This window comes from Anser cygnoides, chromosome 14, assembly GCF_040182565.1.
Source record: "Anser cygnoides isolate HZ-2024a breed goose chromosome 14, Taihu_goose_T2T_genome, whole genome shotgun sequence".
Classification (NCBI taxonomy): domain Eukaryota; kingdom Metazoa; phylum Chordata; class Aves; order Anseriformes; family Anatidae; genus Anser; species Anser cygnoides.
In genome coordinates, this window is record NC_089886.1 from 6,787,143 (window position 1) to 6,859,231 (window position 72,089).

The window sequence follows — 72,089 nt, forward strand, 5'->3', positions numbered from 1 at the left end:
GAAGACAGCCAAAGATGCATTTCCTTAAATAAGTTGATAGGAAATGCACACACACACACACACACACACACACACACAAAAGGCAGGAAAAAAATCATGATTGCTAAATTTTCTCATTAAAATAGAGAACAAAATATCGCTAGACAGGCTTTCATTTCCTTCTGCTAGATTTCTGTTAGCTTTTTAATGTGACATATGACTCCTAGTGTTCCTGGTCCATCAAAATACTATTAAAATGCTTCAGTAAGATTCTTCACTATTCATGGCAGAAGAAAAGTGGAAGTTTGCAGACTATTGTTTCTCTCTTTACTCACAGCCAGAGAGTTTTTTATTCTCTGAATATATTTGGGTACCAGATGGTAGATTGTTTTCAAAGTTGTCAAGCAGATTAACCAAAGTTAAGATCCTAAGTCCTTTTGGGGGCCTGATGATCCTGCTTAGCAAAGATGCCAATGATCTCACCCAAAGTTGGGCATTTGGCACTTGAGAAAATAAAGTGGACTTGTATGTCCAAATGTTAACTCAGGTTTAAATCCTTATTCTGAAAGAGAAATCTTAGACTCTACTGTAACGAAGGAGGAGCCAAAATGATGTATCCTACGCTGAATATTTTCCTTGGTTGTTTTCTGTGACAGACTTCTGATCTGGATTCCAGGAATACCAAGTTCCTTTGCTTCCTTTCTCCCAGCTTCCTAGAGAAACAGCTTGCTCTTGTTACGTGGACACAGGGTGCCAATACCACGGAGTCCCAATCTAAACCAGGTCCCCTAGGCATGGCAGGAATAAGAATCATCATGTAAGTAGGGGAAAGATGAATTAATTTGTCCACTCTAAGTGCGGAAGTATGAATGACAAACTGCTTCCACCCATTACCTCCACTGCAGTTAGCACTGCTGATCTTGCCCCCAAATTTTTTGTAACTGTGTGACCACAGCCGTTGAATAGCGGTGAGTGCCCATGGGTATCAGACGTGCCTAGAAAGCTGGATAATTCCAGTTGGCTTGGTGACTGCTTTAACAGCAGAATCAGATGAAGTCAGCTGGTGATGGTAATGTTGTTCAGACGCATTGCTGTCCTGCTGTCTAACCCTGGCCTTAATGGAGCAAGACTGCATGATTGGAAAATGCTGCCTAATGATTGTTGCAATACCCACTTTTGCTGATAATATTTTATAGTTATTCACAGAGCTGGCATAAAAAAATTCATGGTGGACATTAGGTCTACACAGCAAGGGATCTTCTCATTGTTTTTTGTGCTGGTTTGATATTACAGAAAAGATAATATTGTTTTGGAGGGCTTAGTTACTTTTGATTATTTTTTTCTATTTCTCCAGCAAAATTTTCCAGGACAATGAAGCAGAGTAAAACCAAATGGAGATAAATTAAGGCCATATCAGTTCTTTCAAAGTGGAAAAAAGCATAGATATGTTCTAAGGAATGCTTATTTCAGTATGGAACCTTAAAAAAAAAAACTATTGAATGGGATTTGTGCTGTCATTTTGTGGAGTGCGTGGATTTGTGTTTGTACATGTGTTTGTGCTTTGTGCTCTAGCTCCAGATTTCATGGGTCTGGTTGATCTGCAAGAAGCAAGACTGGAACTAACCAATCTGTTGGTACGTTAACGTATTTGTGCTTTTGTTCTTTCTGAGCTCCTTTCCACCAGCTTTACCTCAGTGTGACAGTCCTAGGGGTTGAGTAAGAGACCTTGGCTTTAGCTGCCATGGTGAGATTTGAGCTGTCTTGTTAAAAGTTCAGCATGCAGGGCTGGCTTTACTCTGACAAAGCCATGCTGCCTCAAGGCAATTCAAAAGGTACTGCAGAAGCCTGGAGAAAGCACCATTTCTGCACTGTTTTTTTACAAAAAAAAAAAAAAAAGTGGTGAGAGATCTGTGAGCATGGCTTTAATGAGCTGCAAACATGGCACAATGATTCAATATGAGCCAGAAATTAGTCAGGCTGAGTAGCAAAATGACACTTTCTTTTAAAAACATCACAAAAGCATACTGTAATTTTGTATAATTACTGATCAATTGCCATTGATTTATGCCTCTCATTTACCATCAAAGGACAAACTAGAATTTATCCTGGGCACCAGACAGCAACTAGATGCCTTTCTAATAGGATGTACTAAACAATTATTTAAAATGCACCTGGGTTTCAGGATCATGGAGACTTCTGTCATGGGAAATTGTAGTGTAAGAACATGAAACTTTTTTTCAAGTCCTGAAGAGAAAAATGTTTTCTCCAATGAGCAAGACTTGCCAATTGCTAACACTGACTCATTCACCCTGTTGCAAGGACACGGGCCCAGAGTAGTCCCACCTGGTTTTGGCGCTTAGCTGGAGTGTCTCAGCTAAGACCCTAGCTATTGTAGGCTCCTTCGCTTGCTAAAAATAGGGGAGGTGTCTTTGCTGGTGACTTAATGCATTATGAATGTGAATTTACTCATCCTGACTGCCATCACAGGAATGGACTTTTTCAGTCAAATTTCTTTTTTTTTTTTTTCCTTATGAATGGTGGTTGATTCAACACTACCTGTACTATAGTTTGTGTTACAGTTGGGGTCCTGCTGTGAGGACAAGATGGGACTCCTGTCCAGCTGATGGAGAGTGCTGGCTCCTGGGCACCCCACAGCTGGTACCTGGGGCTGTGCCCTCAGCTGCCCAGCTGCTGCCACAGGCTCCGGCTGTAGCAGGACTGGGGGGGCTGTATGGATAGAGCATATATTCCTTGTCCAAAATAAAAGCTATCTGGCACTGTTGCGGCCAAACTTGTCTACTGATTAGTGGATGAGTAATATGTTCAGAGCCTGATCTTTTAGTAGTTTAGTGGAATCATTTAAATCAATATTGCTGTATGACAAATTATAATTTCTGTCATCTGACACAATGTTCTGGGGGAAAAATTGTTTTTCTGAGGAGCGTAAGATGCAATATGGAAACAGCAAAAGCTTGGTTTTCCTTTCCTTTTGCTGCCTTGACAGTGAAAGGAGACCAAAACCTCAAAAGAAATGACAGCATGTATCTTAACACACCACCTGTATTTGAAGTGCCATCCTGGTGTGCGTGTGTCTGGATGTGTGCAGGCACACGAGATCTGTGTGTACCACTGCTCTCAAACAGTATGTGAAAAAAAAGCTTGCATGCACTTTTTCTCCCTTCCAGCTGAGCTAGTGGAGTTTTTAATTGATTGGTACGAGGGCAAGAATTTAAATAAAAGGAAAAGCCAGCACTACCACAGTATGTGCTATTGATTTATGGTTCTCTTATTGAGCAGAAAGTGGCAGGTTACAGGGCAGAGAAGGACCATGAGAAGTAAAAGAATAAAAAAGGGTTAGAGAGAAGGGAGGAGAAAGGAGGTTAAAAAGAGCACCTGTAGAAAAGGGAGAGACACCACAGAGAATGGAGCTTGCAGGAAAAGGAAACATCAATCTAGGGAGAGTGAGGCACGACAAATAAAGAGGTGGGACAAAAAAAAGGTAGAGAACAGAACCAGATTTTCTCAATAGTCAAATCTTTAATACCCTTTGCTTTCCTAGGCTGCTTGCTGTATGGGGCTGGCATTCTGCAACACTGCTTGTGGAGGATGCTCTTGCTTTAGTACCAGCTGGGTGCACAGGGCTGCTCAGCTTGACCAGTCGTGGGTCCTTCCAGGGGTCCTGACCTGTGTTTCTGGCAAATCTTTCCCAGGGCGTGGAAATTTAAATGTCTAACAGTGATCAAGGAAACAACGGGAGAAGCCTGGAATACTTCATGGTAAATGCATAGCAAGTTACAGTATAATTCAAATAGACTAATAAAATACCCTGAAAGATAAAAGCAACAGTCTATGATAATTTTTTAGACTGGTTTGTCTAGATTCTCACCTTTAAAGAAACAGCATTTTTGGGATATTTTTGTGGAAAGATGACAGAGGGCCAGAGTTAAACCAAATGAACTTTCTTTCAAGGCGTATCGGAAGTTAGGGAGGCTGGGAAGGGTGATTCATCACTCAGAATTCTCAGAATAGATTTGCTAAATTTACAAATTCCATGTTAATTTTGATTCTCTTCTCCAGCCTTGACTGGCAGCAGCTGTTTACTTTGTTTAGCTTTACTTTTTGTCTTCATATTTTTTTCCATTGAACTTACCTCTTTGTGGAAGTGTGCCATGAGATCCTGAATTGGTTTTGAAAACGAAGACAGAAATGAGATCAGTCAATACAGCAGTGAGGCAAAGCAAGAAAATATTTTTTCCTTTGTTTCATTTTCACTACACATTTCCTCCAATTACTCTAGCAAAGATTGTAGGCATGTTTCTAGAAAGATCGAAGTTTTGATGGTTGACGGATATTTGGGTGACGCAAACTTGCATTTCTTTGAGAAGCTGGTTCTTTGCACTCAGACACGAAGCCACAATGCACTGTGACCTCATTGGTCAATCAAGCAAAACAAATTGAGTTTGAAGTAATTAATACTTGCTGCAATGTGCTTGGGAATATGCTAGCAACCAAGAACTATCTGCAGAGAATTAGTTCAATTAATTGTACTGACAAAGACGAAACTAATCAGATGAATTATTCTTTTTGTCCAGGTCTTACAATAACTATCAGTGATGGTTGGATTTTATGTTGGCTGCTGCACTGCTGGCACCCTCATTGGTGTTTTTCCTGATGTACCAGCACTGAGTCTAGGTGCGATGCCTTGTGCTTTGAAGCTGGAGAAGTATTACCTTTGCAAATTGCTGCTTTGTGAATGAGAGAGGGAAGGGAACCATATCTGGAATGTAGAGGTCTGCGAGGAAATCAGCGCCTGCAAATTCAGGCAGCTTTCCTCAGTCGGGTTTTACTGGACAAATTACACAGCTATGATCACTTGCTTTGAAAACAGATGTTATAAGTTACAAGGAGGCAGGAGAAGGTTTAATGCCATTAGGTGAGTCCTGCTATCCCCACAGAGAAGACAATAGCTTTAACCAGAATTTTTCTTTTGTGCTTAAACAGAAGACTTTTGTCATTCTTGAATCAAGCATCTCCTTGAATAAGAAAATGAAAGCGTAAAATGTGGCATTCTCACAGTATTTTTATCCTGGTTTGATGTGGAAGTTAGGGTACCATTTCCTGTCTTTGATGTCTGTGCTTTAGAAAGAATGAGAATTAACTAGTGTCAAATGATTGGAGATTTAACAACCAGAACAATGGGAAGATCTGGGGTTGCCCAACCTCTAGAGAAAAGGGGTTGCACAAATATTTTTTTATTTAAAATAATAATAATAATAGTGGGGGAAGATGAACAGCTTTGTGTATCTGCTTGGGTGAGGAAAAGTTACCATGAAATTAAATAATATTGAGAAGTTTAAAAAATAATTTAGCTGCAAGGTTAATTAAACCTGGAAGGGATCACCTCTACCCTTGGAAGATTCTAAGATCAATTTAGGCATGATCTTAAATCTAATCTATTCCTCTGTGGGACATGGGATAGGTAACATGACCTTTATCCCCATTACTCTCGTATCTGTGATTTGGGTACAAGTTGTGTGTGAAAGTAAAAAAAAAAATTAAGCAGTGAGGATGTTTGTTTTCACCCACAATATCTAAGCATTGAAAGTGATCTAAGCAACATGGCTTAAATAACTTAAAATTGGTATAAGAAAACAAGAGGATTGGAGTTTGGGGGGGGGGGGGGGGAGTAGGAGATAACTGCATTGCTTTGTACTTGTGCTTTGAATAGAGCTATCCCCATTTTAGCAGGGATACATAATTTCTGTCCACAAGAAATGCTTAGATGTCTCAAAAAAAACTATGTTAAAGCATCTCACCTGTAATGAGGAGAGGCAGGTGAGGACATTCATTTCTGTAGCAGGAACAGCAATAATCCATGACCTGAAATAAAAAAACACCAGGGTGGTTGGACTGACCATGCTTTCCCTGCTGCTCGTTACAGGCTGCTTCACCGGTGACTTTGAAAAGTCTCTGTCAGTCATGCCATGGATCACCTCCATTCATCGAGTGCTTCTGATGTGCCACACCAATCTCAAGTGAATTTTCTCTTCTGCATCATTCTTTTTTTTTTGTTTGGTAATGCTCACCTTGACTGTTTTGAGGACCTACTGAGAGCCTCTGGTTGCAGGTGGGTGTGTATATATGCACGTAGGTACATGTATATTTGTGTGTGTGTGTGTGTGTGCATGTGTGATTTCTCAGGGACGTTTCCAGTGGTGTTTGAGGGTGTCTCAGGAACTTTTCTTGCTTAGGCTGCAAGATAGTGACACAAGGCTGAATGGTACCATAATGTACCCAAGTCAAGTTTTGAGACTCCATATTATCACAACCAGAACTAACTCCAGAGACCATTATATGCATTTATTATACAGTACTAAAGTATGAAAGACTCAATTAAAGTTTATTTGATATAAAATTAACACTCCTTTCTTCCTCTTCACTGTGCTGATTATGTTAAAACAGAACAATGAGGCAGCTGCAGTGGAACAGTATCAGAGAAATTTCTGTCAGCATTTACTATAGGCGAAATTATAAGGCTAGGTTTTCTCAGCCAGTTCAGTGAGCCAACTGGCTGCACATGTTGCAAATGCTTCTTTATACTATCATGAACTGCAAAAAGAATACATTGAATTTTTCCTCCCTTTTAAAAAGTAAGAGAATGGTGCAAACACAGGAAAAAATTACCATATTCAGCTCTTGCATTGTGCTTCTCCTCCACAGCTTTCCAGGGCTCTGATCCAGCAAAGCCCTTCAGTGCTTGTACAACTTAAGCACCTACGCAGTCCCTTTGAAGTCACTGTGACTCTTTTAAAAAGTGCAGTTAAACACATGCCTCACTTGAACTTTAGTTTGATTTGAACGTTGGAATTTTCCAAAGGGAAAAAATGTGTTTTACAATCAATGCAACATATGTGATCTTAGTACACAGGGAAAGCAGGATGGGAATGATCACCTCTGAAAACCAGGCAATGACCGACCATCAATCACAGGGACTGCATTTCTTCTACTTGCTTTATAGTAAAATAAAACTTCGGCAGACTGGGTTACTTTTTCAGGGTCCTTTAGTGTAATTTCTCTAGAAGCTTTTTGGATCTACTCCTATTAAATTTTATAGATTTCTATTCTGTGCGACTGAAAAAATAATATTTCAAATGACAAGTCTATTGAAACCCTCATTTTTTTATCATAAGGATTTTTTTTAAAGCATCCTTCAATCTATTTTTTACTCTATGATGGAGTTGGAATAAGAATAGTAATTTGGCAATGTAAATTTGCATAGAAATATGCTGCCTAAGAACTCATTTATTACACCAGTTATAACTCAAGCAGATATGAAATGGCCTAAAGGTAAAGCAGAGTTGATGGCAGAATAAAAATGTGCATGTAACTTTCTATGGGCTTAAGTTTGTTGACTTTGTGATTATTTTCATTTAATATGTCTCCAGATGGAGATTAACTTTTTTTTTCCTGGATGTTTACTTCTGGCTCACTTGTACCGAAACAGGAGTATGTGCTCTGATTAACATTTGGTTTAATTTAAGTGTAGCCTTTCGATTCCTTGCTGAAATAGAACTTTTTATATATTTTTTTTATGGTCATTTATTTTTTTCTATTTTCCAATGGCTCAGAAGGGAGATTCCTGCATCAAAAGTAATCGCACATTGTAGGTAGCTACTGTAATTTTTCTTCCTTTGCAGTAGTGGATGCGTACTACTTTCTTTACATTCAGGTTCATTGAACATGATGTCAAAAGAATTCTGTTCCCAATTCTGCTGTGTTTTTATTTTATTTATTTATTTTTTTTCCACATTACTTCATGGCTTACAATTGACAAATCTAATTAACTGTAAATTTTACTCCAGGTGTGGGGAAAAAAAAAGTAAAAAAAAAAAAAAAGTAAATTAGGGTTTGGTAAGAGAGAGCAGCAAAAGGTACTTTTTCCCAAGCTCACCCAACTGGCTCATACTCTGCTAAAATACTAAAATACATTGAAAAGTATGTGTGTTTTTAGTGGGCTTGCTGAGCTTGTGCTTTTTGGCAGAGTGGAGACAAGAGCAGTCTTTATTTAAAATAACTAAATAACTAAATAAATTCCCCTATGATATAATCAAACTTTGAGATAAGGTTCTAAATGCTGAAATGCTGAAGCCGCTTTAATGTTGATTATGTACATCTCACAATATCCAGTAGAGTCAGATAATGCACAGTTTCAGCAAAGTCTTGTTATCTTTCATTTCTTAAAGACTCACCAGGGTATAAAATCCAAGTTTTAAGCTGAAAGTGAAGCTGAAATGTCATATGATATCACAGGGGCTTATTGGGCAATCACTACTTTTCTGGTCTCTTACTCTCTGTTAATGACAAATGAAAAAAAAAAAAAAAGAAGCCAAAATAGCTTGTTTCTATACTGCAGACAATAATGACCATCACATGGGTTATTACAATCATCATAGACTTGTATTTTTCAGCTGAAATAGTTTAATGTTATTTTTTATTACTGACTACTGTGGTTTGCTGCTTTAGAAATTAGCTCTGTAATTTTAAATATCTCTTTCTCCCATGTATTATGGCCATATAAATAAGGGTAATATTTTTCTCCCATTGCTTTTGTTTAGTTTTCTGACTCCTTCCATATTGATTTGTCTCAGTGCTCTGTGAAATTGATTACATTTGTTTCTTTAGAAATGAGGCTTCTGGAATTCTGCATTATATTTACCACTCAGGAAAAAAAAGTGACAACAGAGAAATGGGTTTCTTTTAGAAATGAAACAAAAGCCTCATTTGGATGAGAGTTAATTTAATGAAAGTATTTAATCTTCCCCTCCTCCTTATCCAGAAGCAAGAAGTTATGGTACTTCTTTATTTTAAGATTTCCTTGCCATGTTTATTGTGAGTCATTTTCGGTTTACTGGCAGAAATGAATTTTTATTCTGTTAGGCCTGCTGAGATTACCCTGCTCTGTGACAAGGAGCTGTAGTCTTTTTTCTGGTTTGAGCACCATCAACAGACTGAACTATAAGACTCTTTATAGTATATTCACTTAAATTCCGTACTACTTGTCACATGCATTCCTGCTCCTTTTTACGTGAGCAGAAGAAATGGATGGGAAGGTGGCAGTTGCTTTCGGGGAAGTTTACATTTTGTTGGATTGATGCAGAGGATTTCATTCATCCCCTGACCTGTCCCTGTACCCAGACTGCGTAAGGTCGTAGTGCAGCATCCCTGCCAGCGAGCAAACCTCTTCCTGCCAGCTCGGTAAGGAGATGTGGCTCCGCAGGCTACGCTCAGCAAAACTACAGCTGGGTCGCTCTGTCTGTTTTCATGGCAGTCCACCACCGGGAAAGCTGAACTTCATGGAGAGGTGGGGCTGGCATCTTGCCCTGAGGCTGGGGTGAGCTCCGTGAGCTCAGATTGAGGTGGGGAAGAGCAAAACAACTTGGCTCTGTGCTCTGCACTGCTGCTGGGGGAGCTCCCTGAGCTGGAGCAGCCTCTGCTGTTTGCAGATAAAACTCTGTCTCGTTGGTTGTCTAATGTCAGCCTAGTGCCTTTTTTTGGAGACAAACAGACCATCCTGACCTCACTTGAGAGCTGCAATGTATTGCAGACAAGCAGGTGCCTAATCCTCGTGACAGGAGGCAAGGCAGCTGCATCCCAGCTGTGTGGAAACCTTCCGTTGTTATAGGGACTGGGATGTGGGTATTTTCTGTCCTCTGGCCTGTTGAAGGTGGAAAAGGAAACTAAACCACCCCTTGACACAAAATGTGTCTTTTAGTGAAATGAAGAAATTCCCCCAAAGAAAAATGACCACAAGTCAGGCTATTCTTTCTCTTTCTCCCACTTCCTGCCAAGGTTTTATAGCGATTATCGAACAAAGTCCGTGTCACAACAGATTAATCTCTTAAATGATTTTCCCTAGAGAAGGCAAAGCCCATGGGCATGAGTGCAGCCAACATGATGTTACAACAACCTGCTCCCGGGTGGCTGCTAGGAGAGGATCAGAAATGGGGGCTGCTCTGAAAGCGCTTGTCCCAGAGGACAGCTTTTCCAGGGACCACTGAAAGAAGTGAGGGGAGGGGAATCAGGGAGCCGAGGGGGAGGAGATGTCACAAGTGTTGTTGTGGTGAGAGGGTGCTAGATGGCAGAGTTTGAGACCTTGGCTCAGAGAGCTGAGAATATAGTATCTACTGTGCAGGCCAGCATAGCAGCAAAGGCAAGAACCGAACGGAGACCGATGGAAATGTGGAGTGATCTGCCTGCGTCAGAGACTGATAACGTGCTTGATCAGGCAGGGGTTTTCAGTGAATTCTTGTTGAATTTCCATCTGCTGGACTGCATTTCAACTGGGTGTGGGATCTAGAAGTAGTTTTAAACACCTTGAAATATCTTAACTCTTTCTCTCTGCTCCATTGCTTAGAGTCAGGCTCCAGTTACAGACCAAGGGTGTTGGGGGAAGTATCGCAGACCTTGTCAGCTAGTCACAGCTACCAAAATCTGCGTGGCATTAAAGGCTGCCTCACACTCACTTTGTGGTACTTGTGACTTCCACTCTGGCCTCTTTCAGATGAAAAATAAAAGGCCCAAAACACCTGGTTAAAGGAAATGTTAATCTGACTGTAGGGAGAATTTTTGTAGATATTTTCCTAATGAGCAAATTATGCCATTTGGAGTATCCCAAAAAGGCATAGTTAAAAGGGAACCTCTTGATGTCAAACAGTTATTTTGGTCAGTGCTTCAGGATGTTTTAAAATGTGCATTGATGAATATAAACAAATCACCAGGGATTTATTTATTTTCAGTGCAATGCTATTGACAGGAGAAACCAGGAAGCATATCTCTTCAAACCATTACTATCTCAAGATGTAAATCGTTAATGATACCACGTATGCCAAGCCTGTACATTATTTAGACAGCTATAATAGTTCTGATGTTCCAATGAAAGCATGCTCTGAACAGAAGTCACCGCACTCTTCACTGCATGCTTAATCAGATTTTTCAGTCACTGTATAGCGAGAAGGATTTTTAAACCCCAAAACCTGCAGTTTATGGCAAATTATAATGTTTGACAGGGTGAAAACATGCTCCTCTTCAAGTCACTGTCTTCAGATGAACTACACCTTCAGAATATCCTTATGAATTAGGGAAATTTCATAAATGCTGTTTTGTAGTTGAGGAAACTTGTATGCAGACAGTACATGGCTGTCTCAAGGTCATGGCAGATTTCCTCTCATTTACTCCCCTCCCTAGCTCTAGGTCATGGTAACATAGTCGTGTTTACACCATCTCTTCCCTGCCGCAACTTGATGATAGTGGGACTGCTGCTGGTGGAACCTCCTCCTTCAAGCAGGAGCCACAGCTAGGCTTAGCCTTGGCCTTGCATTTTGTAGGAGGGAGAAGATCACTGGAACCACCTCAGAACAAATCAGTCCAGTATTGCATTCATGAAATGAGAGTCTATTCGACAGAGACAAAAAGAGCATCAAGCAGCCCATGGTGTTACTTCTAAGCACTCTCTTTGCAGCTTCCTCCAGTGCTATGACAGGAGCCACTAGGTCCACAGATGTCGGTGCTGAGGGACACAGCACTGGGACTGTGTGATTCAAGGCCTCTTTTACCCACCAGCATGGACTTCATTAGCATTCAGAAGATTTGCAATGTGACTGCTCACTTGTTTGATCTCATGGTAGCAGTATGTTTTGTATCCCTACATGAAGTCCGTGGTTCAGATAGTCTTCTTCCAAGGTTGCTTCTCTCTCTTGGCTGTTTACTAAAGTACTTAAGTCCTTCAGCATCATCACATGAGGGACTTTATCAGTGAAGCAGAAATTACAAACACAACAAACTGAATTTTATATTCCCAATCCTTAAATAGCTTTACTGAGGGAGAGTGAAGGGGCTGTGCATCCTTTTCATTTCCCTTCCCCCTCCAAAATAATCTCAAGTTTCATGTATCTCAGGTCTTTCTAGCTATTCTTCTCTCACGTGCTTTGAAATCATCTCATCTCACGTGCTTTGAAACCTCTCATTTCTAGAAATGCTATCTCCTGCCACCCTCAGTCTGATTTCTGGAAATGAGTCAGTCTCAAATTAATCTTCTGGATGGAAAGCTGGCCCTTCCCGACCGGCTTGATGGGTGACTCATGTCTTTGCTTCTGTCTCCGCCCCAAACATGGCAGCCTGAGTCACTGTCCTTCATCACATCTATCATATCCCCTGCTTACTGAGTTGGAAACTCTCAGCTGATGTGTGCATCTAAGCTCCCGAGCTGTCCGAGTGCGCTGACATGACCCGCGGGCTCCTACGACCCTGTTGCCCTCCGTCTCCATCACTCTGCCGCCGCAGTCAGGGACAAGCACTCTTTCAACATCTTCCTGGAAAGGACTCGTGTGGTGATGGGAATTACAGAGTAAGTCCTGTCTCAGCGTTTGGTTCTTTGATCGCTTCTGGACATTAGCATTGGAGCTAATCACCTAGTTAATTAAACTGTCTCAAATATAAGCCAATATTGGGCCTTGGCCCAGACCTTTTATTTACGTTTCTGACCAGCCTCAATTCTTCATTTGGCAATATATCAAAATGTACAGATGGATCAAAATAGTTCATCATTTCCCAGTCAAATCTGATTCTTTGCAAATAGTAACCCAGACTGTCACAGATGGTATACACAGGACTTGAATTATACATATGCAAGCTGGGAGCGCTTCGAAGATGCAGCCAGCCAGAACAGACACCGTGCCTCACGGAGTGCTTCCCCACTCACATCCTACCTGCAGGTCCAAAAAAGTTCCCTGTGGAAGTGGATGGGACGACTGCCATCCTGCAGCCAGGCTGCGTCGACCTTGTACAGAGCTCAGCCAGTGAAGCCCGTTACTGTCAGAGAGCTGCTCACCACCAGCTTGTAGGTACTGTACGCTCAGAGGAATTGTCTGACATTCAGATATTCAAATATATATATTACAGGAGACTTTGGTCTTCAGCAAGCAGAAAGCATCTAATTTAGTCGGATAAATTATTCATTGTAAATAATTTGTTCAGCTCCACTACCTAGCAACAAAAGGGTTTATTTTTCCTTCCTTCCATGCATATAGGATTTTTCTGTCAACAGTAATGGGGAGATACACAGAACAAGTACATTAATATTAGTGTTTGTTTTTGTTTTTGTTTTTTTCCCTATCTACATCTTCTTTAGAAATGGGTATAATGTAAAAGTGTAGCTATATTGGTGTTAGCTTCCAACCCAGGGAGCTCTACAGAGAAATCTCTTCTGGGCATGTACAGTGGCATGCATTCCAACAAGAATGTATTTTGCAGTCAAGTAAGTATTAGAAACTACTTTTTTTTTCTTTTTTTTTTCTTTTAGTATTTTTATGTAAGTGACACTTTTAGCTTTATGAACTTCTTTCTCTATTTCCCCTAGTTAAGGACATAACAAAATGTAAGAACTATGGACTAAAAGTCCAACTAGTCAAGTAGACTGTCGAACAGCAAGGGACTCTACTCTTTTGAGTAGAAAAGCATGACAAGCACAGAGCAGTGCTTCTCTCAGCTTTCAGATATTTATAACTAGGGGTCATTATGAGCTAGGAGGGTGTCTTTCTATTTAGTAATCTCTGGATATTTCTTCCATAAGTTGGTCTAATTTACTTGTGTGTGTGTGAATTCATTTGTGGTTATGGTACCAAAAGCAGAAGTAATATTCTTTGTTCATCCAGTTTAACATGTTGCCAGTCTTATTTTTCCTTTTAACCTCTTCTGATGCACTTGCAGAATTTCCAAGAAAAGAAATGTATGGTCCACGCTGTCCTATCTCCATCAGTCCATTTGAAAAAGAACTTGTGATTTACAGGTGATTATGTAGCAAATTCTGAGGCCCATCAGTTTACCTGTATTGTTTTTCTCTCTGTTGGTATCTGCTTATCTCAGTGACCATTCTGTGTCTTGAGGTAGAAAAGTATTTTGTCCTGTAAAACAGTACTTATACCTTTGCTTGAAATTTTTGCATTCTATATTCCTCTACTGAAATTACCTTCTTCCTTTCCCTGTTCCCTCTTATTCTTGTCATCTGTTTTACTATTCTTCTGGCAGCCCCATCCCAAAGGTGGTGTTGACTTCAGAAGAGAAGTTGATAAATAATACCACATTTAGGCTGTGTAAACAGTGTTGATCTTTGGTCTTTTCTTTCTTCTATGCAACCTTCTAACTAGGCAAGCAGAGAAGAAAAGACTATGTTCATCTACCTCAGGCTACTCTTTCCTTACTGAAAGCTTTGCTACAAAGGTTATTCAGAAGGGGAGAGAAGTAAATCTATATTTGTAAATAAACAGCAGGGTAAATAAAAATATTCTATTCTGTAAGTATTAGATGTTCATCAAGGTTGAACAGCAGAAAAGTTATCAAGAGATAGGTAACTTCTTATGCACTAAAAAACATCCCATGATACCTGCAAATAACTTTTCTATAGCAAGAAGTAACAAATGCTGGGGATTTAAGTTTGGAAGTTTTAAGTTTGGCTGGTTTGGAAGCTGTAACTTGTTAAGACTTTTTTTTATTATTTTTTTTTTCTTAAGTCTTGAAGTATAGTATTCCCCAAAATGATGCTGTGGCAGCCAATTCTTCATTATGTTATGATGCATATATGCTCAGACACTCATTCAGCTGTAATTTCCCTTAGTACCCACACTGAAATAATCTCGAAGCATTTACTTTCTCAAACAAGTAGAAATCATGCCAAAAAAAATAAAAACAAAATTTGTTCTCTGAGCTATTTAGCCACTTCTGCAGGAAGAAGTGTAATCCAAGAAGCAAGGTTGCAAACTGTTTTCTCCATGTGGCTGGCAAACACAACAAATGATGCTTTTAAAAGGGGTGAAGAATAACAGAATAAGAGACAACTTCGATTGCAAAAATACTTTGTGATCTCAGCCTGGTCTGGTATGTGTAATGGTAGCGTCTGGTACTTCACGATCTGGAAAGTTTATATTAATGCTCAGTCTTTTTATCGAAACTTCACAAAATAGCAAAATCCCTACTGTACGTTTCAAAAGAGAAGATAACTACTGATTTCTTCATTTAAGCCACATTTTCATGGCAATAGAAGATATTAGTTTGTTTTAATGCAGCAGAAGACATAAAAGGAGGAAATCTTTGCCCTGAAGAATTGAAAAGAAAATGGATATGAGAAAGGAAGTCAGAAGGGCAAGCAGTGTTAGCTCTATTTTATAGACAGGAAATGGAGAGCAAAGAATGATTGTTTTTGTCAAGCCTTTCTAGAGAAAAATAATGATACCAACTGTGCATCAATGTAACTATCTCTATCACCAGAGACAGAGAGAGAAAGATGAGGATATTAGATTCAGGAAATGTGTAATCAAAACACCATTGAAATAAAGAAGAATCTTTGAATCAGCTCAGAGGAAGCTAGTTCACTTTCTAGTGATTTAATCAGTGAGTCGGGATGAAGATTTTACCTGTCATGGACTTCTGTCTCAAACTGGTATTCTGTTATCCTTTTTGCATTTCAGCATCCTTAAATTTGGTGCCACAGAGAGCATTGCTTCCTTATGAATCCATGCAGCTCCCAGTGCCCACAGTGTCTTAGAACTATTGCAGTATCCATATGGAATGGTAATAATAAATTAGGTGTTCAAAATGATACAGTTGATCTGAAGAGTTTCTTGAAGCTGAATTAATGCCAATCTGGTGGTTCAATCCTTTTCAACCCAAAGTTTCCTCAACTGGCTACTTGGTGCATTCTGCTATGGAAACATCTTTGTTGGAGTTGTCACTGCCTTTTGTCTTGCAAGTCATTCTCTGTGTGTGGCAATAGCAGGGGTTCTTCATATCTAAATTTCATTTTCTCATGTGGCTTTTACGAGTCTCAGTTCAAACTCTGCCCAGATGGTTCCCCCATGTCAGAATCCATCAGGCATTTTCTTTTCCATCAGTCATGAACAGGATCTGGGGATTTGGGCACATGGTACTGTCAGAACAAAAGCAAATGCCAAGCAAAGAAATCTGTCTTTCTTTCTTCAATTTCTTTTCTTTTCTTTTCTTTTCTTTTCTTTTCTTTTCTTTTCTTTTCTTTTCTTTTCTTTTCTTTTCTTTTCTTTTCTTTTCTTTTCTTTTCTTTTCTTTTCTTTTCTTTTCTTTTCTTTTCTTTTCTTTTCTTTTCTTTTCTTTTCTTTTCTTTTCTTTTCTTTTCTTTTCTTTTCTTTTCTTTTCTTTTCTTTTCTTTTCTTTTCTTTTCTTTGGTAGGGGTGGGGATAGGGATATGTCTGTTGGTATTGGTTTCACAGGATGCTTACTTGACTGTCTCAGAAGTGACCATACATTTAAAACTTTTCTTTAAAATAACTGGAATCCATTAAAAGCTCCCATTTGTATTCAGGGCATTTCAGCACTGAGCAGCATGAAAGGAAGAGATCAATAATCACATTGCAAGACCCAACTTCTTGCTCTGCTGGTCTAACATAAGCTAGCTCAGCTCCAATACTGAATCCAGTCCTCCCTATTTTGTCCTTCAAATGTAGTATCCCACCTTCTTCCCCTTTACCTTACAATCCTCTAGGGCTCTTTCCCAATTCAGCTATGATAACTTTTTGTTTTGTTTTGTTTTTACCTATTTGCAGTTTATTCCCGTATCTATTTTTCTCCTCTTTGATCTGGCATTTGGCTAGTACTACTGAAGGACCCCATGTTCACATCTTTGCATAGCCTTTATTTTAATGCCACTCTCACTCATCACTGGCTCTGCAAACTTACTCCACTGCTTTGGCAACTCATTTATATCAGCAAGAAGGAAAGTATTGTTTAACTGGCAAATGTATATCACGAAGAGAAAGATGGTAGGAGACATACAGTGATACGTTATGAGTTAGCAGTATGACAGAACTAACTATTGCTTCCTAAGATAAAATTGTAAAATTTGTGACTAGGAGGGTCTCCTTTTATTTTTTCTTATTCTTCAATGTTTTCTCAACTCAAGTAATTTCTTACATAAGATTTATTATCATTAATGCAGTTCTCCCTCCTATTCTGCTCTGCCTTTTATCTATCTTCAGGTTTTTATATCACTCCCAAGTCTCAATGGTTTTCTAAAAATATTTAAAGTGCATTTCAGGTTTTGTTGTTGTTTTAAAAGCTAGTAAACTTTCCCCAAAATTAGATCTTGGCATTACTGATGCCTCTTTCAGCAACAAAGTAATAGTCAGTGGTACGTCCTATTCATTAATGCTCCAAGATGGGAGAACTAGAGGGGACAGGTGCTTAGCCAAAAAAAAAAAAAAACAGCTGCCTGTGAACAAAGGGGATATGTTGAGGGAGGATGGAGGGAGAGAGAAAATCTGAATGTGGAATCAATGCCAGAAAATGATGGATGCAGCAAAAGAATTAAGAAACCGAAGTGAGATGCCCTTCTGCGTGACCATGTGCCAAGTCAGGGAGAAGGAATGCTAGGATGTGTTGATGTTTGATTCACTGCTGGTTTTGTGTCATGCAGAATCTGGCAGCCACGCAGTGTCTGCTGTGTGTCACAAAACTCCTGTGGTGAGAAACCACATGAAAAAAATTATGAAGGGGAAAAACATTGGCACAAGAATTTCAGGCTGTCAGTCCCTGAAATGAAAGCTTGCTTTAGGTATAGTAGCAAATCCCTCTAGTCTACACTTTCTTTCACCTTATTTGTGACTGGGTCTCATTTTCTACTGATTCCAACTGCACAGCCATAAAATAGGCTTTGAATGCTGCTATATGAATAGGAAACCTCTGTTTTTGCCACATACCATGCTTAAATGGTAGCTCTAGCTTTATGCGCATGTGACTTAACAAATAAAGCTTAGGCCAAAAGATGCTACGAAATGTTTGTTAAAACTTGGAGCATCATTTTGCAGAGCCAGGTTTCTGTCAGGACTGGAGTCTCAAGGTCTAGGGTACTGAAATCATTAGATTTTGATGCCTGCCTGAGTTTGGAGTCTGAAACAGTAATTTGGAGTTTGGAGCTGCCTTTGTTCATGTGAACTGTCTTAGTTCCAGGGTGAAACACTGAATGGCAGCATTAGTAGCTGTTACACTGTTCTCAGAAATAACCACCAAGTTGTGCAGACTTTTCAATCTTTTTTCTAATTGCAGGATAGCTAAGGGATGCAGGGAATAACTGGGACATAACTTGAAAATTTATAAGGCACCCAGAGAGAAACTGTCACCCCTTTCTATTTGGAACAGACCAAGCCCTGGAGAATATAATGTAGAAAATAAATTTTACTCCACTTTTTGTTTTCCCTCTTTCACCTGTGCAATTTTGGGTTGGCTTAAAGTACAGGAACCAAAATGCTGGTACAGGAGAAATGTTGTTGTAATGCAGTTTGAAGGCTAAACATCAAGATGTCTTTGAAACAACAGAAGGGGGTAGAGGAGAATTTATTTTTCTGAGGTTTCAGAACTAGGTTTTATCTTCTAGCACAAAAGTAAATGGAATTCACATCCAGACTTCCCTTGGTTTGTTCTCCAGCTAAGCGCTGATCCTTTCAAGTTTTAGTCATGTCTTATTCTTCAGCAATCTTCAAATTTGACACTGAATCTTAATCCACAAAAGGCAAAAATCTTGAACGCTTCAGGTATTTTCAAGATTGGCAGTAATATTAGGAGGTAGCCAGAATTTCACGTTGTTCTTCTTATCACCCTCTTGAACATCCAAAAGCAGAGATTTGAGTTTTGTGAGTAATTACCAGAGTGTTCTAGGGTAAAATTTTCATCAGCTAAAATAAGGCTTTTATTTCTTTGTAGTGAAATGGGAAATTTGCTTGCTCTTAGCAAAACGAACATATGTTTATCCCATGTGAAAATCTGCCATTAGCGCCTACAAGCTTCTAGTTTACACAACATCTATTTTCTTTTGCAGTGGGTAATGAAAGACATGTCAGAGTCACCCAGGCTCTTCTGTAGTCTCACAGACCGTTGTTCCAGGACCTGGGAGCAAAGGCCATGGCATCCATTCCTCAGATTCCCAATGCTGTGCACAAAAATTAAACATCATATATATATTTAAAAATTGGCTTTAAAACCCCTTCAAGAAGCCAAAAATAATACAGAAAAGGAGAGCTTTATTTTTCTTTGTCTGTTCATTCAATGTCTCATGATAAGAAGAGGAGAATCTTTTGTTGGATTCTGCAGCAATGTTTTGGCCAACAGTGTTAATTGTTTTCTTTACTTTTAATGAAACAAACTGCCTTGGGCTGAAGCTAAATCTCTTTAAGCCACACAAGTGAAGATTAACTTCTTGTCCTTCCTCTTTTGCAAAACTGTCAGAAAAATATCACTTCCCTTTTCCATTTCCTCCTTAAAATGTTGTACACCTCCTTGCTCAGCATCCTTCTCAGTTCAGAGCTAGAGAGACACACAGCAGAGTCACAGCTTCGTTTGCCTGGACCAATGCAAAAGGACAGGACATTCCCACTGCATTTGAAGCAAGATTGCTCTCAAGGTTCACACACCAAGCAGAAGATCTTTTCTCATTTCAGAAGAGGAGGCAGGAGCAGATCATTTGGTGAGCTGATATTAGGAACTGGTAGCAGCGCAACAGGCTGATGCCACTGTAGTACAGTCTGTGAAGTCTCTTAACATGCTAGCATTCACTTTTTTAAAGCTCCTTCCTACACAATAGCGCACAATCCTTCAGCTTTTTCACTCAGTAATCCATTGTAAGCTAACTGGAAAAAAAAATAGAAAAAATATTGGGAAGCTCTACAGCAGAAGTGCTGTGAGTCTTGTAGACTGGACTGCACTCAGGCAGATGCTAAGTGGGCTAAAGACAGTATTGCTTGCAAGAAAGTTCCATAAAGTGATCAGACTGGGATCATCAAACAACCTGTGGCATCCAAGAGAACACTGCTAATATCCCATGATTCTTGTTATGCCTAATACTTGGGTGGCAATGAGCCAATGTTGCTCGTACAGTGTGTTGTTGTTGTTGTTTGGTTTGGGGATATATATTTTTTTTTCAGGGTAAAAGATGCTCCAAGAAGTCAGAGACCATTTTTCTGCATGTATCAAGAGCTGCGTCTCATGATTTTTTCACAATTAATTCTCCTAGTACATCAATGTGGAGAACTGCGAGATTATGGGAGACCAGGACATTTACCATAAAGCAGGAGGAGAGCATTTCTGGTGGATTTGAAAGACTCAAAACCCAGGAACAAAATTTAAAAATACAAAAATTATAGGACAGTAGGTTCTGAAGGCAAGCTGACGATGCTTTTCCCAGAACAAGCTAAAACTAAACAGAATTAAGTTCTAGGAGAAAACAGACCAACAACAACAACAACCAACAGAAAAAAAAAAAATTCAGAACTCAGGTAGAAAAGTTGTTTTGGAAATTTAGTTGCAATTTCAAGTGTTCTGTATATGTTGTTCCATGCGACTCAGTAGCATTTCTAGCATAAAGATTTTTAGAATTGGCAGGAATATGTGACTGGAAAGGAAGGATGAAAAAAAAAGCTGTTTTTTTTTCTCTTTTCCTTATCAAATTACTTATTTTGATCTCAAAAACGTGGCTATTCTTTTTAGAGAGGCATGTTCAGAGGGGAAGAGCAATCCCTCGCCAGCTAGTATTTTGCATCGTTGCTACCTGCTAATTACGTGAGGCAATCTTCAGAGAGCCTGATAGACACATCCATAATACCTGCTTGATAGGATTTCAGCAGAACTTTGTCCCTCTTCTCATCACATGCAGACACAATGACTCTGTAGCGTTTTGACAGCCGTGTGTCTGAGATGTCTGTTATGAAGGAGACGAGAAGGAAGATGTTCCAGGCTCCCTTGTTGCCACCCTCCTGATGAGTAATTCCAGGCAGTTTGGAGCCTCCTCGTGGTCCTCTCTATCACCCCCACCCCTCTGTTCCCAGCAGCACATTCTGTCTCCTTCAGGAGTCATGCCAGCCTCTCAAACCTAAATGGTACATTATGTTAGATTAATTGGCGAAGAAAACATCCACAGAACAAGGGGAGGTGGGGGAAGAGGAAGGTTTGCTTGTCAGAAGTGTCATTTTATCACACTGAAAATCATAGAAATGGGGAAAAGAAGGATCCATCTTGTAAACGAAAAGAAAATGCTTGCCTGGAAGTGACTGGCAGTAACTTGGAGCGAAGGGGGAAGAGATGAGGTGCTGGGGAAGGGAGGGGAGAGAAAGACACGGTCCCAGTCGGTGTGTGATGGCTGTCACCAGTGCAAGCGGGGCTCCGAGGAGACAGCTTCAGCTGTCTGATCTGCGTCGCTGGACTGGTAGCTCTCCTCTGCCACGGGTGGACTCAGAGCAGGCGCTAAACGAGGCCCTGGGGGGGAATCTTTTGGTGAATTGGCCCCTGGAGAAACTCTCAGTACAAGCTGAGCACTGTGTTTCTTTCAGGTGGCCGCGTCCTGGCAGTGTCTCCTGCTGCCTCTCACAGCTGGCCAGAGTAGAACCCACACAAAAGCCTCTCCCTGCTTTTGCTCTTTTCCTGTGCATGCTGCCAGAAGAGCTCTGCTCTCCCTAGGCTAGAAGATGTCTAATTCCTGCCTCACCACATCTGTTTGCGGTCACTGGAGTTATTTGATGGGCTCCTCTCTAACTCGGTCCAAACTCTTCAGCAAGGACGGAATTCAGTTGTCACTTCTCACCAGAGCTTTGGCAGCCCAACGTAATCCTGCAGTTGTGGAGTTTATTTCTAATTTTCCTTTTTTTTTTTTTCCTGTTAAACTTTCCCCACCACTGTATTCCCCATGTGCTGGGACCTCCCTTGTGTTGCCAGTTTGCTGGTTCCTCGTTCCTCCTTTGCTTTTCACCCACACAGTTTTCCCTTTAGTGTCCACAAGCAATCTATAACACTACTTTTTTTTTTTTTTTACTTTTTTTTTTTTTTTTTTTTTTTTTTTACTTTTTTTTTCTTTTGAGTTTTAATTTCTTATGTGCTTTACATATACAGAATCAATTTGGTATAACCCACTGCAAGAACTATTTTCGTTACTGATTTTCAAGTGGGAATTGAGCACCCATGTTAACAGAAATATAAGATTCCCCACATGGGAATTCTGGGCTCTTTTTCATACTTTCAGTGCCAAAACTCTATAGAAAGATGTTGTCTCATTCATTCTGACTGACCCTGGCAGACATGAAGCTGCTATGCAATAATTAAGTATTTTTATATGAAAGCTAGTTTTTATAGTAGCCTACATGCCATACATCAGTGTGGAAAATAAAATAAAAAAAAATAAAATTCTTAATTTCATGCCAAATGATTTATGCTGAAATTCAACAGATGAAGCAAAATGACTTCTTTCACACAGTTTTGCTGCTGAATTTGCTTCCTAACTAAGGACCAGGAGCTGACTTTGTAGCTGATAACATCCAGTAATGTCAAGCAATAGTAGTTCAGTATTAGGGAGGAAAAACAAAACAAAATAAAACAAAAACATTCCAGTGGAAGGATGGATAGAAATAGACTGATAGACTGAGAGTATGGAAAGGGTGTTGAAAATGCACCTCTGGAGGTTTCTCAAGGTGTGGCTAAGCAAATGTTTAAATTCAGTTTCATTAGAATTTGTGTTTGAGACAGGAGAAATCACAGGCCTCACGAAGTTCCTCATGCTCTCTCTTTTACACCTCTAAGGTGAATGTGGAGCAGAATGCCAGGAGAAGGAGAAACTAGCTTCTAGCCTGGATGTGAGACCAACGTGAAGTTCCCACTCCTACCTGAGGAGATTTGGCTTTCCTGGGTAGAGCTGTAGGCACAGGGGGGTTCCTTCAGCCCCCCATAGGATACAACTCCTCCTCGCTTCCATCTTCAGCGTTGGTGGCACGGCACGGGGACACACCGAGTGCCCACAGCTCTCATCACACGGCTTGCCACCCTGTGTCGCTGGGCCCTGCTGGGGATGCCATTGCCAACATGCAGGGCACCTCTTTGTTCTGTCACATCATAGTAACGTCTTACAAGGAGATTTGTTGTTTCAAAAGGAGAGAAATAAGCAAGTAGTGTTTGCAAACTGAGACAGCTTGTTAGAGCATCTTTGGAATGGATTTCTCTCTGTGCTTTTTGTTGACCATTTATTTCCTTCAATTGGAGCATGAAAGGACCAAGCATGTCCAATGCAACTTCCCTATGCTAAGTACCACCTGCCAGGCAAATAAAGATAATCTATCAGTCACTTTTCCTCTGAGATCATAAGTTTTCAGAAAGAAATGCTGGTGCACACCCACGCTGCTCCCCTCACTGCATTCCCTTCCCATCCAGACTGCAGTGTGACTAGGAGCAGAAACAACACAGAAAATTCATCTATCTCAATAGTATTTCAAATCTAAAACTTAACCTACAAGTAAGTGACTTACCCCTGGCACCTCCACAGTAATTGGACTCAATTTTAGATCACTTTCAGTAGTAATACCTGAACAAAAGGGCAGTAGCAGGATGGAAGGGCAGGATGGAAGATATTATTAGAAGATGTTATTAGAAAGACAAAGGTAGATTAAGTGGAGGGAAGGAAAAAATACCAGCCCAGCCACTCCAGCATAAACAAAATAGAGTAAAATTAGAGCTGGCTGTAGGCAGAGCTTTGAATGACTGAAGAGTGCATTTGCAGCCTGCTGAGCAAAGGCAATTCTGCCCCCACACTGACGCACAGAAGATTTGGATTAATTTCAGTCCAAACAGGTAGTGCAGCTGCAGTTTGGGGCTGATAGCTTGGTAGGAAGGCAAAACAGAGGACTGATGCGGGCCTGAGTACACTACACCTGCTGGGTAACAGAGATATAAATGCTAGAGCAGGGGCAGCCAAAACGCGTCTCTTAAGCAACACACAGCTTCGGAACAGTTTTAGCACAGCTTCCACAACAGAGAGGTGTGATGTGAAGCTGCTGCGAGGACCGAGGCTGTAATCAGTTTTCCCTGTCATTGAGGTTCGAAGGGAAGTGGTAGGATTGTTTGGGCAGGCTCCAGGAACAGCTGGATGAACATCTCTCAGGATGGCTTAGGGCAGGTCTGTCCGCCCCTAGCCGTGGTCAGGGCGACCCTTTTAAGGTGCCTTCTGGCTTTGTGTTTCTGTGCTGTGACGGGGCTACTAGGCACCCCAAGACCTTCCCTGCTGAAGCAGGGTAGGCACCAGAGCCTATGAGGTTTGTCATCAGGTTATGGGACCCTAAGGTATGTATGGGTGAGCATCACTCCATCACTAAACACCTGGGAGGTTGTTGTCATATCCTGCATACACGCCGCTCTTGGGGCTCTCTGTCACTTCAGCTCACTGGGGTATGCAACACAGGCCAGCTGGTTTGTGCCCAAGCAGTATCAGCAAGCACATGTACTGTGACCAGTACATCTTCTTCAATATTTATTGGCATTCCTTTATTTATGATTACAGTACAACCCCAAATATGTTCAGAGCCTCATTGTCTCTGCTGTTGTAAAGATGCATAAAGGAAGTCCATTAATCAATAGTTTTATCCATTTTCAGATTTGTGGATACAGAACCTTTATGGTCAATGTCATTTGGCTGATGATTTTATTTTTTAAACAATAACTCTCTTTAAAATGTATATGTTTGAGGTGCCAGAAGATTTCTTCTGTGAAGAACTGAGAAATAGGAATAAGTGATAAAATGTAGAGAAAATTTGTGTAAGGGTAAGGGAGGAGGAAAAAGCATTTCTCTGATTTTAAGGTTTCCTCCTACCAGGAGGTAAGAAGAGTGGTGTTGCCCAGCACTTGGAAAATGTTGCCATCATTTGAAGTGAAATTTTTTTAACAAATAAAACTTTATCTTTTCTTTAAAGCCTCTTGCAACAAAAATACATTTTGGACAGCAGTTTGTACCATATGGGTCAGTTGCTAAAAATATATATCTTAAAGGTGAACTTTCCTTTCCATTTTATACAGTGGCTCAACCAATCACAGCAAATGTTAACCGTAAAGTACTCGGTCTCACATAACCCAGAGAGCTCAGTGCTCTGTGAAGCAAAAGGAACAAAATTCCTCAAGTTCATTGGTAAGAAAACTTTTTTAACCTTCCTTTCTTATTCTTCTTAGGACATGGGCATTGTTCCACATTTTCCTGACCTTTAAAATCTGTAGGGAGTGCAGAAAGAGGAGGAGAGAGGGCTGACATTGTGACCATTGTTTCCTACTCCATCACCTCTTTGCTGTGCTTATTTATGTCCCTGTCAGAAAGTGTTGCAAGGCACTTATGAAAAGCCATTTTATTAAAAGATTCTTAAGTATTTTATCAAAGCTGCATTAATCAGAGCTCTGAGAGTACATGCACCTTCAAGAGACTTGAGAGCATGGGCAGGGTGATGGAAAGCACCTTCAAATACTTCAATACTTGGGAATAGCTATGTATTTATATATAAAGTTGATGTTTATGCCCTGCATTTCTAATTATATAGAGACTTTGCATCTTATTTTTATTCCTTTTTTTGATAAACAGTAGCCTCCATGGGCTATTCTCAGTAATGGGCTTTTGATTTGTTGGCCCAACTATTTGCAACACAATCCATGGGTACCAGACAAAAGTCTGGAAAGCCAGAATGAATAGAGTCAAAGACCAGAGCAGGGGAAATATCAGTGGTGGGTGAGGTACTGCCCTTCAGGCATTTGGAAGGTTATTTCAGTGGCTCTTTAGGATGGAACTTTGGTCCACAGCAGTAGCTGTGCATGAAACTGCAGGACTGCTTTTAGGCATGTCCTCTCAGGCATCTCATAGGCGCAACCATGCAAGAGGCTGCTACAGATTCAGTCTGTGTTTAATCCAGCACAAACCAGAGCTCTTGCAGAAGTCCATCGCGGTCATACACCAAAAGAAAAGCAGACAGGACAGGGCTCCAAACGAGCCCAGGTCGCAGACTAGGCACTCATACAGAGGTATTTATAGTGCTGCTAAAAATCTGTTATACACAGTCATCCAGAGAAGCAGGTTCACTGTTTCTTGGTTATAAATGCAGGTGCAGCCTCTGTAAGGAATATCTAAGAGTCCTGTGTACACAGGCTAAGAAACACTCATGGAACTGTTGGATGAAGGAGAAAATAACTCTTTCTCATTCGATCTCCTTTTTTAGCCACTTGTATTAATTTTCTATTTATTCTCAAAGCTCCTACCCTCTCTTATATATAGTCGAGACAGACAGAGAAATGTAAATAGGTTCACACAACATTCATATCTAGAGAAATATTCACATTAACCTATATATGAACTTATTTGTCTAAGTTAGGAAAATATATATTTATATATTTTTCAGGCAGGAGAAGAGAGAGCATAAAGCTGTCTAGACAGCTGAGTTAAGGAATGAGCTACCAGTGGTTCTTTTTAAAATACTGGGAAGAAAAGACCTGCAAATAAGTGATTCCTATCTTTTGATTGCGAAGGTGCCCTAGCAATGGGAGAACGTAACCGAAGATGATAAATCTAACCATAATAAGCAAATGGTTTGGAATTTGCGTGGAGCTGTGTAATTATGACATTTAGAGCTAAAATCAACATATGGACATCTTGCCTTTGAAAGAATAGTCTTACAGACTTGGGCATCAGATATTCATCCTCGGAGAATTAGGTATTTTCTATTAGCATTGTTGGCATTAATTGGAGTTGTGAGGTGAAATGTTCACAAACTGACATGAAGATTGAACATTTGAGGTGCCTGCAGTGTTTTATGAGCATGAGTGAGGAGGGGGAAATATAGCAGCTGTGGTGTGTATGTAGACGACCAGGTGAAGGGCTGTTCTGCCTAATCCAGGTGTTATACCTAACTCCTTGTTTATATCAACTGTGCCGGTAGACTCAGCTGATGACACCAGTTCTTCAATTTTAAGCCCTTGCTGCTACATTGATTTCCTACTGTAACACCACAAGGGTAGATCAAACTCTAAAGTTAGAACTTATTTCCTTGACTTCAAGCACCCAAGAGTTAGAGCTCCTGTCTCTGTGACCAGAAAATGATGTAAACTTAACAAAAGGATAAACGATTTTGTGATTTCTCTACCTGAACCTGAGGATAACAGTGTTCCCCTGAACACTTTTGTATATGTTGTTGAGCTCCAGTGAACCCAGGAGAGATGTTTTTTTCTCATTTCTACAAACCTGAACATGATCTGGAGTGTATATGGGATTCCCATTACCAAGACTGTGCTGATTCAAAATCAATGAACATTTCTGCAAATACGATACGTTGAGAAGCATCATTCTTTCCAGTGATTGTTACTCTCACTCACAACAAAGCTCTGAATGTTTTGAGCTGCTGAATTTGGGCACAATAAAAACTGAAATGTTTCTGGACCATCTCATCTAAAAATTAGATTGGCTAAGAAAAGCCTTTTGGCCTTGCTGGTAGATGTCAGCATAAGAAATTCTATGACTTGCACCAGTGCTCAGGATAAAAGGATAAAAGGTTGAAAAGATCGTAGATTTTGTTCTGTGAGATTTAAACATTATTATTATGTTTGGCTCCTCTGAGGTTTTGGCTGGCTGCATAGAAGAGCTCAAGTATCCTTTTGTTTCATCCCATTCCTGCTATGTAGGGAAGGGGATGCTAGTTGTGTTTGGAAATGGCTCTGAAGGGAGCACTGGCAGATGTGCCACAGGGAAAAGCACACCTCATCTGGTGAAAGGCACCAAGCACGCTTGCTGGGAAGAAGTGCGGTTTGCAGAACCCATTTTGATACAATTCCAAATGCCTACATTAAAGGAAAAAAAAAAAAAAAAAAGAAAAAAAAAGAAAAAAAAGAAAAAAAAGGGAAATGAAGACCACATGCACTTTGTTTCCTGCCAAGTGTTACTTGGTTGTGTCATCCTTTTGAATTTTTGCAAGGTATACTGGAGATGTTGACCTCCACACTCACATCTGAGCTGTAACATATCTCTCTATGATGTACAAACTTATTACGTAGACTCTACATTTCAGAGCAGAGAATCCCATCGTAAATTCCCTTGACACTATGATAGCAGTCTTCTGATCTCATTTAAATGACAGAAGCACTTCCTGTTTTGAAAGAAAACTAGAAAGGAGATTGTTCTGGGGGTGGACTGGCCTGGTTCAGCTTGTTTAAGCCACAGCTTTGAGAGTGGGCTGCTTAAATTCACTTCCAGACGGTTCTGTTTCACTACAAAGTACTGGTGGCCCGAATTTTGGCTTCACAGGAGGCTTGTTTTCCCTAGCCCCCTTAGGCTTTCATTGGAAATACAAATGACCCCAGTGCCTGTCCCAGACTTAAGTTCTTCTTAGAGTAATAATAGGTGTATCTACACTATACAGTAAAGAAGTATGAATTAAGAGTTGGACAATGGATGGAAAAATTGGCCAAACTCTCATAGTTAGTCACAGAATGAGTATGCAAGATGCTAGATTCGATTCAGGAGAAAACAGGATACTGAATGACTAGACAGAAATGTTACGCCTACTCCCTGTCAAGACTGTAAATCTAGTCCTAAAAATTGGCATGAAAATCTACCAGTCCAGGCTCAAAATCCACTCAACCATTTCTCCAATGGACTGATGACTGTCTTTTCTGCAATGTAATGAGTCAAGAAATACGGCCTGTGTTGGTAAGTGGAATACTGAAGGTTGGAATAAGAATTTAGAAGCTGCCTGAGCCTTGTTAGACGATTTGGGCCAATGGACAAGTTGCTGTGTATTTATCCAGGGATGAGAACATACAAGAGTGATTTCTACATCATAGCTACCTCGTGGCAAATTATTCACTGACAAAAAAATATGGGTTCTGTAATGCTGCCATTGTCATTGCCAGGATGTACTGAAATCCATCTGCCCTTTAATGGAGACAGAAGTAGTGCAGAACCCCCAGGTTTCAGATTGTCCCTACCAGACCCATACTCTAGCTTAAACTGATGTTGTTCAAATATTTAACTGCATTTGAGGAACACAGAACATCAGGTCAGAGAGATGGTTCCTTTTACAAAGTTTTTTTTTTTTTTTTTTTTTTGTCTCCAGTCTTTTGTACATAGGTTCCTTTGTTCCACAGTTCCACATGGAGTAGTCCTGGAGATGTAAACTTTCTCTGGAAATTCAACAGGGAGGTTTTACTGATGTTTTTCTCATTTGGATGAAATAGCCATAACAACTTTGTCTGTATCAACATCCAATATCCTGATGAAAAAGGGGTTAAGAAAAAAATGGGGGGATTTAGTTGTATAATATCACTTCAGTGTTTTTTTTGTTGTTGTTGTTTTTTGTTTTTTTTTTTTTTTCCATAACTCGGGAGAATTTCAGTCCAGCTCTTGCAGAATGTTCAGTCCTGGGTGTTTTGTTAGTCTTTCGTCCATGGGTACCTAAGGAATATAATAGACCCTGTTCACACTAGAGCAAAAGAAATTGCTTTCCAAATCTAGTCTTTGCAATTATCTTTGGAGTTCTGGATTGACCAAGTGAAAAAAAAAATTAAAATAAAATAAATAAATAAAAAGATAGAGAGGGGAGCAGTGTTTTCTTAACTTGGGCTAGTAGATGGCTTCCAGTGGCATCATATCACTCATATATGGGGACGTGAAGCCAGAAAGTGGTTCAAGAAGTGAGGTTGTAGATAGAAGCAGTGTGACAAAGCTGCAAGGAAAAGAGTTGGTCACTGATGTGAGGTTGCATATGGCAACCCTATGCTGCTGTCTAGGGAAATAAATATGAGCACTATACCCTGACAGAAAAGGAAGGGGCACATTCCCCATAGCCATCTTACAACCAGCTAGGTGAAAACAATGCAACAGCCAAGGACTGGAGAGAGGAAAGAGCTAAAGTGTTTCAGATTATCCTACAGAGAACAAATATGTTTGAATATACTATTCACATTGCCTCGTATGGAAGTTTACCGTCTCGGGGGCACCAGCTCTGTACAAGCCTGTGACTCACTGTAATCAAGCCACAAGCAATGGCTATGTGAAAGATCCTGGAAAAGTTTCTTGGCATCTCCAATAGATGTGTTGCAAAGCGATGACCCATTTTTCAGTCACTGGTTTGTATTTGATAACCATGAAGCCCTACAGTGTAGAGAGGGAAAAGAAATGAGATTGCCTGAGCTGAAAGAAATGGCTGTGCGAGCCAAACCATTGTGAGCTTTTATGTCTTGATTGCTTCTCTCTGGAAAGCTCTGCCAAGTCTAAAATAATTTCCATAATAGCTTGCATTGCTGATATAAAATAGATAGAAAATGCAGTGTCTCTTTTCAACTTGCCCCTACAACACATTGAATTTCTTTCAGATTATAACTAGAACCTGTTTATCACTGAAGAGAAGTACCCGTCTGGGGTTCTTCCTATCAGCACGGGAGGCAGAGACAAGTTTTCTAATGAACCGTTCAGTACAAGCACTTTGAAACTACCCATTAGCCAACAGACTTCACCTGCAACAGACCTGGGTAAATTCTCAGCTAGGTATTTTTTATTTTATTTGCTTCCGGTTCTAAATGGATTTTAGTGGCTTCTCTTAACTCTTGTTGGCAGGAACTCAGATATTTACCATCTGTTCAAATGCACAGTGGCCATGATAAACAATTCACACTATTCCCCAAGCAATGGGAATGGGGAGGCAACTGGTAATAGATTCTGTCTCTTCACACAGCTCGGGTACAGGCAGTGGACAATACGTTCAGGTGGGTTGCTGGCACCAAAGTGAACTCACGTATAGAACATCTCTCCAGGGTGCTTCCAGCAGAAATGAAGTTATGAAAGTATTAATGATCGTATCAGAAGATATTTAGCTTTGGATTAAATGATAGCATTTTATTTCTTTAATTTCTTTAATATGTACAATGCCCAAGCAATATCTTTCTGGGGAGGTGTAATAGATTAAAAAGTAAAGGGGATTGTTACAGGCTTCCATTCAAAAGCTGCAAGGTCACGTTAGAGCAGCTTTTCATACTGTGTTCATACTCTGTTGCTCAGAGACAGCTGCAAAGAAACGCATGAATTCTTACATGTGTTTAGCTAAACCTTTTCCGAGGCTGTTACTGCAGTCTTCTGGCCATAGATGTTGTCTATGAAAGGAGGCTGCGGTTTGGTTACACTCCCAGCAACCAATTTCTCGACAAACCTGTCACAGTTGGTGGACCTGAATCAGGATTTGCTCGTAAGGATGCCCATGCTGTTAAGAATTGCATTTGCAAGTAAGTGCAGGTGGAGAATTTAGAAGGTTGCTGCTGCGAGGAGTGAGTGTCTCTCAGTGGTGTCTCTCCTTCAGAAATAACGACTGCAGCCGGCACCTTTTGTGTAGAAGTTTCTCAGATTAAGTCTCTGCCACTCATTGTGTATTTTCTTTCTATTTTGCAGAACTTTCCAGCTGGAGACATGGTACGTTTTTTCCCCATAGCATGAAAGCATGACATCTTACTGCTTTTCCCTGGAGTGAAGCAGCACATTCATTTTTAATTGTTGACCACTATATCAGAAATCCTATTTCCCAGAGTTTAATTGTTTTGCATGATGTTTAATTCATGGCTTCCCTACAGAAATCAGCTGTTAACCTTTTAAAAAAAATAATGTATTATTTAGTATTTATTTATTATTTAGCAATAACGTTTTTTAATTGCACAGGACAATATAATTTATTTATATTTTCTCTATAAAATTCCATGTCCCAGTGTTCCCTCTCCCTCACTGCTCCTTTCTTTTTCTGGCACTTATGAAGAGCAATAAGAGCTGTAGAAATGCTACTGTAAAGGTTTTAAGAACAATTTTTTTGATGGTTCTTACTCAGGACAACATTGAAGGCACATTTAAAACCTACTGAAAACTCTAGGCCAATGCTTAAGTGCTTTTACGAAATCCAGGCCTAGATGAGGATACTTTTCTTGCATCCTTTCTGTATTCCCTCTCTTCCATATTCTTGCAAATGGACTGCCCCGCAGGAAAGTTGGGAGGAATGGCAGATCTCAAGCCAAAGTTTCAGAAGACTTGTTAGAAACAATAATTCGGAGTTCAGAATTTCTGCCAGAGACCTGATGTGACAAGTGATATTCATCCAGCCGGGAGACTGTGCCATCCAGAATGTGTCTAGCTGAATTTCACACACAGCAAAGTGCTCTTGGAAAGGCTCCAAGACAATAATTATTGGATACCAGGGAGCTGCAAATAAGTGCTAAGGGATGAGGAAGCACAGCGCTCGTACAGATAACATCTCCCCGTCTGGCTGCTCAGAATCCCCCCTCCGCTTTGGCTGCCATGACAAAATCTCCATCTTCTCTTTCCAGCTGCTAACCGATGTGGAGCAAGATGAAAGAGTTGGGTGCCGGGAGACATTTTGTGGTACGCACCAAGTGCTCATGCGCCTTTCAAATCCAGAAACTAGGCAGAGGCTCCAGGAGGCCCCAGCTAGCTCTCAGAACAAAGCTTCCCCATGATGACCATGGCTGCAACCCAAGCTCAGCTGCCCTATGGCAATGCTGCTCACAGGAGACAGGGTCCAGCCGTCCATCACAGCTTGTGATGCCAAACAGGGATGTCAGCACAGTGAGTATATCTGCAGTTTCTCCATGAGCAGTACATTCGCTACTCTGTGCAGACTAGGAGACATTTGTATATACAGAAATATTAAACCTTGTCATTTTTGTAGGGAAAGTGCGACTAAATGGTGAAATAAGCACAGAAATGTGAAAGCAAGGCAAGACATGCTTTGCTGGTTGGTAGGGCTGTTGGGCCAGTGTTACTGTTTGGTTATACGTCAGTCCAGAAGAGCACCAAAGCAGAGACTTACATTTTGTTTTAGTGTGGTGGAAAAACCACTGAAGGCAGTAGTGAAAAACATCGCTGCACCTGGGCCTGCTTTGCAGCTCCATTTCCTTTGATGGAAACCTGACCCCGAAAGAAAATCTATTTTCCTCCTTTTCCAAGACAATTGGTAGATGCAGGAAAGAAAGCCAGGATGGATGTTTCCTTATATTCACTGAACTTCAGCTGTGACTGATCCCTTGCCCTTCAGTCTTTTCCATTTAAAAAGTAACCCCTGTGCTATCCTTATCCCACGTAGGATCACATCATTGCCTAACTGCTTTGATAAAGCGTTCTTATGTCAGTGCATCATCAGAGGAGGAAGTGCTACTTCTGGGTAAAAATCAGTTTACAGTGGAAGAATCACAAAGCTTTTAATGATGAAGCTAGAAAATAATCTGAAGCTTTTTGCCAAGTGTGTTTGATTCAAAAACAAAATTTCCATCAAATCCTCAGGGAGCAGAGCAACACTTCCTCCCCTAAATTTTAATGTAAGCCTAGGCAATGTTGGCAGAAGCCTGGATGGCTAAAGCAAGTACAGGAAAATTCTAATTCAGTAGGAGATGGAGAAAAAACAACAACAACAAATCTTGGTCAGTTCTGAGAGGGAGGATATCTGATACAGCTGCCGCTCTTTCAAGAATTACTTAAAAGCATCTTGACTATTTTTCTCTGGAAAATATTTCAATCAGAATATATCAAAAAACCTTTTCTTCCTCTTTCACTTTCTTCCTTCTTTCTTCCTTCCATCACAATGTAAGTTCTACCACAAGAGAAAGGGCAAAAAATCTGTACAGCACAAATGAGTCTCACTTCAACCAAATATTGCCATAAGTAATTATGTTTCTCTCTGTTCTTGTTTCAGACATATTGATGTTATGAATGAATTAACCAAGGAACATAATGCATCACTGCCAACTTAGAGCTAATCCTTGAAGTTTAGTGCTATTACTCTTAACATATTCCAGTTGGATCTCAAACCAAGACAGGCAAAAAAAAAATTGATACCACTGAAGGAGCTGGATTTTTTGTCAAGAAAGAGTTTCATGATTTCTTTGCTCTAGGGAAATTTAAATGAAGAAACATTCAGTTTGGAGATTTGCCTATTCTACTTGGAAAAAGTTTTTTAAAAAAATGGGTTGAGGAAATCAAGAAAACTGTGCAAAGGAAAAATAACATTTTTAAAGTAAAAATTCATGTTTATAATTTTTTCCATGGGACGTTTTGACAATTGACTGCCCACCCACTTTTTCTTCTGGAAGCTGCAGCCTGTTGATCAGAACCTGCTGGCGTTCTGCTGTGCACGTGTGCCAGCTAAAACTTCTCAGATTCCTCTTTTTTTTTTTTCTTGTTTTTTTTTTTTTTTTTCTCATGGGATGAGACTATCTGTCTCAAAGAATGTTAGTGCCTTTTCCATCCAATCTTTTTTTTTTTTTTCTTTTTCCCCCTAAATTCGCAGAGTTACTAACATTCAGATTAAATTTGGGCAAGGCCAGAAATAGTGGAATTGCTGTAAGCATAACTCAGTTGCTGCTATTTTCACAGGCGAAGACCATCTCTGAGATCAGCTGAAGTTGCATGTTTTTCTGGCTCTGTGCAGAAGTAATCTGGAAGGAGCTCCTTTGACTCAAACATTTCAGCCAGACCTAAATCCTTGAGTGAGATTTCCACACTGGCATAAACTAAAACACATCTAAACATCTGCTGCTCAGCATGTCTGAGAGTTATCTCCCTCTACCTTCCGTAGCCAGATTCCTTGGTGCCATATATATATTTGTAGTTCGCTCTCTAATTTCCCTTCTTTTCCCCTCTGCCATGCCCTCCTGATCATCCTGTGATGGACCTGAACCTCCGTTAAATATGTCTCTTAGCCACTGTAGAAAAAAGAATTTTTCCTTCTTGAATGATGGATCTGCTTGCTGTTTCCAGTGGACTCGCTTGTTGACTATTGACATGTGTTTTTTGGTACCACATATTCAGGACAGAGATGCTTTGGCAGACTGGAGCTCAGTAAGGTGCTGAGCTACTTTTTATAGCCAATGAGGTGAGCAGAGCATAACCAGAAGGATGCTAAGGTGCCCTGTAGTACCCTTATGTGTTTTCATTGACTTACCTCCTGATGTAGATGACTCTGGTAAATACAGAGAGGTTTTTGGAAGGGATGCAGACAGCTGAGGCAGCAGGGAGAGTTGAGAGCTTCAGAGGAGTCATTTGCATCTGGAGAGGTGACATGGAAGGTGCTTGCTTTTTTTTTTTTTTGCTTTAAAAATGGGAGGGGGGCAGTTTCATTTAGCAAAGAGCTACAGAGAAGACCTGTATCCATCTGACAACAATTCCCCAACAGAGAAAAGGCTGTTGTTTGCTGCATGAGCTGTATGTGGTTGCAGTTCTCTTCTTCCTCTGCCTCTTGCAGGTAGCATACACTTCAGGATGTAGCTTTGACACCTACAGTCTGCATGAGTTGTGCTTATAGTTATACGCTTATTAAATGATTGTGTGCATTTGTACTCAGACTATTATAAATCCATTACTTCCCTGAGGCCATAGGAAATGGTTTTAAAATGTGAGGCATTTCTACAGGGAATTGAAAGACAGCAATACTAAAGCAATGTACTTGGTTTGCACAGATCAATGTAGTGCAATAACTGGGATGATAAACCAGGCTTAAAACATTACAAACGTGATTGGATGAAAGCTTAACATGACATTGAGTAATTATCACTACAAAAGTCTCTTAAAACACCTTAAGAAAAAAACAACAACAACAAAAACCCGAACAGACTGGCAGTAAATCATAAAATAGAAATGATGGTGTTTGCACTCAGAACCGAGATCTGGGTAGTATAATCACAGAGTAGTACTGAAACTTCAAATTTGGCCTTCTCTTTTTTTATAAGATGGAGGTGGTGTAGGTCAAAGTCTTGGCATGGGAGGTATCAAGACATTTTCGACAATTTTGATTTTTTCACAAAAAAATACATGAAGACCTTTTCTTCATCAGTAACTTTGTTTCTCTGTCAGGTAAAAAGTGTTCCAAGTGTTCACTTCCTATTTGGGAAGTGAATCAAGGGGAAAAAAAAAAAAAAAAAAAAAAGAAACAAACCAGTCTTTCAATTGAGATTCAAAAATAGTGATTAAAGTTCCTACCAGGTTCAGATGGTGGTGCTAGACGGAAGTAAGGCATAAATGTTACCCCGTGTGCACTGAGATTTACAGGCAATTTCAGGATGATGAGTTAATGCTTCATCCCAACGCAGGCAGACATGCTGTACAGGTTAGTAAGATTTCTTATTTTTTTCATGAATTTGTATTAAGCTGAAAATAAATACTAATGAAGGGAAATGTTTCCTTTTCTGAAGCACTGAGCCACTTAAAGGAATAATTTTGGGGGGGAAGAGTAGGAAGGGAGTTTATATCTCAGACTTCTGTCGTTATCTAGCTTGAACAGATGGAAGCTCAGCCACTTGTGATTAAATCAGTAAAATGAAGATGGACATCACTGAAATGGTGGTCGTTCATTTGCTCAATTCTAAAAAATTAACAATGATTAGCAATGGATATGGATTTCCTGAAAAGGAGAATGAGCAGCCTTTTGCAATAACTCTAGTCATTGAAAGGTGTGTTCCCACATCACATGCATTCATGGACAGGGAGCTTTGATTCTCCATTTCCATTTGGGATGCATTCAGCAATGGGACCCTCAGCAATGGGACCATGAACATGTCTGTATGCTCAGCACAGACAGCATGTTCCTGGTTTTCAAATAGACCAGTTGCTGCATAAGTCCACTTGGGATCTAGAAGTACAGGGTTCAGGACCCTGCTTTAGAGAAGGGTTTGAAACTCTCAGTCTGAAAGTGTCCAGTTCTCTTGGCTCTAAACTAATGTCAGTTATTTCAGGTCCTGTCTGAGAAAGTGGATTTTACCTCCTCCATCCCAGGATGTTGAAGAATGCAGCTTCTTTGAAAAGTAAAAAACCATATTAAATAGTAATTATAATTATAATTAAAAAAAAAACAGTCAAATCAATAAAATATCACTCATTAGATCTTCAATCAGCTTCTCAGTGCTCCATTTTAATTAATTGCCATCTGGTGCAGCCCCTTCTCTCCCAAAGCAACTGGGAATATTCTTCTAGAGCAGGCACACAGCAGTGCTGCTCATATGCTAACCACTTCTGACTGGCGATCCTAGGAAGCCTGATTGTTTGAGGCAAATCGTCTCCCCAGGGACTGCATGATTTATTCCCTGCATTTGGGTTGCAAGGTTTTTTGTAGGGAAAAAAAAAAATACTTCCATGTCATTTATAATGGACTTCACTCCAATGAACGGACATCTTCTTGCATAATAGGACTGCGGCTTATCAAATAGTAAAACCTTGTCACTCTAAATTGCTGGGAACAGGACCAATCCAGCCAATGTTGATTCCTATGTCCACTTTGTCATGCCATGAATTTTTCAGTGGTTTCTGTGCGTGTAGGAGCCATGGCTGTCAGCAGGGAAGAGCCTTAGCGTGCCACAGGGAAGCTGCAGAGACAAGTGGGTGTGATTTCTCAGATTCTGCTCCTTAATATGTTATCCAATTTTAAGCACTACCTAATGTTCATTAGGGATGATCAGAAAGCCATATGGCCTAACAAATGCAATACGTAGTTCAGCATATTGGCAGAATGACTCTCTTAATTCTGTCTCCTATTCCACCCTCTGCCTGGTGGAGAGGATAGTGAGGAGGCTGGTTTCACCACGTTGAAGAGATGACAGACTTGATAACTTTAGTATGGAGCGTTTCCAGAGCCTAACAATGAATGGCACTAGCTTTCTAAGGGGAGAAAAAAATAGGCACAGATTTTCAAACACATCAGCAGGTTGCAAAAAATGTGCTGATTAGCCATTTGTATATCTGACTAGGGACAGTTGGCACTTGAGAGATCTCAGATTAATTTCTATTCCTGCAATGTTTTCTCTGTGTGACCTAGGCATACTATTTAAGCTCCCCATGCTTAGATTCTCCCACTTTCTCTCTGGGATAGGAAGTGGGTCTCGGTACACACGTTTATACAGAGACAATATGATCTTGCACAAAGCCTCTGAGAATATTTCACAACACTGTGGAAATCTTGGACCTCTTAATAGTTATTGATGTTTTCTTGGCCATCTAGAGTCAGTGAGAGCAGGTTGTCTAATATGGTGGAGGGGCATCAGGACCATCCCATACAGCTGGACTTGTCTGTCCTGGGGGTTGGCTTCTTCCCACAGCAAGGTTTGCCCAGCCACCCTCCTACCCTCACATCCTGCTACCCATCACAAGCTGTAGCCTTGAATTTCCAATGCAGTGCTTCTGTGACGCAGGGTGATGGAGTGCCCACAAAACTTTTCCTACGATATTTTAGAAAATGTGATTTTAAGACGCATTGGTAAATTTGATGAATGATCTTCTTTAATACTTAATCCTTTCCGCTGTTCTTTTCTGCATAATCGAAAAAAAAAAAACTGCAGAGAATTTGGGGTGACCCTTACTCTGCTGTAACCACTGTGTTCACCTCTCTTTTCAAGCCTGGGGTTTGAATGTGTGCTCTCCATAGTCACCGAGTGCCAGCAGGAGTGCACCTCTTATGCTACTGCATTTCCTCAGCAGTAGCACAGATGAGTAAATTTAGGCAAACGGCTTACTTGAAACAGAGCCCACAAAAAGGAAGAAAAATGACATCAGCAACAGTAAACTACTGTTGCAAATAACAGCAACGAAGTCTTAAAGCAAAGGTTGGCTGTGTCTATATAGAGGCAATACTTAGTGTCTGTGTGATATACAAGGCATCTTATCTCTTTGAGAGCAGGAGACTATAAAAATACAATTGCCAGAACGAAAGAAAATTGAAGCTGATTGCCATAGCAACAAAAGAATTACATTGATGAAACAGAAGCACATAAAATCCTTGTATGCTACATTAAGGACAAAGCAATCAAAAGTAAACAAGAGTGGATTGAAATTTGTTTGGCTGAAGCTGGAAATGACAAATGTATCCAGCTGATGGAGGGAGAAATAAGCCCACAAGCAGGGAAGGGGCAGCCCCACGGAGCCAGGGACTTATCCCTGATTTCCTCAAGGATCAAAACCTGAGGGACATAAGACTGCAGGTGCAGGGACTTCCCAGTCTTTGAAGGCAGTCAGTGGAAGGAGATCCCAGTCATGCGATCAGTAACATCCAACGTCTTTCACCTGTACTTTTACACAGATCTCCACGACTTTCTCCCTGAGACTGCCTGGTTCCTTTCCCCTGCTGAATTTCTCTCAGCTGGGTGAAACAAGCTGCTACTGTAAAAGGGAGTTTTCTTTTTCCAGCTGCTTCTCTTGAAGCATCTTGCTCAGACAGGCAGTTACTTGGCCATGAAAAAACACATTCCATCCTCTATGGCACTGCACTTTTGCCCTATCAGGTCCAAGGGACATGATGGGACTGCAGACACTGCAGCAGAGCCAGCAAATTTGCAGAATGCACTGGTGAAACCACAACTACAGCCTATACAGCCACTTGGCAGTTTACTCATGTGAGAGGCTGAGAGGACTGAATTTCCAGACCTCAGCACGTCAAGCAGCATCAAAAGTCTAGTGGTAGATGCAGCACAGTGCTGTGCTTCCTCTTTGGGGTCCGAACCCCTGTTTGTGGATGGATTATTGCAGGCCTACTGGGTACTCTCACCTGCTGAATCATTCCCACAGACAGCTGGATGAATCTGCCTATGACACTAGCAGCATAAAGCTCAGTTATTGTTTTAAAGTTATTCCAGAAAAGGAGGGTGCTCCTATTTGCGTCCCGTTCCACCACCCCCCCCCCCCCCCCAAGCTCTAGCAGGCCTATCCTGATTATATGGAGAAAGGACACATGATGTTATCCATGTCAAATCCATCTGAATTGTCTATGCTACGTGGCTTGGGGCTTGGTCTGGAATAATAATAATAAAAATGTTTTTAAATGAAAGATATTTTCTGCATGCAGCTTTAATTAAAACCTTAATATTTCTTATCATAACAAAGCCTTGAAGTCAGTCCAAATGTTGTAGCTAAGCACAATGAAAGTATTCCAAGTGGTGGACTGACTTGTCCTTAAGATACAGGAACATTTAATCTACTAGATCTTAGACTGCAATAACGACCAGACCTTTCAAAGTTAAGACAAAAAAAAATATCTTAAGACTAAAATAAAGTTGACAGTTCCTTTAATTAAACTCATCTTCCTTTCAAAGGAAGTGACAAAAAGAGTTAAGGAAGATTAATTAAGACTTAAATGCACTAAAATGACTCAAGGCATATTTAAGTAAGACTTAAATTAGTCTTTCATTTGGACATAGGAGATTCCATTAACAGTAATGAAATGGAGACAGCCAGATACTAAACCCTTTGCTCTAAGCGCTGCTTGGAGGCTGTTTCCAAAATCCTATCCATCTCCCAAATCTTATAACAATCCTGATGGTTGTTTCTTTAATATTTTTGTCATCCTTTTTTTTTAAAAAAAAAAAAAATCTATTGTACTTCAAGAAAATTCTTAGCCCTATTTAGGTTTACATATTTCCGTACATGACAACCTATTCTCCTCTGCAGGACCCTAAGTGTAGGGATATATTCATTCCCTGGGACTGGCACCACTTTGGCTATTAGGAAATGTCAATTCAAACTGAAATCTTGCTCTCCATCTGGTAAACAAAAGATATCCATTCAGATTCCAGCTCTCTGGTGCTCCCTAAAAACCTGGTATTTACCAGGTAACTGCATTGTGCAGCAGTTCCAGCTACTGCATTAAGATGGCCCTAAGTTATGAAGAGAAAAATGCAGATAACAATTCTCTTGGTTTGCACTGAAGTAAAGGTTTGTAGCATCTTGCCATGCGCAGATGGGCATGAAAGTCATCCTGGTCACCATGGTAATAAGATAATCAAACCAACCCTTGAATTTTTAACTCTGGATGATGAACAGCAGAGACAGAAAGTATCTGGGCACAGGGAGAGAAAGAAGGTGTTACATGTGAAGACATCTGTGAAGGAGAATGGAGCTGCATCTACCAACCACAGGCAGGCTCTCAGGTGTTTCCTTCTCATGGGGGCACAAAAACCAGATCATTTTAGTAAGAAATCCCTACCAGAGCAGGAAGACAATGTTAGGAGCTTTCCCCAGCCCAAAACAGGATCACTCTTGTGTTTGGCAAATGAGTGAATTCGTGCCCAGGGTGGCTGCAGTGGGGACTCCTTGCCTTCTTCAGAGTGTCTCTGCTCTCCAGGTGGTCCACAGGCTTCTGCAATTGTTATCCTTGCCATTGCAGTTCCTTTTCTCCTAATCTCTTCTTTAAATCTGCCTTGCTACAGTTTAAACCCATCATTTCCAGTCCTGCCTAGTGTGGGTAGGGCAAGGGGACAGTTCAATGCTTCTTTAAAGGACAATGGCTGTTAAGATATATCCCTTTATCTTCTGTTCTTCAGGCTGGAACCCTCAGCTCATCTGGTCTTTCTTCAGGGTCATGTTGCTTAGACTTTCATTGTTCTTGCCATTCTCATTTATTTTCCTTTACTCACAAGAAATGCATCCTCCTTTCCAATTTTACTCTTGCAATAACAGGGCTCCTCCGGTGTTTGTCTTCTGTACATTGCATCTTCTGGTTCTCATTGATTTTATTTTATTTTATTTTTTATCTCCATCGAAGCAGACTGTAAAACCGGGGGGAGGGAGGAATTAACTTCTATTCATTTTTGTTGGGGTTGCAAATTGGATCCATCCATTTCTCTAAGCAGGAAAACAAACAAAATGCCAATACTCTGGGGAACACATGTAGCAAAACTATGCAACAAGAAAATCTGTAAACCTAGTTTCTCTCTGTGGGTGGCTAAATGCTGTTTAAAGCCATTTAGCATCACACACAGAGTTAAAGAAACAAAATAATAAAAGAAAGAAAGCTGCATCTTCCTACTAAGGAAGCCTTTTGTTTTCCCAAATTTACTGGACTGCTGATTTAGGATTGCAGGGTTGAAGCTGTTTATGAAGGGGAGAAGAGTTTCATTTGGGCTTGTAATCGCATTAATACGCACTTGTGAATACACGCTCAGTGCAATGCTCCGTGTCGGTTAAATTGCTACTCCTGTTGGCCAGAGTCCAAAAATACTTTGGGCACGGTGGAGAAGGAGACAAATGGGCACTGTTTTCAGGGTTAATGCTCACAGGCATTAGCAAGCATGGCAGTAGGGATAGGAAGGAAAAGATGATGAAAAGCTCAGGAAATACAATCCATTGCTGTCTTTTGTGCACAGCAACCTGGAGGGTTGCTGCAAGTGTCCCTACTTGCTTCTGGTTAGGAGCCGGAGCTCTCTGTTATTGTAGGCATTCCTAAACTTGAACAACAGATGTACTGCAGGTGTCTGCAAAGTCCTGGAGGAGTGCTGGGGGTTGCTGGGTTTTTAATACCTTGGATAGGGGTAACATCAGGTCACTGCAGTAGGGAGGGATCATTTACTCTGCTGAACTCCATCCTGCTTTAATTGCTCTCTCTTACTAAATCCCAGATCAGTTAGTTGAAAACTAACTCAGATAGCACTTCAGTAAGCTGCTGTGACAGCAGCGTGAAGAGACCTGCATGCTCCTTATCTTGTAACACTCAGAGCCAGGAGATCTTCCCACATGCTTCAGTATAACTTCCAGGTCCTGCAAGAAGACATAAGCAGAGGTGCAGCTGGGATTTGCATTTCAGGCAGTTTACAGATGATCCTGCCATGCAACTTTCCCTGCACAGAAGTCAAAATCTGCCTTACAGCTGGATGAAACAAGAAAAAAAAACTTTATTTTTGCTTCACTGATGCCCTGACCCATCAGGACAGGACTGAGACTTGCATATTCTGCATTTCTTGTAACATTCCATGCTGAAGTGTAGAGGAATAAGTGCAGGATAGAGCACAGAAGACAGAACTGTTTTTCCTAACCTGTAATACAGGCTTCTTTGAGGCTTTATGCTGATCTCACCTCAGGAAAAAAAGAAAAAAAAAGTCTCCTAATAGTGCAGTCTTCACATGTTATCTAGTAAAATGTAAAGTCACAGCTACACTCTGCTTTTAAACCCAACACACATTAGCCCCCAGCTGTAGCTATGGCCCAGCTAGTCAGATTACCCTGGAGCTATAGTTGAATGTTGGCTTGCAATTAACCCCTTTTCCAAAAGGGAAGAGCTTGGATTCAAGGTATCTATCTTATAGAAGATCATGGGATTTCTCTTTCACAGAATCACAGAATTGTCTAGGTTGGAAGAGACCTCCACGATCATCTAGTCCAACCTCTGTCCTAACACTAACAAGTCCTACACTAAACCACATCACTAAGGGCTACATCTAAACGTCTTTTAAAGACCTCCAGGGATGGCAACTCAACCACCTCCCTGGGCAGCCCATTCCAATGCCTAACAACCCTTTCAGTAAAGAAGTTCTTCCTAACATCTAACCTAAACCTCCCCTGGCGCAACTTTAGCCCATTCCCCCTTGTCCTGTCACCAGGCACGTGGGAGAATAGACCAACCCCCACCTCTCTACAGCCTCCTTTAAGGTACCTATAGAGAGCGATGAGGTCTCCCCTGAGCCTCCTCTTCTCCAGGCTGAACAACCCCAGCTCCCTCAGCCGCTCCTCATAAGACTTGTTCTCCAGACCCCTCACCAGCTTTGTTGCCCTTCTCTGGACTCTCTCAAGCACCTCCATGTCCTTCTTGTAGCGAGGGGCCCAAAACTGAACACAGTACTCGAGGTGCGGCCTCACCAGAGCCGAGTACAGGGGGACAATCACCTCCCTCGACCTGCTGGCCACACTGCTTCTTACGCAAGCCAGGATGCTGTTGGCCTTCTTGGCCACCTGGGCACACTGCTGGCTCATATTCAGCTGACTATCAACCAGTACTCCCAGGTCCTTCTCTGCCAGGCAGCTTTCCAACCACTCATCTCCCAGCCTGTAGCGCTGCTTGGGGTTGTTGCGCCCCAGGTGCAGGACCCGGCACTTGGCCTTGTTGAACTTCATACAGTTGACCTCAGCCCATCGGTCCAGCCCATCCAGATCCTCCTGCAGAGCCTTCCTTCCCTCGAGCAGATCGACACACGCACCTAACTTGGTGTCGTCTGCAAACTGACTGAGGGTGCACTCAATCCCCTCATCCAGGTCATCGATAAAGATATTAAAGAGGACCGGCCCCAGCACTGAGCCCTGGGGGACTCCACTAGTAACCGGCCTCCAACTGGATTTGGCTCCATTCACCACAACTCTTTGGGCCCGGCCATCCAGCCAGCTTTTAACCCAATAAAGCGTACGCCAGTCCAAGCCCCGAGCAGCCAGTTTCTTGAGGAGAATGTTGTGGGAAACGGTGTCAAAAGCCTTACTGAAGTCAAGGTAGATCACATCCAGAGCCTTCCCCTCATCCACCAAGCGCGTCACTTGGTCATAGAAGGAGATCAGGTTCATCAAGCAGGACCTACCTTTCATAAACCCATGCTGACTGGTTGCCCTGCAAGTGCCGTGTGATGACACTCAAGATAATCTGCTCCATGAGCTTCCCTGGCACTGAGGTCAAACTAACAGGCCTATAGTTCCCCAGGTCTACCCTCCGACCCTTCTTGTAGATGGGCGTCACGTTTGCTAGCCACCAGTCGACTGGGACCTCCCCTGATAGCCAGGACTGCCGATAAATGATGGAAAGCGGCTTGGCCAGCTCCTCCGCCAGTTCGCTCAGTACCCTTGGGCGGATCCCATCCGGCCCCATCGACTTGCGCACATCCAAGTGTCGTAGCAGGTCGCCAACCATTTCCTCATGGATAGCGAGGGCCACATTCTGCTCCCCATCCCCTTCCACCAGCTCAGGGTACCAGGTATCCAGAGAACAACTGGTCCTGCTGCTAAAGACTGAGGCAAAGAAAGCATTGAGCACCTCAGCCTTTTCCTCATCTTTTGTAACTAAGTTTCCCCCCGCATCCAGTAAAGGATGGAGATTCTCTTTAGTCCTCCTTTTTGTGTTGATGTATTTGTAAAAACGTTTTTTGTTATCTTTAACAGCGGTAGCCAGATTGAGCTCTAGGTGAGCTTTGGCCTTTCTAATTTTGTCCCTGCACAGCCTCTCAACATCCTTATAGTCCTCTTGAGTAGCCCGCCCTCTTTTCCAAAGATTATAAACCCTCCTTTTTCTCCTAAGCTCGAGCCACAACTCTCTGCTCAGCCAGGCCGGTCTAGTTCCGTGTCGGCTTGTCTTTGGGCATGTGGGGACAGACCGCTCCTGAGCCATTAAGATTTCCTTCTTGAGGAGCACCCAGACTTCCTGGACTCCTTTGCCCTTCAGAACCTCCTCCCAAGGGACTCTGCCAACCAGTGTCCTGAACAGCTCAAAGTCAGCCCTCCGGAAGTCCAAGACAGCGGTTTTACTGGTCCCCTTCCTGACCTCGCCAAGAATAGAGAACTGAACCATTTCGTGGTCACTCTGCCCAAGACAGCTCTCGATCACCACATCTCCCACCAGTCCGTCACTGTTTGTGAACAGAAGGTCTAGCGGGGCACCTCCCCTGGTAGGCTCTCTAACCAGCTGCGTCAGGAAGCTATCTTCCACGCTCTCCAGAAACCTCCTAGACTGCTTTCTCTGGGCTGTGTTGTGCTTCCAGGATATGTCTGGGAAGTTCTCCCCCACGAGAACATGCGCTGACGATTTCGCGGCTTCTGCCAGCTGCCTGTAGAACTCCTCATCAGTCATCCTGGTTCGGCGGCCTATAACAGACCCCCACCAGGATGCTTGCCTTGTTGGCCTTCCCTCTGATCCTAACCCACAGGGACTCAACCTTATCATTCCCAGCCTCAAGTTCCTCAACATCAAAACACTCTCTAATATAGAGAGCCACACCACCACCCCTTCTATGCTGCCTGTCCCTTCTGAAGAGCCTATAGCCAGACATTGAAGCACTCCAGTCATGAGAGTGGTCCCACCACGTTTCCGTGATGGCAACCAAGTCATAGCCTTCCCGCTGCACAATGGCTTCCAGCTCCTCTTGTTTGTTACCCATGCTGCGTGCATTAGTGTAGATGCACTTCAGTTGGGCCATTGCCTTCTTCCCCGGCTTTGCCATTGTTCCCCCTGGCACAGCTCCAACAAGCCTAATTTCAGCCCCATCCCCCTTCTTTCCTAGTTTAAAGCCCTCTCAACGAGCCCTGCTAGCTCCTGGGCTAGGATCCGTTTTCCCCTTAGAGATAGGGACCCGTCTGCGGTCACCAGGCCGGGAGCCAAGTAAAGCGCCCCATGGTCAAAAACCCCAAAATTTCTGTGTTGGCACCAGCCTCTGAGCCATGTGTTAATCAGGTGGGCTTTCCGTGTCCTCTTGGTACCCCTCCCTGCCACTGCAGGGATAGATGAAAACACCACCTGTACTCCCGCTCCAGCCACTAACCGTCCCAGTCCCCTAAAGTCCCATTTTATAGCCTTCAGGCTTCTCTCATCAATATCATCACTGCCAGCCTGGATTATCAAAAGAGGGTAGTAGTCAGAGGGGCGAACCAGGTTGGGAAGCATCCTGGCAACATCCCTGACCCTGGCCCCAGGGAGGCAGCAGACTTCCCTACGGGTAGGGTCAGGTCGACAAATAGGGCCCTCTGTTCCCCTGAGAAGGGAGTCGCCTACTACGATCACCCTTCTGTCTTTCTTGGTGGAGGCAGTCTTGAGGTGTGGAGTCGGCTTCCTCACCCTAGGCATCCTCCTGGGTAGACTTTCTACCTCGTCCTCACCCACCGGTCTCTCAAGCTCCAGGGCCTCAAATCTGTTACGTAAGGGCACCTGGGAAGGTGGGGCCGGTAGGGGGGGCGTTGCCTGAAAGGTCGAGCAGGGACCTGTCTCCATCCCTCCTCAACTTCTAGGTCACCTCCCTCTGCCCGACAGCGACAGGGCAGGGGGTCCATCCCCATTTGGGGCGTCTCACACCAGTACCTCTCCTTCAGGCCCTGCAGGGAGTCACTCCACCAGTCTATCTCCCGCTCGCACTCCCTGATAGCCCTCAACCTCTCCACCTCCTCTTTGAGTTCTCCCACCAGGTGGACCAGGTCATCCACCTCCTCGCACCTCACACACATGGTGCCTCTGCCTCCCTCAGATGGCAGCAACAGGATCAGGCAGTCCCTGCACCCAGAGACCTGAACTGCCGCATTGTTGAGCAGGCAGTCAGTCTGGGTGGCCACAGACTTTCTAGGGAGAGTGCACTGCCTGGTGAAGACCAGCGCAGCCTAGCTAGCGGTCGACAGCCATTAAAGGCGTTGTTCTTATGGGCGGGGGGGGGAAACTCGGCCCTCTCCGTCCTCCCTGCGCGCATTGCCGCGCAAACTGACGTGCCCGCCCTTCTGACGCGCCCGTGCTCCCTAGGGGCTGCTGTTAAACGGCCGGGGAGGGGACGCTGCTGGCTCCGCCTACGCCTCGTCAGCCTCCCTCGCGGGGGCTGCCGGGTCCTGGCGGCTCCCTCGAGCGGCCTCGATGTCGGAAAAAAATGCCCTGCCTGTCCCGATCCCCCGCTCCGCTGCAGAACGCGTCTGCCCCGGGGCCGATCGCCTCGGCAAGAGGCACTTTGGTGCATAAGTGTCCACAAAGTTACAAAAGGAGGACTGTTCAGTCAGGGAGCCATGTGGTTCAGGCTGAGGTCTGGGATTACAGAAAATGCAGTTGCTGGATTAGAGTCGTCTGGGTTGATGCATCCTTTTTTTTTTTCAGATGGGCAGTTAGCACATGTCCTCGTGTTAAAATATATCCCCACTGGCTGCATTCAGTTTGGCTTTTGCATTCAAAAGGTCTTCAGTATTTATTCTAGAGTTAAACAAAACCTCCATGTCATGAAATAAAACCTTTATCATGAAATAAAATAAATGCCCTCCAGCCAACTTCACATACCACATTCTTTATCTTTTTTTTTTTTTTTTTTTTTTAAATTCATCCTCCTGTTCAGCATCTCAGGAATTCCCTTTTGGAGTCCAGAATAGAAATCAAATCCATACACAATATTGGCAGCCTGCCATTTGAAAAAATAAAATGTAAAGGTTGTTGTTTGAACTGGTTAAGCGGACGGAGTCAGAAAGGATGCTGTGTTTGGATTGGATATAGAAGTAATGTGACTATTTGTTGACAATCCTGTGTGCCTATCAGTACCACTACAGAAAATGGCAATACAGGCTGTTTAAATTTAAATGCTGTAAATCAAGCTTTACACCTGCACACAAGGTGTAAAAGTAATGAGCCGACCAACCTAAAATTAATCTGTGTGGGACTGTGAGATATTTCTGGTGTGCTGGGTAATGGATTCCAGCTCCTTAGTGCAGCAGAGTGGAAAAGTCAGGGGGTGCCCTCAATTTGTTTCTAACCTCTAGCATTTTAGCTCCCTTATCATGTTGCAGAGAAGCAACCACTCAGTTTTACATAAATTAGGGGACAAACACACTTTCTATGCTGCTCTAACTTGCCAGTGATCTCGGGATTGTGGAGAGGATTTGAAAAACAGAGGAAGCTATGCTGACAGAGGAGCTAATTGGAGGTGGAAGATAAGTGACGGGGCCCTTGGTGTCTTCTGCTGCTTCAAGAAAGCCCAGGATTTTTGAAGGCTTCTCAAAACCTCAGACTTCTGAAATGAGTCACTTAGAGGCATTTTACAATGTGGCAGCAGAGCTGAACACAAGGACTGATATTCTGAGGTGCTAGTGATTGAGATGCCAGTTAGTTTTAGTCCTTAGACATAACTAAAAAACAGAGGCAGTCACCTTCATCTGCTTGTTCCCTCTGTTCTTCTCCACCTCTTCCTGCTTCTTCACGGTGGCTGCCATTGGATCCAGCAGTTCTTTAGCTCAAAATGGCAACCACCACCAGCACTACTTCTTCTGGTGAGGCCTTGCAGGAGCCCACACCAATACAATAAACTTGGGCCTGGCCAAATCCTTCCCCATCCCTGCCTGGAGCCCACAAAGATCACCCAGGCCTGTGTTCCATGTGGGGACATATTGTGGACATGCCCAAGGAGCTGTGAACATGCTGTGAAAGACACACACACAGACGTGCAGCCACAGGCCTCTGGGCCCAAGTTTTCTTCCACATACAGCTCCTAGGTGCACAAAGAAGCTCTGCAGTCCTTTATTCTTTAGATTTTAATCCCCAAAGGGATGCAGAAACCTGCAGTCTGAAGCACCTTATGTGCAACCTCCTTCTGTTCAGGGAGAAAATCTTGCGGAGTGTGGCTTTTCTGCATATTTGGCAGGGTTGTGCTTGACCATATGTCACCAAGTTAGTGGATCATCCTTGGAGAAGCTGAAGGGGTAATTCCCTCAGCGTGGGGGAAGAGCAGGAAGCATGTACAAATGCCTGATCTCATAGCGACAGAGGGAAGGAGAGAGGACAACCTGCAGATGTCTCGTTTTCAGAGGAAAGCCTACAGCCATCCCTCTCCCGGAAAGAGGATTTACACTCTGAAGGAAGCAAATTGACACGGTGTAGATGATGACACGTGACTTAGTGTAACACTAAGGCACTTGATGTATCATTAAAGCACAGCTCGAAGGAGAAAAGCAGGACTGCTACAGCATCTGTTTTTCAGTGAAGTCCTGTCTGCTTTGTGGCAGCATTCTGAATAGACTGAGATACTCAGGCCAAAAGAGTTACATAGGAATACAGACAGGTGAGCTAGGAATTGACTGGACCTAATTAAGACAGTGTCAGATGTATCACTTCCTTCTCAGGCCTGTCACTGCCTCATCTGCCTGCCTTTGCCCCAGCACAGGCAGTGGAGGGCTGTATTTATGCACCATGAGAAAGAGGTGTGGTCTCTTGGCCAGGCCCGCAGGAAGGCCTGTGTGGCAGGCCCATACCAACTCTAGGCCTTGCTCCCCTCTGCCTGTCTTTCATTATCACAAGAGATTTGACAAGTAATTTATTAACTCCACAAGCCATCACAAAGTCAGACTAAATTTAGCATTATTATTCATGGAATTGAAAACTAACAGAATGTCTCCATTACCTCATGAAATAAGGGGTCCATTAAGGACTGGTGAAGAAACTGCTTCCATGGATGCCACCTGCCCATCAGGCGCACATAATCTTTCAGTTCCAATTATCCTCGGATATCTCATTTGTGTTTCAAAATCACGAATTCATTCAAATATGAAAATGCGAGACTACTTGCTCTTTTCACCAGCTCTCTCCAGTAACTCCTTGGCTCATATTCATCTTGGAAAATGCGATTTCTTTATTCAGTGCCTCTATCTTTTGTAGCATGGACTTTCCCCTGAGAGACCCCAGGCCTAGAAAGTAGCTGGTGGAAAACCAGCCTAAATCTAGCCCTTAATGTCTAAATAATATGAACTATTGCTAAACTGAATAATAGCCACAGTATTTATTTATGGAGTTCCTATGCCACTGCTTACCTTTTCCTAACATATTACTTCGCAAAGCTCTTTGGGATACTTGGAATTGGAAAGGTGGTATATTAAACTGAATTCTATTATATTTTCTGTTGCTGTCAGCAACTTCTCTTTTTAGCCTGTTTTAAGGCACCTATGTATGCTTCATGAAATGTGTTCCTTCTCTTGTGTTCCAAGCTCTTGGGTGTCCATTTTAGGTAGTAAAGACTGAATATTAGTAGGTACTATAACTAACATCCTTTTAGAGTAGTAGTCTCTATTCCTGTCAAAAGAACTAAGTAAGGAATTTGAAATGAAAAGGTAGAGACTGAAGCAATGTATTCCTCATTTATCACTCCACTACTTGGATAAAAAAAAAATATTAAATTCAGTAAAATAATCAGTCTCCTTACCCTGAAGAAAAACTCAGATTTTATTTGCCAGTTTCTCATAAGACATTTCTTTACCATCTGCTACAAATTCTGATACTGTCTTCTCCCAAGAAATTCACAAAAAACAGTTTTTCCGTTCTTAACATCAGCATAATAATTTGGAATGATTACTGTTACACTGCCCATGAAAAATGTAAACCACAACTATTGACAGGATAACATGATAAACAAACAGGTTAAATGTGCTGTACTCCATGAAATGAGTAGGATTAAGGGATGAACAAGTAAAGGGGATGTTGTTTTGGGGGCCTATTACAGACCAGATGGCCAGGATGACGACACCGATGAATTATTCTTTGAGGAAATAAGAAATACCTCGAGATCAACTGCCCTTGTCCTTATGGGGAACTTCAACTTGCCAGACATCAACTGGGATTATCACACAGCCGACACAAGCAGGTCCAGGAGGTTCCTAAAGCACCTCGATGATAACTTCTTGGTGCAGGTGCTAAGGGTGCCAACTAGAAAAGGTGCCCTCCTAGATATGTTGCTGGAGAACAGAGAGGGTCTTGTGGGGGATGTGGCAGTTGGCAGCCATCTTGGTCATAGTGACCATGGAGTGGTTGAGTTTAAAATTTTTGGTGACAAAATTTTTGGAAAACTGTCACCAAAACTTCAGCCCTGGGTATGGGGAGAGCAGAAATCAGGCTGCTCAGGGAACTAGTTAGCAAGGTCCCCTGGGAAACTGCTTTTGAAGGCATTGGCATCCATCAGTGCTGGTCAGTCTTTAAACATTGCCTCGTAAAAGCACAGGATCAGGCAATTCCAAAATATCAGAAGTCAAGCAGGTGGGGCAGAAGGCCAGCGTGGCTGATCAGGGGTCTTCTTCTGGAGCTTAGGCATAAAAAGAAAGTGTATGGCGGCTGGAATCAGGGTCAGGCAACGTGGAAGGAATACAAGGATGCTGTTCGCGTTTGTAGGGAGAAAATTCATTCAGCCAAAGCCAAATTAGAGTTGAAGCTGGCCAGGTCTGTGGGAGACAATAAAAAGTTTTTTTAAAATATGTGAATAGAAAAAGGAGGACCAGAGAAAACATAGGTCTGCTACTTGATGGGGAAGGTCAGCTCACAGACAAGGACATAAGCAAAGCAGAGATGTTTAATGCCTTCTTTGCCTCTGTCTTCAATGCTGATGATGGGCTTCGGGACGCTGGGTGCCATGAGCTGGAAGACCGTGATGGTGGGAATGATAAACTCCCAGCCGACTCTGAACGTGTGTGGGATTTGCCGCTCCACATGGATCCATACAAGTCCATGGGTCCAGATGGCATTCATCTCAGGGTACATAGAGAGCTGGCTGACATTGCGGGATCTCCTAATTATTTTTCAGCGGTCTTGGGAATCTGGAGAGGTCCCAGTAGACTGGAAGCTGGCAAATGTTGTACCAATTTCCAAGAAGGGCAAAAAAGAAGACCCTGGCAACTACAGACCTGTCAGTCTCACATCTGCCTAGTAAAATTATGGAGGAGATTATCCTTGAAGTTATTGAAGGACACCTGGGAGACAATGCAGTCATTGGTCCCAGCCAACATGGGTTCATGAGGGGTAAGTCCTGTTTGACTAACTTGATTTCCTTTTATGTTAAGATCACCCACCTAGTCAATCAAGGGAAACCAGCTGTTGTGATCTTTTTGGATTTCAGTAAAGCTTTTGACACAGTTTCCTATAAGATCCTACTGGACAAAATGTCCAGCATACAGCTAAACAAAAACATCACATGATGGGTGAACAATTGGCTGATGGGTAGGGCTCAAAGAGTTGTGGTAAATGGGACCTCATCAGGCTGGCAGCCAGTCACCAGTGGGGTCCCCCAAGGCTCCATTTTAGGGCCAGTTCTCTTCAGTGTTTTTATAAATGATTTGGATGTAGGACTAGAAGGTGTTTTGAGCAAATTCGCTGATGATACTAAACTTGGAGGAGTTGCTGACTCTGTTGAGGCTGGACAGATTGGAGAGCTGGGCGATCACCAACCGCATGAAGTTTAACAAGTGCAAGTGCTGGGTCCTGCACCTGGGATGGTGCAACCCTGGCTATACGTACAGACTGGGTGACGAGACGCTGGAGAGCAGCCCTGCAGAGAGGGATCTGGGGATTGATAGCAAGCTAAATATGAGCCAGCAGTGTGCCCTGGCAGCCAGGAGGGCCAACCATATCCTGCCAACCATCAAGCACGGCATTGCCAGTCGGTCGAGGGAAGTGGTTGTCCCGCTCTACTCTGCGCTGGTGCGGCCTCACCTCGAGTACTGTGTGCGGTTCTGGGCACCACAGTACAAAAAGGACGTGAAACTGTTGGAGAGTGTCCAGAGAAGGGCTACGAAGATGGTGAAGGGCCTGGAGGGGAAGACATATGAGGAGCGGCTGAGGTCACTGGGCCTGTTCAGCCTGGAAAAGAGGAGGCTGAGGGGAGGCCTCTTCGCGGCCTACAGCTTCTTCACGAGGGGGAGTGGAGGGGCAGTTTAATAAGCATTTGGATCGTGCTCTTAGTTGTATGGTCTGAATTTTTGGGTAGACCTGTGTGGTGTCAGGAGTTGGACTCGATGATCCTGATGGGTCCCTTCCAACTCAGGATATTCTATGATTCTATGATTCTGTGATTCTATAAGTATATGTTAGGGTCGTTCATGCAGGTCCCTCAGATGAAAAATGTGAGGAGATTAAACCCCATTGAAGTATGTCATATTGATTTGCAGATGATGAGCTTTTAGAAACAGATATATGTTTCCACCAAGCGAGCAAGAGTCTGCCATTGTGTTAATGCTGTGCTGAAAGGGTGAAAAATCAGAACCTAAGTCATGGGATTTCTGTAATAAACCTGCCTTAAAACACAGATTTACTGGGATGTGGGTTAGCTACTTACCAAGCTATCTGTACACATGTTGGGGTCTAAAGAGTTACAGAAGTCCCTAGAATAACTAGTATTATCTTAGAGTGTTGGATGTCCTTGCTAGAAGCTGAAAGATCAGCTTCGCCTCCCTTTGTCATTTTTTGGAAAACAAACATTTCATTTCATAATTGTTTCTTTTGTACCTTTTGTTCTGGGAGATCATCTTAACAGTTTAGGCACTCAGATCAAAGTGTCTAATTTCTGAGGGATTTGATGGTTATTATTGCTGTTTTGTGTTTGTTTATCAAATCATTCTTGATGTGTCTTGCAGCAGAAAAAAAGAAAGTCTCTAAGGATGGGTAAGCTGAACCTAAACTTTCCATCCCAGATGGAAGATGCTGCAATCAGTCGCATCCCATCAGTTCCAACACAGTGATGAATCCAGCTGAGCTACTTGTAATAGACTAAGAAAACAGATGAGCAGTTGAATCCAAATTTTCAAAATAATAAGTTTCCACAGGGAGGCTGCATAATTCTTTTTACAGATGGACATCCTTAGAGACTTGAGCACATTTGACTATTATTAGAAGGAGGAAAATGGGAAGAGAATATTTTAATGTTCAGGATTTTGCATTTCCCTGACTACACTCATCTTAGAATTGTAGGTCTGGGACTTAATGTTTTGTTTATTTGTTTGTTTGTTGTGTTGTTGCTGTTGTTTTTGTTGTTGTTTTTTGTTTGTTTTAAAATGAGGATTTAAAATGCTCATGAATACTTTTTAAATTACAAGTATGCATTCTTCATCCCTCTCTTTCCAACTTTCATTTACTGGGATTCAAGAAGGACACTGAGGCTAGAGAGGAACAAGGAAGTGGGTGGATGGGGATGCTGCTATTAAGTTAGAGATATTAAAAATCAAAGGCAGCTGAGACATAGATTTATTCTACTCAATCTTGGACTCTAAAGCCCATGCTCTGACAGTAAGCATTTGGGCTGCCACTTTCAAAAAGCTATTAAGATCAAAGATGAATTAAATGTTTCCAATTAGACATGGTTAGTACTAGAGACTGCTGAATCTGGTGATTTTTTTACATTCCGTCATCTATTCACATGCACGCACACACATACGCTCCCACATACTTTGAACTCTAGCGGGTTTTTGACAAAGATCATTGGTCATACTGAAATTTTGGCTTTGGAGACAGACATCAGGTATATAAAGGTAAAGAAGACAGACAGAACTGGAAAGGGACCATTGCATTCTTAATTCATCTCCCTGTAATCAAGAGACTCCCAAGTACACAGCTGAGGATCTGCATTCACATTTAGATGTTACCATGGGTTTCCAGAATAGACGTTGCTTTAATGCTTAAGAGCTTTAAAATTTTGGGTGGGTTACAAGAAAAATGCTATTGTTAGTGCTTTTCCAATTTCTAGCTGAGATGTATATACAAATACCTCCCATTTATTTGCAAAATACCTCCCAAAATATTTGCAAAATTCATTTGAATTTTCTAAATAAGGTCATTTTGGCTTCATTCCATTTTAATCTTGTACTTCTTTTCAAGTGATAAAATATTGAATTTAACTGGCTGGCATATTCTGCTTTGCTGCAACATGAAGATTTACTGAAGAATAGATGTAGGAAAAAATACTCAAGCCATGACTCTCTTTTCTTGTGCACTAATATACTCAGAGTAGTGACTCCCACCTTGTAGAGCAGAACCAGGCCATGGGTTTAACAACCCCGTGGTATGTGCCAACCACTTTCTTCTTAGAATAAACACTTAAAGCAGAAATCCATATGATGCAGGAGATGTATCTGGTCCAAGGAATTTGAGTTCCAGAAACAGCATGTTTCAGCAGACTGTCTGCTGTGAATTCAGCATGGTCTGAAGAGAACCATGGGCTCTGTGGTGTATTGCCTCTCTAGTGATACATTGGTAGAAAAGTTTCAAAGGCAGCAGAGGAAAGGATGGGAAGAGAAATCTCACGGTGCACCAGTGACTCCAGAGTCTCCTCCTCTGATAAGAATATTCATAGTTACACCTCTGCAGCTCTGGAGCCAAATTTTGGTATGCGCCTGGGAATCACTAAAATATCTACCTTTCAAAGCCCAAGGCCTGGGGCAGGAGCTGTTGCTGTTGCTCTTTGTTGTAGATGCTCTGTGCTCACAGCAGATTGCCATGCTAACCTGGCTCATATTGCAGCTGACCTGCATCATGTGAATGAGATAAGTTGGGTATCTCCGAAGAGCATTGCACCATCCCAATAGGTCTTTGGTGTGAATAAGGCTGCTTCCTCGGTATGATTTTGTGCTGTTCTTGGGAGGGATAGTGTCATGCCCAAAGTTTAGAAAAAGGAAGGAAATTAATATAAAGAATTGTTATCTGCCATCAAAAACTCAGGAAATGATTGAAGCCTTTAGCCAGGAAGGATAACATGATGCTGTATGTAATCAGCAAGGGGCCGCCTGGGCAACATGCAGGGTGAATCTGAGGAAAACTCAGTACATTTTTGAAATTTCCTTGAAATTGTGAAAAAATATTACTGTTGGGCTATCAAAACATTCTGCTCTAATAAAAATTAAACTGTCATTAGATTTTTTTATTTAATTTTAATGTTATAATTGTGTATTAATAATATACAATATATTTTCAAAACAAAATGTCCTTTTGAAACCCCCAAAATCAAAATGTTCAGATAAAATCAAAATTGAATATTTTGACACTGTCAAAATATTTAAGTTCTATATTTTTCCTTGTGAAAATATAATCAAAAGCAACAGCGTTGCATAAGAACTTACAATTTTGTTACATTTCATAAAAATGTTCAGCCTATTAAAATCTTATTAGGTTCCCTCACATTTTTTTTCCCTGAAATGTATTAAGGAACATCTCTTTTTTCCCTGTATTTCTCTCCTGGTTTCATTTGAGCTCTTTGAACAGTTCACAAAATTAATCAATGGGAAAATCAAATTACACAGTTTTATCTATTTGGGTCCCATGGCCCAAGCTTGATAGCGAGTAGCTTCTGAGTGGAAAGGGAGTTCAGTCACTGACTTTCATACCTCTCTTTCTCATCACAATTAATCAGACAATGGATACTCCATGCTCGTTAGATGTGGAGTTTTATGGATAGTTCTGCTTTGCAGTGCCACAGTGTGAGCATCATGGGAGTCAGAAACTTTGGCAAATGTCCATCTTCAATCGTTCATGCAAATAAATATTGACAATCTATTCCATTCAATTTGTTAGTCATGTCTCTCCCTGCCTTCCCCTATATAGGTCTGTTAAATTTACTCATTTATAAGAAGTGTTAGGGGAATAATTCACAATCAACAGATGGTCCAACGTTCAACTTCACAGCTTTCAGAACAACTGACAACAAACCTAAACTGACCCCACTGCTCCAGGCATTTGACTGGAGAGAACAGATAGCTTCCAAGCATTGAGTTGGAACTTACCTGCAAATTCAGTACACTTAGCATGCTTAAATCCAATTGTATGCAGCCTTATTCATCACAGGATTTTATATGACATTAAAATCCTGTACTAACACCGGGTGTCAGGTTTATTAGTTTTGGCTGGACAGACAAGTTGCATAATATTTTCCCGTCTCTTTATTTGAATGAATATGCAAATATCTCCATGACAGATATATGCGTAAATAAACCTAAAACTGAGTATTTGCAAATATGTATGCCACTTTGAAATTAGCTCTCTACAAACATTCCGGCCAGCAAAACTCAATTGTTGGAATGTTTGCAGAGAGTTAACGGATGAGAGGATGGATATAGCTGGATGGAATTTGCTTAAATATTCAAGAAAATAGTTGCTGAAATTTTCCATTATTCACCCAGTTTGACTTTAAAAACCTTTTGAAAGATATGTATTTGGCACCTTCTCAAACTTCTGGGGACAAACAGGAGGATAGCAGGAATGTCTAAGGGCCATTCTGATCTTTAATTTACTTGTTTCCTTGAGATGCTTTAGAAGAGCAGAATATTTTGTTGGAAGACTGTCAAATGACAGTCCAAAATGTCATTAAGTTCATGGGGCTGGTGCTCCTGGGGAGCACCAAAACACCATCCATACCCATTAGCTCTTCTCTTTCAGTCACAACTCATAGAAGGTCATGTTATACATACATATATTAATGGAAGAACAAGCAAAAACGTGCACAACACCTGCTTTCAGCTACGCCTTGTGCCAGACTTATCAACTCTTGCCATATGCTTGGTGAGCAGTGGAATAAAAAACAGCTCATCCCAAACCCACAGTGGTTCCAAATAAATAGATCTGGTCCAATAGTTTCTGTTACACTCAGGTACGTCCAATTATCTTTGGACAGGTTACTCTTTTGACTGTTGCTAAACACAGTTCTCACCTTTCTATTTTCTTCTCCCTTCTTCTTAACCTTGTTCCAATAACTGAAGTGAAGGAGCACCATGAAATCATTTGGATACATCACACTTCAGAGACACAGCTTCAGCTTTGAAGTAGCAGCACTGGAATAGGAATGAATGAAATCTTTAAAATAAATAAATTAATTAAATTCAGACTAATATCTTCACAGCTAAAACATGAAGTGGTTTTGATTTCCAGGTCACATACTTTTCAAAGTAATTAACAGCAATGCTTCTTAATATATCATCCAGACTGATTACAGGCGGCAGAAAAGGTGCCTTGAATAAGAGCATCTTCACGGGAATTTAGCTCAGCTTAACTAATATGCTTTCACTTCAGACCTTCAGGCAATACATCTTAACTTGCTTAGGTGTCCTTGTGCACACAGTTTTTGGCTTGGATACTCGTAACTTAGAAGATGGGTGATTTCTTGCCCAAAACCTGATGGAAGACTTCACTGGATCTGTGGCTCCATCGGACGTTCTAAGTCACTGTTGTCTGGAGTGATCACATACATAGGAATTATGTTGTAGCCTTGTAGCATGGGAAGGAGAGGAGGATTGGGTTGTCTGCCAGAATGATACCAAATGGGACTCAGAGGGCAAATGGTGGAGAGTCTTCTCATGTGTGCTAGATCCCAAGAATCCCAAGAATCCCTAGGCACAGGATCCGAAAATGAATCTCTTTCTACTCTGAGCAGTTGGTCATTTTCTGTCTCTTCAAAAGAGAACTTTTATTTCCTTGTTGTATTGTATTCTCCTAACACTCCAAATAGATAAATTAATAAAGAAGAGCTTGAAGCTCTCTAGAACTGCTTCATTGGTTCAGAAGTAACAGAAAGTAAATATTATAATTCAGAACAAGGAGGAAGGAAGGAAGGAAGGAAGGAAGGAAGGAAGGAAGGAAGGAAGGAAGGAAGGAAGGAAGGAAGGAAGGAAGGAAGGAAGGAAGGAAGGAAGGAAGGAAGAAAAAGAAAGAAAGAAAGAAAAGAAAGTATCCTATTTTTACCCTCCAAGTAACGTTTATAAAAGCCTTGTATTTGTCCTGATAGTGATGAAAATGCACCCTCTATATTCTGCTCAGAGGAAAGGACAAATTCCTTTTAGATAACCACAAAGCCAGTCAAGCATCCTTGAGTGGAAAGTTTGCTTGTGCTCATTACAGAGTTTGCACATTTTGTGTGAAGGGAGGAGGAATGGAGAGAGAAAGAAAAAAAAAGGAAGAAATTAAATAGAGAGAGTGGAAAAATCCAAGGAGAATATATCACCAGGAAGACTTAATATAGAAAGGAAAAGGAAAAAAAAACCACTATATTTTATGGAGAAAACACTTTTCAGTGTCAGCCTACAACCACCCTTTTAGCTAGGATAACGTATTTCTTCAGTGACAAAAGGAAAAATTGCACGTTCTTTAGAGAAAAAAAAAAGAATCCTGGTTTAAATTACAGGGGAAAGGTCTATGAACTCAATCTCTTTTCTTATTTCTAACCCAAAATAAATAATTTGAGTGATTATCAAATATATCCAAGTTCCTATGGGTTTGCCCAATCCTCATACTCTTATGGCCACTTCTGTTTGCTTCTAAAATACATCAAAGATACGTCTGAGATAAAACACATCAAACAGCAGCAACCTCTGGAAGCAGAGAAAATGTAAGTGAGGAATGCAGAGAACAGTGTGATAATCATGTTGCGTACAGAGGGATGAGACTTCTAAGGAGCAATGCCCAGTGGACCGCTTGGTTTACCATAATGACAATGCTATCTATGCATTTGCCTGCCATCTTCTCCCTAGAAATGACTATAATTTATTTCTGCGAATCTCATCTGAAGCTGGTGGAAGTCACTGATGCCCCATTTCTCTCTAGCTCTCAGGAAATCTGCTTTTCCCAGACAGAGCACATTAAGCAAGTAGTCAGGAGAATAATGGAGCAGTTATATTACTCCAGTGGTTTTCATTGCGAGAGGCTGTTTGGAAGTGGCAAATGGTCTGCTTATTTCTCCTGTTGCGTCTCACTAGCCCCTGGCTTCTGTTTGTGGTGGTAGAGGGGAGAGCAGGGATGGACAGCCCTTCAAGCTGCAGATATCAATCACATCATTTTTTTGCACCCCATTTAATTCTAGTTTCTCACAATAAAAAAAAAAAAAAGAGAGAGAGAGAGAAACAGAGTGTGGAAAGAGAGAGAATAGCAACTTTTTACCCTGTACAAAATGTGGAAAATGAGGATGGCAGCCATGCTGCTCCAGCTCAAATGAAGGCATAATGTGGGCAAGAATTCACTGTGAAATACCCAGCTTGGACATGTAGGACAAAACCAGTAAGATCAAGTGAAAATTGCCTAATTTTAAGCCATTTTAAAAAAATCTGTCTCCTTGGGATACTTGTGAAGTATTATGTGTTTATATGGGTGATACAGAGAAGTGGTACCACCAAGTACAAGTCATGACTGTTATGTGACCTATAAGCTCCAGGTCACTATAAGCTATAAGTTCCAGCTCCTTCCAACTTGCTGGCTAATGCGTGAAGATCAGTTTCACTCTGAAACCTCAGTGTTTTCCAGCATTTCTGCATCTGCACCGATAGACTATGCTAGCCGTCCTTGATGCTTCAAGCTTGCTGGGGTGAAGAGGAGTAAAGCTAAATCAGAACAGCAGTAGCTATAAAACAAATTAAAAGACACTGAGTGTGTGTCTTCCTATGGAGATGTAGTCACAGAACAAATTGGGCTGCAGTGCTGAGGTTGGTATTGGAGAGAGAATGCATAAAGAGCTGTTACCTCCTGTCCCTCTTTCCCTCTAAACCAAATACTGTAGAACAGTGAGATGTTCACTGTGTTTGTAGACACAGAATGAGTATTTCCAAAGCTTAAGTTTCATTTAATTTTCTGGGTGTGGAAAAAGATAAGGTGTTCTCTCCACTCTCTTCCATTCACTGACCCCAAATTCTGAGTTAAAGATTATAATTACCATGAATGGATGCCCAAGTTCTTTCAAAGCAAATTAAAAGTTTTGGTTTTATCCTCATAAAATAATAACAGCATACATTTGAAAAAAAAATAAAAAAATAAAAAAATCACCCTATCTTGTTTCATTATCAGGTTTTTAACTAGAAATATCCTGCATTCAAAGGAAACTTTTCTGGTGTTTTCACACCTAATTCCTTGCCCGGTTTCTGTGTCAACAGCTCTTTTCATAGAGTTATTTTGTCCCAAGCTGGAACAAAATTAAATGCCATCTGCAAGATTTCTTTCTCATGCTGAGGCAGAAATGCCTTTTTTTTTTTTTCCAGTAACCTTCAGCAGTAAGCGATATCAGGATAGTGCAGCTGTTTTGCAGCCGCCAGCTCATGCAAAGGAGCCATCCTTTACTAGAGAACAGAAGAAGCTGGGGGGTATTGTGACTGCTCCTTGGTGTTCCTTTCCCAGTTCTTCTCTCCTCATATTAGCAATAATATTTTTTGGCAGCGTAGTAAGATACTTCTGCAGCACAGGTTCAAAAAAAAATGTGGACTCAAATGTAGATCAGTCAAACAGCAGTATTTTAGATTTGGCAGATGGGCTAAAAATCAGGCATTTAGCAAAAAGAAAGGAATAGTAATAAATAAAAAAACTGTTGAGGTCTCTTGAAAAAGTGTGTTTGGCAAGTCTGTAGGTCTTGTATTTCTCCCTTGGGCTCCAGGAAGAGGCAGAAAAGGGTATTTTGGTAACAAATGTACAAACAATGTTTAAGAAATATTGGCTGGCTAAATGAGCTGAGTGTTATTCTGCTTTCCTAGGTTCAAAATTCTACAGAAACATGGTTCTAACTTTTTTTTTCCCTTACTTTTCATAAGCTTTTAATTAATCCTGCAAAATGTAAGAGATGCTGCAATGGCTCTCATTTAATACACGGTTCATTTTCTCCTTTACAAAATACTTCTTTTCTCAAAATTTTGAGTGAGCAGAGGAGTGCAGAAAAATGCTTCTATACATCAGCGGTCTAGCAGACAGTTTGCTATCATCAGGGACCATATTATATGCAGATATTACAAATCCTGCTCAGAATTAGACTTTGCTAGGTAATGATGATCCTCTGGTAGATTGGGTTCTGTTCTCCCGCTCTGCCATGGGTCAGTAGGACAGTATTCTGGATGGCTGAACAGAGATAAAGGAAAAAAATGCGTGTTTTCCACAGCTACCAAAGATCAACTTCTTTTGATGCTCAGAACTGTGAAGGGCTGTTCACAGACTGATATAGGAAGCACGCACAGATTTGATCTCTTTTTGCGGAAGCAATTTATAGACTGTGTGTCAGCAGAGACGTGGTTGCAGTGAGCTTTCCCTTTTTGTCATGTGTTCTCCATTCCCTGTGATGTGGACACCACGGTTGTTCTGTGTTTCCAAGCAGGAAAATCAGGAAAGAGTGGGAAGTGAAGGGCATAGCAGGAAGGAGGAGGAAGCAGTCAGTCTGAGGCTACCATGCAGGAGGGCTGGGGAAGTAAGAACAGCTCTGATCCCATTGCAAACACTTGTGCAAGGGTCATCATCTGGACTTTACAATCCAGAGACAGCTCAAAGGACTACACCGGACCCTCAGGCCATATATGCATTTTATTGCAGCTATTTAGCCCCTTTGGTCTAAGAGCAAGCTCTTCCCCCATCAACTCCTAGCAGGATCCTTCTTGCAGATGAAATAAGTTACATTTTTGTTCAGTTAAAAAGTTGTGCATGGCGAAGCTCATTATAGCAAAGGTCTTCTGCTGACCAAAGAGAACAATAGCAGCTAAACCATACTGTTAATTAATTTTCCATGCTCAGATAAGCTTCCAACCTCTATCTGAATCCATTTGTCCCCTAGGCTGTACCGGCTCTGCACGCTCAGGAATTTTTAGCCTGAAGAGCTGTGATAAATAGAGGCAGGTAACAGCAATGCAGATAGGCTGCATGACTGGAAGTCTGCTCTCTATTAGCTGCAGGATGACTCCTGGTGAACCCTAGGTTTAATGGCAAATATCTTTTTTCAGCAGCTGTTTCCCCAGACAACTCAAGTACATGCACCCTGAACTGAATTGCTGGTTTTGTCCTGCCTGTGAATAAGCCTCTGAATTACGTTTGAAAATGAATTAACTATCATGGGCTTTGACTGCTGCTGTTGAGGACTGAACTCTGAAAAAGTTGAACACTGGCCTCATTTCTGGTACTAGCAAAAAATGGGAGCAAGAGCCAAAGGCTTCAGACAACATTCAATATTTGTAAACAGCTCCAAAACTGAGTTGCGCAAGCCTTAGGATTCAGGGAAGCTTTACAATGTGCAGAGGAACCTGCATTTTAATTTAGTAATTATAGCTGGAGCCAGCATCCCAGCTTAGAGCAGCTCAGAACTGTCTATTATAATACCTGCTTTTAGCTATTTACAGTTTGGAGTTTTGAGAATTTGAATTGCAGGCATTTAAATGCTGGGATTTGGTGTTTCTAGAAAAGCATCTGTTAAACTGGTGTAAAGCTCAGTCTGAGGATGCGATAAGTACAAATGGATATAGTTAAGAAACCCTCATTTGCTTGCAAGTTCAAAAGCCAGGACTTGACATGTATCAGGGAGAATAGGGAGGAGTTGTCTCCCTGCCATTATTCCTAAAAACAAACAAACAAACAAACAACAAACCAAACTAACCACCACTACCAACAACAACAAAAAAAAATGAAAAATAAGAATATTTGAGCCTCAGGGATAAAAAGTCAATTAACAAGAATGCTAGAGATTGGCAACTAAATTTGCTGAAGGGTTCTGTCCCCAGCTGCCTGTCATGTTCTTTGGAGCTAATGAGGACTCAGGAGATTGTTCCCTTTACCCAGTGTCACAGGCAAAGCAGCCTCAATTTGGGGGATTTTTACTTAAATTATTTTATTCCCAATCAACACAAACTTCTAAACAGTTATCTGTGTAACAACAAAAAAAAACCAACAACAAAACAAACAAAAAAAACACAAACAAACAAAACACATGAAGAATTAAAAAAGCACTTAAGTAAGTGTCTTTCCTCTCCCGGCCTCAAATTAAGGCAAATGCCCACCCTCCCTCTTTCCTAGTCTGAATTTTTCTTTGTTTCACCCCTGATTATATTCAGTCTGTCCCAAACCATTGGTGAGCCGATGGGTGGTGAATTGAAGTTGTGTGTAACGGTGCTTCGTACTGTCCCCTCTCTGCCATGGTTCATCCATGGCCACAGGCTTGGCGAGGTAAAGAGGGTCCCCGGTCCCCACCATAGGATGCAGAGGGGCTGAACAGTGTTTTCCTTTCAGTTGTGTTGTGGCCTGGATGCCGGTGGCAAAAGCAAAGTACTGTGATCTCCAGTGTCGGCAGCGCAAAGGCTGCAGTCTCTGTGTTTCTCTGCTATTAGCTAAAACCTAAAACATCTGGCAAGCTACGCATCATCACCCTATAGTTCTGGCCTCACAGATGATGCCAGCCTACTGCCATTGGTTATTCTGTAGTTTAGTCTGTTAAAAGATCAGAGGAAAAGTCCATGAGGCTTGCTAGGAATCACCTAGATGCTACATACTGGATTTTCAGGAGGAGAGGAACAAACGGTTAGTCTTTTATCCCCCTTTTTCATAACTCACACACAATGAAAATGTGTCGGCTCTTTACATGACCTCAGAGGCGAGACCCACTGCCACCTTGGCTTTAAGCAGGCTGCTGTTGGCTTTGGTTCTTGTCTCTAAACATCCATAATTCCCGATGCAAAGCAGACTCAGAGGCAGTCACACGTGCTTTCGTTGCCACCTGCACAGTCTCAAAGCAGAAGTGGAGATGGAGAGAGAAAGCAGAAAGAAACGGAGACTTTGCTTCCTGGAGCCGGGAAGGGGGATGCAGCAGGACTCCCTGCCGCAGTAAAACCCAATAATTTTGGAAGCAAGCTACCCCCACGTGCCCCATTTTAAGAGTGACAGCTCTCACTGAAAGGTCCTATCAGTGCTGATTTGCGTCTCAGCTCAAATCCTGACAGCACCACCTATTTGGGAGAACCCTCCCAGACGCAGTGCCTGTGCAATGGGACATGACAGGCTGTGTGGCTGTGGGCGAGTCCCTCAGGGGTTGTTAGAAGACTCATCACCGTGTTCTTTTAACTGCCTGCGAGAGACAATAATCATTTCGCAGTGCCTGCTGCAGAGTGTCTTTCCGCTACTATAAAATGCAATTTACAAACAAAAATACAGGAAAAGGGATTTTTGGATGCTCTGGGCACTGTCCAGGGCCAATTAGAAAGCACCATTCTTTTTTGGCCTACGGCTGCAAGTACAGTTTATAATAATTCACCCTATGTTGTTAAAAAAGAAGTAATTCTTTACACAACAGCTTTTCATAGGCACTTACTGGCCTGTAGAAAATGTAATTAAGCAGAATTCCTGCCTGTTGTTGTTTTCCTACACATGACATTTCTGTTCTGGTGCTGCAGCTACTTCATCAAGAGACAGGCACTAAATATAATAGCAAAAACCAGAATTTGTCTTTACGAAAGGCCACGCAGTCTGCAGAGCTTCCTGCCTTTGTCTTGCTCCAGTCCCTAGCTGTCCATGCCCCTTCTCACAGCTGCTGTCTGCCTCCCCGTTTTGGGGTGGAGTGGTTGCTGTGAGCCAGGATTTAACAGAACTCCGCTATTACAAAAAGAGGGTGGAGGGTGGGGATGGAGTGACTCCTGGGAGTCAGTAATGGCATGCAAAGCCTTTCATCTCTAGGTTTCTAGGCCAAATCAGCTGTAGTGACCCAAAGTCCTTTGATAAAGCAGATCTCTCTTTATTTTTAATTTTAGTTTGTAATAAATAAGAAGACAATTTGACCTGATTTTTTCAAAGGGGAGAGTGTGTGTATCTGCCGTTGGGAGTTCCTCTGAAAATCAACAGCTTGTCTGTGGGTAAAAGAGAGGCTGGCTGCCTTTGAAGCTTCCCAGGCAGCCACATCCTCTGCCAGGGCATCCCTCCTTCAAAGGCACCAGGAGGGGGCTCATCCTGGCCCCTGCCAGCTCCCCCTCTGCCCTCTCTCCATCCCATCTCCTCTGCTGTCCTGCTGACTCCTTCCAGCATGTTTTCTAAAAAGGAGGTCTCTCTAAATATTGACTGGTTTCAAGAGGGCATTTACAGCAGCGATATTTGTAATATCTTGTCATCTAAGCAGCTTTGTTTAGTGTCCCACAGTGAATGCAAACAGAAGGCTCTCTACCCTCTGGAACAAGTCTAGTAGGCACTTCAAAGTATATCATTTAAATAGCTATTCACTGGCAGCAACACCCCAGTTTTATTCAGCTGGAAAAAAAAAAAAAAGGAAAAAGGAAAAAAAAAAAAGGAAAAACAACAACAAAAAAAGAATAATTCAGTTACATCTGTTGATAACAATGTAAGACAGTCCTGATCGATGAAGTGCCGTGTGGTATTTTCAGCCATTTACCTCTTCACTGTTTTTCCTTTTCAGTGTCAACATCTTTTTTTTTTTTTACTTCCTGCAGGCTGTTACCTTAGGACAACCTTCTCCCTCTGAATTAGGGAAAAACTTGATTTGTTGTCTGGGCTATGTTAAATCTCTAGAATTATGGAATTTATGGACAAGCTGTTTGAAAAAAAATAATAAAAATAGTTCTGTATTTTTTCCCCCAGTGGCAGATTGGCAGGATTTCCTTTCCACCTGTCCTACAGCAAGGAAGACTCCTTATCTCGGCAGTTTTGCTGTTGATAATCAACAGGAAATATCCCCACAATTTTACTGGAGCCTGACAATAGTAGGACATCTGGTATTAACAGAAGCTGTTAACCATATGCAGAACCTAACTATAGCATGACAGCAAGAAACTTATGTAAGATTACTTGTCACTTTGAGTTGCGAGCATAGTATAGTATACGCTTACGCAATCCTGGCACACATGCATAGTTGTGTGCTTTCCAAGACTGACACTTGCTCTACACTTGCTCTGTCTCCAGCCAGTCTCCACACCACGTTGTATGGCCTCAAACTCTTCCTTTCCTCCAGCCCTGCTGGCCACAGAGAACAGAAGTGTCTATCCACCGGGAACTGGCGAGGCAGTGAGGTAACAGCCCAGGAAAATAGCAAATTTTGGGGTAAACTGGGTTCAGCCATGGGAATATGTGCTAACAGTATAAGGCAGTGCTTTAAATTCTAAGCATCCGGAGTTGTCTGTGCATTTATAAAGCCAGAATAGTTCTTTAATATTTCTACTATTAATGCTTTTGTACCAAAATTGGAATGTGCATTGAATGCTTTGGGGGTATACACTAACGGTATTAAAAGGACCGATGGGGCCAAATTCTCTTCTTGGTTATATTTGCACAATGTTAATGATTTCTATAATTAAAGGCATAGTTTGAGCCTATGTATCTCAAGTAGAGGTACAAATTTTCTTCTCGCCCACGCAATTAGTACTACTTAAGGCTGTAAGGACAGAGAATCAAATGGGCAATCTTGGAAATGAGGAGAACTGCACTAGAAATAAAGAGGCATAGAGAAGGAGACCTCAGATCCCATTATCTGAACTCGTTTTATTAAGGGCATATTTGTACTGTATTTGTAATTCCCTTAGAATCGCCTACCCACTGCCAAGGAATGTCTGCACAGCAATTATGGTATCGCAGATGCTAATGCGACCTTGGGGAGGGAGGGAACTAGAAACTGTGCAGTTGTGAAGAGAAAATCTCAGATTTTAATGATGGTTAATGAATGCAGAAGCTTGGCATGGCATCTTTGTCCTTCTACCTTTCTTAACATGGCAGCTTGTTGCATGCGGAGCTGGCAAATCAGTGGGGCTATACGTTTGCCTGCTGGTGAGCTATAATGTTGCAGCTGTTAACAAATGAGTTGTTCTCTACCTAGTTAAATTAGGCCTAATCCTTCTTTCAGCTGTCTGTGCCAGGTCTCTTTTTGCTGAATCTCAGTTGAGGCTAAGACAAAGGAGACTTGAGGTATTCATGCATTTTTCCCTCCCAAGGCTCCGAAAATTAAAAATGAGTTGTCACTGGCCCAAGCCCCATGAAAGCTGAGAATTTCAATCGATATTTCTGCCCCATTTCACTGCAGAGAGTGGGATGTAATTATTACAAATGTCATGGTAACAAACTTGGTAGTTTTCACAGTGACAGTTGCCACTGCAGAAATAGCACAACACAGAACAAAAATTACCTGTCAAGCATCTCATTATGTTCATCCAAATCCCGCTTGTTCAATTCACCATTGGGCTGCACCTGACACAACACTTCCAAATGCTCTTACAGATGAGCCATGTCTATCTGTTTCAGATAACCTCCCACGGCACACCTGAGCAGCTGCCACCAAAGTCCCTAAGGTCTAGAGATTTCAGCGCCTCCATGGAAAATATCTCACTACTACTAGTGCAAGCCCATACTCTTGGTATAGGGTCTGGAGAGAGTAAGGATCTTAAAGAGCTGGTAGGGCCAACTTGGGCATTGTGTGGAGCTGGCAAGAGGAGACACGTTGAGTCCTGATCTTCTCTGGAGCTGAAGTGTCCTGTGTTATGACCTGCTCTTCACAGTGTAGGAGACGTGACTGCTTGGATAAAATTGTAACCCAAGAATCAGTATATTCATTAAGGAAACAGGAAATTTGGGTTAAATTGCCTGCTTCCTCTGATCTCGTCCTTTCCAATACCCTGGGATGTGCCCCAGACGTGTTCCAGGCTGGGTAAATAGGAAAGCAGATGGCTATGCAGGCAGGCAAGCAGACTCTCAGTATCTGGTGAAATTTTGCTTTTGTGAAAAAGAGAATTCAGGATTCACTGGACCAGAGATACTAAAGACAATTTGACACACCTGACTATTTGAAGATCACACTGAGGAGACCTTGGGATACGGCATCTCACAGTGATGGCTAAGCATGTGCTCTTTGAAACTAAAGTGGAACTGAGATGCCTTAAACCACTGGAGAGACTGTGGCATTGAACATGCCGGAGATAATGTGTGATCAGCACATGATGTCCCCTGAATGACACGGCACCAACATAGTTGTCACATGTGCCTCTGACACAGGCTTGGACAACAGAGCCAGCCTGGGAGGAGGAAATGTCCCCCAAGGCTAACCTCGTTTTCTCTTCTCTATGGTTTTGGTCCTAATGAAGAAGTGACATTTCTCTGCCTTTTGGACTTTAAGTTCATGAGATGATTCATTCTGTTCTTTTTACTTCAAAATAACCCAATAAATACATTACTGAATAGGCTTTTTATCTGATAATGGATAGGACTCTGCTTAGATCACAAAATGCAAGCAAAACACTGCTAGAATCCTTTAGTGTTTCTCCTGAAGGGAAAGGTCTGATGTACACAAATGCTGAATTATTAAACAATCTCTTTTCCAGACCATAATTCACAAGGGGGAGTCATATGTCTACTCTTCAGTTCTTATGTAGTAAGTTGTCTAATGCTCTGAGCTTGTGCACCTAAAGCAAAGCATTGCTGAAAAACATTTGCTATCATTTGCAGCCCACAAAATTGGAGGAAGAACAAAATTAGCTAAGGTAACAGTTGCAAACACAGATTCACAAGAAAATTCTCATTGAAAAAAAAAAAAAGAAGAATTAAATATGATGCGTTTCACTGGTTTTCTCAGAAAAATACCCCTCTGAGGAAAGGCATTTCAAAATGGTCAAGAACTGGGTTTGAGCCAAACCATCACTGATTTTGAGCACTTTTTGTTGTTTCATTTTTTTTTTTTTTTTCTTTCTTCGGGACAAGAAACCTCCTCCAAAGAAAATACGAAGAGACCTTTCACCACAACAAAAATTTCAAATCTTCCCCTATGACATTTTCAAGAGGAAGGCAGGGTAGGCAAATTCAGGAAGATGCCGATGCCTTGTTTCATCCACTAGCAAGAAAGTTCCTGCCACTTTCCAGAACATAGACTTTAAGTCAATAACTCCTACATGTTACAGACCAATCTACATGTAGTATACTCCAGTATAAATTTATACCCTACAAGAATTTTCTCAAGATATGATTCAAGCACCTAAGAATGAACAAAGTAACCTACAAAGCAGCTATTGATTTCCCAAGGGGGTGCTTGCAATAGGAAATCAGTTGGCAGCATGCAGAATTAGGGCTTTAATTGCTCCTAAACCAAAACAAGTTGGAACTATATTTTTAGCCTTTCACAGCGCTGTTCACCCCTGGAGAAACACTGGGATAGGTGCCTATAAATTGATGCAACAGATCCTTTTGGCCTGAGCCACCAAGAGACTGACCATACCTCAAGAAAGAGTGTGTAAGAACTGCATGCACTACACTTCTATTGCTTATTTGCTGATTAAATATTTTGCCGAGGCTGAACCTGAAAAGAGCAAAATTCCATCCGCTCTCCAAAAAGAGCAGCTCGGGGTTCTGTTTTTGTTTCACAGTTTTAAAAAAAGGACTGTGCTTTCATTTGCCTAACACTTTTATTAGTGTTTTTATGGACATCTGGAGGTGTGAGATTCTCCCCATTTTCCACCTTATGTCTCCATCTTTTTTTTTTTTTTTTTTTTTACTATGTAAGAGGGACTGAAAGGAGAAAATTCCAAAAACAGTGGTGTTTTTTTTTTCTGTTTGCTATTTTGATCCTTTCTTCTCTCCAAAATAAAATTTTACAAATTAGAAAAGAACTTTTTTTTTTTTTTTTTAAATCTTATTTTTCCTAAATTATTATGAGTCTTTCTGACTGTGTTTTGCCTTCCAGGCTAATATTATTGCAGCTCAAGAATGCACATTGTTTTTGGGTGGGCCACTGTGCAGAAGAAAAATAATGTTAATAAATAGACGAAACTACTGGTAGATGAAAACAATTTTGGTGTTTTTAACCTGCTGCAAAACAATTTTCAGCCTTTGACCTTTCAGATCAGTAAGCTCTGGGAAGCAGTCAAAACTACTTTGTTTTCAGCTTTCTCCATCATTTATACCCAATCTCTTATCCACCCACAAACTCACCCACTCCACTGCTAATAAAAACAGAACTCGATATCTTTGTCTCTTAGCCATGTCTCTGTGCAGCCGATAGGCTCTCCGTTCCCCTGAAGCTGAAATGCTTCCTTGTATTCACGGAGATGGGCAAAGGGAATTATTATGCAATGCTGAATTGCTAAAGCAGGGAAGGGGAACATGTTGCCTGAATCCAGGCAGAAAGAGGAGGTGGACATTAATGAATATGAGGGGGCTGCAGTCATCCCCTGGTATACCACTGGTATGGGCCGTGTTCCCCCAGAAATGAGAGGTGTGGGTCTTTGTGCTCTTGCTGCTATGGCCCCTAGAAACTGATTTTTCTACAGATATGAAATCCAAATCGTGGTAGTTGAAGTGTCCCTGGGCTGGGTTAACATGAGAAGAAGGTTAGGGCATGAGAGCTGGATGAGTTCTCTGAAGCTGCAGAAAGCAAATTCACTTTTTTAATGGCTAATTTAAGGTCTTGTCTTCAAACTGTCCTTGGAGCCCTGTATTGTCTGAAGTCACCCTTGGCTGCAGGGCTTTGTCCTCTGAACTCTTTGTGAGGTTTCAGAGGCATAACAGGAATAAAATGTTAAGAACAAAATAGGGGAACCAACATTTTTTTTTCAGGTGCTTGTGGCTTTGACCTCAAAGAGAACAATATCCAGAGTTACAATTCAACTGGCAGATCTGCACTCCTCCCCCTGTCCTGAAGTCTTTTCTGGGACATTTAGGACAGGGTCCCACTGTGAGGAGATTCAGAAGTAGCTTTTCAAATCTCAAAAGCCCCCCAGGAGGAAGCTCCTTTCTCTTTCATTCTTATGAAAGCCCTGTGGTGTCCCTCTGATTGCTTTCCAGCAGTACCAGCTTCCAAAGCCTTCCCTCTGAGCAGAGTGGGTCTTTTCTTTCACCTGACTGTCTTCTTGTGTTTGGAGAAAGCTTTGAAAAGAAGCCACTTGTAGAGCATGTTTGGTAATAGGATGTGTCTCTGCTTCTTTGTGGTATGTGCTCTATAAACAGCTTTGCTATGGCATTTAATCAATTGTTTCAGCTCTTTATTACCTTGTATATCACAATGCAATGGAGATAGTTGCTTAAGTTACCTTTATTGAAGCCAAAGTAAATATACAGGATCCACTTAGAGTCCTCTTGGACAGATACGTTTTGAATGCACTGAACCAAAACAGAGGCAGTGAAGCTCTTTGCCCAACAACAGAATGAATCTCTGTACGAAATTAAGGCACCAGCTCTGTGCTCTGAATGATCAGTGCCCCTGTCTTCAAATGCACCGTGAGTTGCATGAGCATATCTCAGCCTAGGAAAAGCCTTCATCTTTGCTGTTTATTCTAAAACGGCTTCTGTGCA

At 41.7% G+C, this 72,089-nt stretch overlaps 1 long non-coding RNA gene across 3 annotated transcripts; it reads left to right on the plus strand.

Annotated features, from left to right (window-relative positions):
* Positions 1-229: 229 nt before the first annotated feature.
* Positions 230-34,666, plus strand: LOC136786354 (uncharacterized). 3 transcript variants are annotated; one of them, XR_010824814.1, is made up of 8 exons: positions 230-796; positions 1,552-1,613; positions 4,572-4,671; positions 5,921-6,106; positions 24,874-24,982; positions 30,196-31,282; positions 32,182-32,440; positions 33,564-34,666. It is a non-coding gene; the product is annotated as an uncharacterized lncRNA (long non-coding RNA). The 3 variants fall into 3 exon arrangements; XR_010824813.1 differs by having other exon boundaries at positions 30,196-30,351; positions 31,262-31,282; positions 32,182-34,666; XR_010824812.1 differs by having other exon boundaries at positions 32,182-34,666.
* Positions 34,667-72,089: the final 37,423 nt, after the last annotated feature.